Genomic DNA, 72,089 nt, shown 5'->3' on the forward strand with positions numbered 1-72,089 from the left:
CACCTGGCCAGTGACATGGGCAGAAGATCCCAAAAAACACCCGCAACCACCACCAGGACGCAGCACGATATTGGCCAGATGCTGCAATACTCTACACAAACACCGGTGCCGGCCTCACAGGAGATCTCACAATCTGACTGCATGGTCTCACCTCGGAGCCCAGCGCTGACGAATTAAGGGGCTTTACGCACAGAGAACAGCTCCCGCAACAAAGCAAGAAATCCAGGACATGCTCACCGGCCTCCAACACAACCTCAGAAAAATGTGGGAAGCGGATCTGGCGGCTCTCAATCCTGAGGTACAGGCCATCACAGTGCGCACCCAGGTCACTGAGGAAGATGTACTCTACCTAAAACAAGGCCTGAAGGTACTGGATGACAAGGTACAACAGCTACAGGCAGCGCAGAGCGAACCCAGCAGACAGGTGACCACGCTAGATGACAGAGGCTGGAGGAAGAATATAAAGATAGTCAATACCTATGGAACAACTACCACACTTCATAAGAAGGTTGGAGACTTCCCTCCTGCCGGCGAGACAAGCCAAACACTTCACCTTTGATGGGGTGTACAGAAACGCCAAGTCCCCACACTCCCCAGCAACTGCACCACGCAAAATTATACTCAGATGCCAAATGATATCAAACAAGATGTGCCTGCTAGCTGCAGTAAAAGGGAAGTCACCATACGACTTCGAAGCACGCCAAATTTCCTTCTTCCAGGATCTAAGGAGAGCTACCCTGCTGTAGAGAAAATCTATGCAGCCCCTGCGAAGACTCTACAAAAGGAATGCCTGACCTATCAATGGGCGACACCGAGATCAATGTGGATCACTAAAGTCTTACAAAGCCACAGAACCGGCAGAAGCTCCTGCTCTACTAGCAGCACTGGGCTTATCATCGCGAAATACCCCTAACCAAGGACTACCGAGCACTCACTCTTGGACTGTTGCTGAAATACCGACATTTGAGCCCAGAAGAGACAAGAGACTAACAACCTGAAAAGCTCAAAGAAAAGAAAAAAGTTACCTGTGCTCTCTCCTTAATCCCTATGTATATTTAGACAAATGGAGGTCATTTAGTTGCTCCAATGACCATTGGAGGGAAGACCCGCCTGCTATTGGAGCAACTAAATGACCTCCATTTGTCTAAATATACATAGGGATTAAGGAGAGAGCGCAGGTAACTTTTTCTTTGATTTTTACTATATATTGGGGCTGATGTGTACTGTAGTCATTGCTGCCGGCCCAGTAGTGATGGGAGTGAGTGCAGGACTTATCTTTTTGAACCTGAAAAGCTCGCTGTCCCTGACCAGCTCATGCTGCAGAGTCCTACATGTGATTTATTTTAAATATGTTTTGCAAGTTTGTTACCAGCTGATATATTGTACATAAACACCAATGTGTAGAGGTAGTATCTCACCCGCCCTACATCGCCGAGACGCTTAACTGACTCACAAGGGGCCTGCAATGGGATCTGTTTACTCCCCTCCCACCCCCCATAGCCCAAGGGTAGAGAAAGCAGGAATATGGTGGGTTTCAATTAATAGACAAAAAAATCCAAGCAGTACATTAGGACCAACCCCCAGGACCCATACCACTTTCGCCCTACTCACTAGAGCTCACTAGAGAAGGAAATAACCTAGACATTACACTAGACACCCAAAGGAGCTACATCTTCCTTGCTAGATGGAGGTATTATAGCTGCGAAGCCCCATCAAGCACTAATATCCCAGGACGATTAGGCGATGGGCCTTAACCTGGGCTTAACCACGTCTGTCAGGGCCCAATGAGTCACGTACATAACCCACATCCAAAAACCGGCACCTGTGTCACCAACAATCACCCCCAAAATCATGAGAACAGGGCCTAGCAGACCCCACTGGCACACAGCTTTTCTGCACCACGCATAGCGAGGAGTAATTGTCCCATATGATGGCCAACTCGATAAGACCGAACAGACCACCATATTTTAAAAATGTGCAACATGCTAGCCTGCCATACCTGACAATGACTTGCTGTTACGTATTAAGTTTTTACCTGTTTATGATGTCGTGGCAACATATATGTGTCTGTGTTATGCAAAATTGCACCAAAATAAAGAATTAAAAAATAAATAAATAAAGTCATCTAATGTTTAAATTTCCTTTAACATAGTACATTCTGTTTAATTTAGAATTTCTTATATCCAGCTCTGTCAATAGCTTGCTGTATCCTCCTGCATGTGATTAATGTTTCATTTACAGTGTTAAGAGTGAAGTAGGTTAAGATCTGATTGAAAATGAAATAATTTCTGCCATGCAGGATGTGAGTCACAGGCAGCTGAGGTGTGACTAGAGCTGCAGAAACTGAAACAAACTAGATTTAACTCATAAATGGCAGAGAATTGAGCAGTGAGACAATAGGGGCACAATCTATACACTAAAACCGTTTTATTAAGCTACACAGTAGAATACTGTAGTATACGCAATGGAAGACAATCTTCTATGACTTAAATTCACAAGGGACCCTAGTGGTGAAGAAACTCATCAACAAAGGCCCCAACCATCACCTTGGAGTAACTGGGGACCTCAGACAATATCATGCACACACAAAAAACAAAACAGCTAGGAGCACTTCGAAAAGAAAATACACAACTTCCCAATACCAACCATTGGATATCCTTCCATAAACATTAGGAAACTGCTGCATAACCCGAAAATGAATCAACTATTCTAACAAAGTTAAATTGCACTATGACGAGGCTAAATTATGTGTTAATTTCTCGCCTTAATACAAGTTACATATCAGACATATCAGGTTCATGAACGCATGATGCCAGATATACATTTATGGAAATATTTTTTTTGGGCATTCAATACTAGGGACATCTCTCCACATGATGAAATAAACACGATAAAAATACCGCTGTACATCTACCATCAAGTGGTTGATGGGGAAAAAAGGTCTCTCACAGCTTTTCAATGGGTATAGCTTCCCAAATAGTCCACCTCTCAGCTTCTCATTTATAAATAACAATTAGGTAGTCCTGTCTATTTATTCTTTTTAATAAAGAGTGGGGGCTTATTGGTCTGTGGGTGCTCATGTGGCATTATTTTAGATTTTTTACTTCCAACTATGAGCATAACGTTTAAAATATATTACTAACACTCAAAAAATATTGTTATTTTCTTGTCATTTATATTTTCGTTGATAGGATAGCATATAGCACTACCAGAATAAACTTGCCTTACAACAATGACTATTCACAAAAGAAATTATATGGAAAATTGGCACAGATAGAGACATCTTTTTTGTAATGTAAGAGAAATATTAAGAGTATCGCGAGTGTAACATTGCAATAGCAAGAACGTTTACAACATACACAAGATGAGATGTAGTTAAAAAGCTTGCATTTTGTGAGAGGGTCATTTTCTGATAGAATATCAGTAATAAGGCTTCTAAGGAGGCTCATACAATTCATTTTAAATGGAAGTGAGGTTATGGGCACATTTAAAATTTATTCTAGTAGCACCTACATTCCCAACTGGGGAATGTAGGTGTACTTTCTCGGCTGTTCGACAAAAACAGGAATCACCTAGGTGATTAAAAAAATAAATACAAATGTTCTCTTACATAAGATTGTGAGTATAATTATCCATACGGATGGTTTCTCTTGTCTCTCTGAGAAACATATTGCTTCAATTATTTGATATAAAAAATGATTACATACATATATTTTACAGGTGTTACAAAATGTTCCTACATTCCCAGCTCTGCTGGAGATGTATTCGCAAATCCATAAAATAAATTAGAATGAGAATTGTCTGAGCCGTAGTGATAAACCAGAGTCTTCTTTAGTTCTGTAATAAATCTGACTTCGCTCAATATTTAAACATCAGAGATCATTATGACCAGCAGCAAAGTGACAGGAATGATGGAGTGGTGGTTTTTGCGGCCAAGCCATCCCTAGTCAAACATGTGTTTTATTTATTGATTTATTTCAGCTAATACCAGTTGTTCTATATTCTAGAACTTGTGACACAGGAAGACATTTTTGAAACAGCACTTTTTAAAAAAATAATTTTATAGAATTTTGAATTTCCAAAAGCAGTAAATTGTGAGCTGGTATGTTCTATGTAGAGTGTATGAGTGTTTCTCTTTGTACAATTTTTTTTTTTTTTTTATAACACTGTCTTTTAGGAGGTAGAATTTACCTAATATAACCGTTCTTGCTGTGGGATTGACCTGCAATGCAACACTAATCAAAACAGCAGAGAATGCATCTTCAAGAGCATTAGTGAAATGGGAAAATCAGTTACCTCATTCTTGGCAGAGTTCAATATCTCCGTATTGTGTAGAGGAACTGTCACGATCCACTCTGCACAACGTCTACTGCATTGAAAGATAGATGTTGCCCAAAATAAAAGGACATCTAGTAACAGAGTGAATCTGTGTAATGGAGATCATCTTACAAAACTACCGACATTGAACCGGGATAATCTAAAAGCCACATTTACATTGGTGCTTGGTGGAGAATAGGCTAGGCTATACTGCTGGAGCTCTTGCATCAAATGTAATAAAGAGCTGCAGATGTTTGTATAAACTCAGAGCTAATTATTATTATTATTATTTTAAATAACAGTAGACCTGCCACTGTGCTGCTATTCCCATGAAAGTCATGTGCTATCTTATTGGTATAATATTTAACGATTACTCCAAAACCAGACACTACTAAAAATCTAGGCACAGTCTTGGCAACCACATGCTACAAAGTTTCCAATGGGGGTTTATGAGATTTATACAAATAAGTAGGACTTCTGCATCCTCAAGAGTGAACTCAATACATTTTTATATCATAACTTTACTAATTGATACGCCTCATGTCAAAAACGTATTTCTAAAATAATTTTACATTATTTGTATGTTAGTGGAAAAAGGAACAGTATTAAAGGGACACTATAGGAACCAGGACCATTTTAGCTCATTGAAGTGATCTGGGTGCACTGCCCATGTCCCCTTAATCCAGAAGCTAAAAATATTGCAGCTTTAGAGAAATTGCAATTTAGTGGCATTACATGAGGATACCCAGCGTCTTACAAAACCCCATAGGAAAGCATTGATTCAATGCTTTCCTTTGGGGAAGGCAAAAATGCCTGTGCAGCACTCCCCGTGCATGCGCATTAGGTCCAGTGGCGGATCCAGAAGCTAATCTCGGGAGGGGCACTGGCAGATCATTTTAAGAAACAATCCAGGCACAATAACCACTACAGCTTTCTGTAGTGGTTTAGGTGCCAGGATTTGCTGTGGTGCCCTCCCAGAGTAAGTAGTCAAACCGTTTAAAAAAAAAAAAAAAAAAACGTTTGATAACTTACCCAGGGTCTGCTGGGATAGTGGCTGTAGTGTGTGTGTGTGTGTGGTGCAGTGTATGTGAGGGTCGCAGTATGTGTATGGATGGGTAGTGTATGTATGGGGTAGCAATTTGTATATTGGGAGCAGTGTGTTTGTGTGTGAGTGGTGCTGTGTGTGTGTATATGTATGGATGGTGGTCTGTGTGTGTATTGGGGCAGTGTATGTAAGGGGGGTGCTGCGTATGTAAGGGGGGTGCTGCGTATGTAAGGGGGGGCTGCGTATGTAAGGGGGGGCTGCGTATGTAAGGGGGGGCTGCGTATGTAAGGGGGGGCTGCGTATGTAAGGGGGGGCTGCGTATGTAAGGGGGGCTGCGTATGTAAGGGGGGGCTGCGTATGTAAGGGGGGGCTGCGTATGTAAGGGGGGGCTGCGTATGTAAGGGGGGGCTGCGTATGTAAGGGGGGGCTGCGTATGTAAGGGGGGGCTGCGTATGTAAGGGGGGGCTGCGTATGTAAGGGGGGGCTGCGTATGTAAGGGGGGGCTGCGTATGTAAGGGGGGGCGGCGTATGTAAGGGGGGCGGCGTATGTAAGGGGGGCGGCGTATGTAAGGGGGGCTGCGTATGTAAGGGGGGGCTGCGTATGTAAGGGGGGCTGCGTATGTAAGGGGGGCTGCGTATGTAAGGGGGGCTGCGTATGTAAGGGGGGCTGCGTATGTAAGGGGGGCTGCGTATGTAAGGGGGGCTGCGTATGTAAGGGGGGCTGCGTATGTAAGGGGGGGTTGCGTATGTAAGGGGGGGCTGCGTATGTAAGGGGGGGCTGCGTATGTAAGGGGGGGCTGCGTATGTAAGGGGGGCTGCGTATGTAAGGGGGGCTGCGTATGTAAGGGGGGCTGCGTATGTAAGGGGGGCTGCGTATGTAAGGGGGGCTGCGTATGTAAGGGGGGCTGCGTATGTAAGGGGGGCTGCGTATGTAAGGGGGGCTGCGTATGTAAGGGGGGGCTGCGTATGTAAGGGGGGGCTGCGTATGTAAGGGGGGCTGCGTATGTAAGGGGGGCTGCGTATGTAAGGGGGGGCTGCGTATGTAAGGGGGGGCTGCGTATGTAAGGGGGGGCTGCGTATGTAAGGGGGGGCTGCGTGTGTAAGGGGGGCTGCGTGTGTAAGGGGGGGCTGCGTGTGTAAGGGGGGGCTGCGTATGAAAGGGGGGCTGCGTATGTAAAGGGGGGCTGCGTATGTAAAGGGGGGCTGCGTATGTAAAGGGGGGCTGCGTATGTAAGGAGGGGCTGCGTATGTAAGGAGGGGCTGCGTATGTAAGGGGGGCGCTGTGTATGTAAGGGGGGCGCTGTGTATGTAAGGGGGGCGCTGTGTATGTAAGGGGGGCTGTGTATGTAAGGGGGGGCTGCGTATGTAAGGGAGGGGCTGTGTATGTAAGGGGGGGCTGTGTATGGTGCAGTGTGTGAGGGGATGGGGGGCAGATTAAAGATAGTTATTATTTAATAATTAAAACAAAAAAAAATAACTAAATATAGCTAAAGTCCCCCCTCCCTTTTTACTTTTGCTGAGGGAGGGGGAGACACTGCTTTCTATTCCAGTCCCTGGTGGTTCTAGTGGGGGAGTGAACTCTAACCTGCAGCTCAGGCTAGAGTTCACTCTTGCGAGAACGGAGTATTGCCATGGTAACACTCCGTGCTCGCGAGAGGAGAGCCCGGCGGAGCTGCAGGTAATAGCTCCCCCGGGTTCTCTCTCCCTCCCCTGCCGGCCGCCCGGCAATGTGCCTGTGGGCCTGGGAGGGAGATCACTGATCACGTGAAGGCAAACGGCAGGGCTGGTGCTTGGATAGCGCCAGCCCTGCATGGGCCGGCAGAGGAGAGCCCCCCCCCCTGGATCCGTCAATGATTAGGTCCCCCCCTCACAATCACTTTGAAGGAGGAGGAGACTGATCCGGTGCCCAGGGAACTTGGTACTGGAACTGGTTAAGTCTTTTTAAGGGGGCTCCACGGGGAAAGGGACACTATATTGTTAGGAATACAGCTTTGTAGTGTTCCTTTGCAATATTATTTTATGTATTTTGTTGGATGTTTATCACTTAACATTAATATCACGTATGAAAAAGAAAACCAGTGGCTCAAGTATAGGAAGTGCATGTTGCTTATTTTTACAGAGAAAAACAGAGAAACCTGACAGATGACAAAACAGGACAACATTACAGATAAATGCATACAATGTTTTCTAACTTTGTTTTGAAGCTGAGGAATTTACAGGCAGTAAACCGTAAATTAAAGTGACTAATTTACATCTTATAGAATGTGCTTATCTATACCATTAAATTGGAAAGGGAAAAAAAAAAAAAGCTAGAATTTCAGTGGCTACAAAGGAATTCAGTGACAAACCCCATATAAAATAGGAACATAATATCAGTCTCCATCCGTTTTAAAAGTCAAGAAAAAATGGTACTCCATAAGACACCACTCCACAAGATAAAAAAATAAAACAATGATAAAAAAAAAAAAAAAAATACAGATCAGAGCGCACATAGTGCACTACTCGCTACATGTGGCCACCTTCTAAATATACAGTGTTACATACAAGAAGGAGTACACCAAATTCAGTTGTGTGAATAATGTAATAAATGGAAACAGTGAACTCTACATGCAAAATGTGGTCAGGGGCTGTTAACAAACTAACTCTCCATGCCACAGAGCATTCAGGGGAATAACGGACAAAGAAATCCAGTACAAATAATAAACTAAAAAATATGATTTCTCTATTAAGTGACATAAAGCAACCTGCACATCCGAGTTAGATCAAAGTGAATGTATACCAGTTCTCTGACAAATGCAATATAAAAAGGACTGTTTATAGTATGAAATATTACTAGGCAAGTGAAAACCAGGGGCATAATATCCTAGAAAAATAAGGCAGCATTGGGCCCTTGATTATTCTGTCCGTTATGTGGTGACAATGGGATCATGGACTCTCTTGAAGGTGGGCCTCCAACATTGACTGATTAGATATTAGGAAACATTTATTTTATTTTGAAATCGAGGCCTCTAAATGTTTGCCAACCATGGAGCTTGCACAGGCTTGCCTACCAACTGCATCCAATTAGATGTGTGGAATATGCAACGGTGTTGCTAATTTAAACCCCCTTTCTTAGCACGAGAGTTCCTACACCCTACAAGTTTCTGTACCTCATTCCCTGATGCTATAGCTTTCATAATCTTTTTATGTTCTTTCCATAATACATATGTATATTAGCGACTTCTTGACAATGTATGATGCAGTCTGTTACACTGCTTTGGTTTTCTAATAAAAATGTATATTACATAGAAACTTAGGCCAAATTCCAGGAAACTTGGTGTATGTATTGCACTTGCTAAATATAGTATAAATGGGAAATTATTTTGTATGAAAGTATTATGTGTACGTTTCATGTAAGATTCCCTGCAGAGGAAAAACTACATAGCACACTATATGGCGGCCTTTGGAAGTGCGTACCAGTTTGTACACGTTGTAGTAGCTATCTTTAAGGAGGACCAGCAATTTTAAAAGTTAGGACATCTTTATTATTACACTCAGCAGGTCCCCTAAAAAACTACAAAATAATTCAACTTCTGTAGGTTTGAGTTCGAGTTCCGAAGCGGAACCCACTTTGCAGTTAACAGATACTTGATTCAAGCATATGCTAGAGAAATAAAGATGTTCACAAATATTTATTTAGTCTAACCAAGGACACATAACTCGGCATGAGCAAAGTGCCCCAGATTTTACCGGACCTAAACCCTGATCTTAAACTCTGGATGCAGTGATAAAAAAGACCAATATACATATTAAATAATAGATAGAATATGCAGTAAATACAGGAGGTGTTGTGATACAATAATAAATATTACATGATTCACTCAAGAATTCAAGTTTGCAAAGTTGGTCTCTATACCCCATTTCCTAGATGCAATACATTTCAATTTGATTTGATTTTTGCAGCTGGGAGATCAGTATCTTAAAAGTGCAGCATTTGCAGGAAAATACTGTGCTAGGTATCTCAAATCACGTACCAAAATCGTGGTTTGCCACATATTGCAGTTTTAAAGCCTGACTGATCCACCATCGGCTCTGTATGAAGACAGGTTGGCAGGACAAATTTTACAAAGAAGTACAGGAATATACAAATGTACACTAACCAATAACAACTTAAATTATGCAATGCAGTCAACATTTTTGAGCCCAGAACCACCATTAGCCCTTTAAAACATACTGATGGGTATGGGGAATTGCATGAAACATCAAAAACATTCTGCTGACTTCATAAAACTGGAGTGTTTGTTCCCTCTGTAGTTGTTGGACTACTTTATCAGAATTTCCGCAAGCCTATTATGAAAACTGTAGTTTAGCCACAGCTGGATGGCGAATTCTGGACACCCCCATAGCTCTTCATGGTCAAATAAAAGCCAACCATAGCAGCTTTATTTAAAATGATGTTGCCCTCATTGGTACATAACTCGTGTTGGCATCAGATGTATCCAGAACATTTGACATACAGATGTGCAGTTTTCAGATATGTTCCTCTCTCCGGTTTATATCCAGAAAGGCATGTGACAGTCAGATGCATCTGTGAACAACTAAGCGTAGACTTTTGAGCATTCATCTTAATAAAATAAACATTTGCTATTCCACCCCAAAACAAAAAAGTAACTCCCGAGATACCCGGATCATAAACAAGCTTGTAAAGCCTTATTAAAAATACACTGCAGGGACAGTAGTCATCACTAAGACCTCCCCGCATTTAGTGTTCCTTACATACAAAGTGCAACCAATCAGGAAGAAGGGAGTTAGTCTTCACATTTCCTTTCATTAAGACCAAGGTGTTCTGGGTTTGGAGATCGAAGGACGAATGGAACCTTTTGGAGCTGGCTTTGACCCAAACCAAGACATCTATAATAATAACAAATATAAACATCTATAACCGATAAGGGGTAATATTTGTTTGTATAAAATTATGTTGTATTTTTAAGGTACTGGCCCATATAATAAATTCCAAGACATGTTGTAGGTTGACACTAATAGAAAACTGTGTTATTGGTAAGGGAATACGGGAAAAGAAACAACTTAATTCTACTGATGTATGGAGCCCGCAAATCTCACCTTGTATTCTAAGGTCTCCTTAACCAGGTTTTCTTCTTCTACAGAGAAGTTTAGCAATACAGATACAGCTTTGATGAGATGAAAGGCCTGGAACAAAACATATGTCAGCTAGGGCAAGTTTAAAACTACTAACATTAAAGGAACACTATACAAATATGTATTCCCAACCCTATAGTGTTAAAACCACCATCTAACCCCTGTGACCCCCCTTTCCCCTATTTACTATATAATTAAATCTTACTTTGATTCCAGTCTGCTCCTGCTGGCTCTGCCTCTGATCTGAGTGCTTGGCTGACTTCATCAGAAATGATTCTCTCAGCCAATCACAATGCTTTCCCAAGGAGGCAGATCAGGGGCAAAGCTAGTGCAAGCCAAACATTGCCCTGGCCAATCAGCATCACATTACAGAGAGATTAATTGAATCAATGCATCTCTATGACGAAAGTTCAGTGTCTCCATGCAGAGGATGGAGACACTGAATGGCACTACTGCACAGTGTGCAGCACTGCCCCAGGAAGCACCTCTAGTAGCCATCTGAGGAGTGACCAGTGGAGTTATTCCTAGGCTGTAATGTAAACACTGCATTTTCCCTGAAAAAATAGTGTTTACTGCAAATAGCCTGAAGGGAATGATTATACTTACCAGAACAAATACAATAAGCTGTAGTTGTTCTGGTGACTATAGTGTCCCTTTAACTTTGCTGTTCAGAAGGTAGTTTTTCTTGGGTATTCAGTCTAAGGAAGCAAGTAATGTAGCAAAATAGAGCAACAGGGGGGTTTGAGACACATGGAGGGACCAAGGGCAATTTTTGTTCTGGGACTCAGGGATTTCTAGTTATGCCTCTGATAGCACCTTTAAATATTATTTGCCTGTAAAAAGACACAATAAGATGACAAATTAAACTGAATAGATTAAACTTGAGAGACAGAGTGTAGATGCATATGGCCTTAAATCTCTGTCTCATCTACTAGTACATTCTGCGATAGGAGCCAAGTCACTTAATGCCTCTCACCTCTGCCTCCCGTGCAGACATAAACTTCAAAACAACATGTTTCAGATACTCAAAATTGATCTCCCGCGAGTCATTCAGGTCAGAGTTATTGGTCACAGTCAGCGCGGGGGTGGCTAGCTCAGGACTCAGTTTCTCTCGCATTTCGTTAATTTCAGGTTCTGGTTTTATTTTCTGTAAACAGAGAATAGAATGTTACAAAGAGATACAGAAAAGCCACTTCACACAGGTGGTGTGGAAAGCCCTGTGTATTAACCGAGAAAAACAATAGCAAATTATTTAACCAGGAAGAATATATGTTTTGTGCTGACAAGGCACTTCCTCGGAGACATCTTTCCTACATATGGCACAGGTTTACACACATCACACCTCCAATGCAAAAAAAAAAATACTATAACAATCAGACACAGCCTAAGTTGGGTCTGCTAATCAAATAGAGACAATCGGAAAGCAGATGAATTTCCCCACATGGATTATGAAAACATTAACTAAATGAATAGCAGAAGACTTACAAAATACTCGTAACTGGAATATAATAGAAAAGGAAAAAAATATCAATTTCATAAACAGGAAGAAACTCCTGATTAAAGCAATGTCTCTGAAATAAAAATTAGATAGGCTGATCATTCCAGACCAACCCAACAAAAAGGAGAGATCAACCAAGTAGTCGAAGAGAGGAGGACACTCTAATGGTATAACAACCAACTCCCATCAAAATACACAATGTAACAATCAATATGTAAAGCCAAAAACTCAATACAGCACAAGAGGTAGCAAACAGACAAGAGATTGTAAACGGATTAGTAACCAGACATCCCAAGTCTCCCACTCCCACATTTTGCATGCGGCTCCCAGACACCCGCAGAACATGTATATCATCCCGGAAATCACACACAATCTGACATACAATTTATATTAGATTGGGTGTATTGATCACCAGGATATTATACAGGATTTTTGCCCCCCTTCCCTCATACTAAGCAGGGGCCAGTGGGGTGCTGGCCCTTTAGGAGCCGACTATCAGCCGCACAGGAGGACTGGAGGGAGAAGAGAGGCTGGAGTTAGCTGCCACTGCATGCTCACTCCTATCAGCCTCAGCCAGGACCAGAGCATCAAGCAAGCCACCCTCCAGAAGACAAAGGTAAGCTAACAAGAGTGTATCGGAGTGTTTGTATCGGTATGTCAGTGTGTGTTTCTGTGTGTTTGTATCTGTATGTTTGTGTCAGTGTGTATCTGAGTGTTTGTGTCAGTGTGTGTGTGTATCTGTATGTCAGTGTGTATCTGAGAGTGTGTATCTTTGTGTGTGTGCGTGTATCTCTGTGTGTATGTGCGTGCATCTGAGTATGTGTCAGTGCATCAGTGTGCGTGACTAAGTGTATCCATCAGTGTGCGTATCTGAGTGTATGTATCTGTGTGTGTATGTGCCAGTGCGTGTATCTGTGTGTCAAGGTGTTCATACATGTTTGTGGGCTGTGTGTGTGTGTCTGTGTGAGGGGAGGGTGCACACGTGTTGGGGGAGGACGTGCGCGGTAGCTGGTGAAGCCACCTCAATAAAATGCATTTTTGCAAGCTGGGATGTCTGGGTTAGAACCAAGTGAATTAAACCTGTGATCAAAAAATAATTACAAAAAAGCTTAAACAGGAAGTATACTCAAGCAGGAAACATTCAATAAATGGGCGGCTTATTCAATGCCTAATGATAGTAATGATAGCATTGAAACCCTGGGGCCACCTTGTACATAATTCAGATATCCAAAATACTTTGCATTTTCTATGCTTTTTGTGATCACCACCCTGAATAGGAACTGTACATCTTCCTAGGCTCCAGAACCTGAATTTATTAGTATCATCTTCATCACATTTGTGAAAATATTGGGCAACAGGCGACTTAAGATTTAAATTCTCTATATCCAATGAGTGTGCTCTAAAAAGGGACATGACATCACATGGCCCCAGGGAAAGTCAAAAATTTGTATAATTAGAATGGATCGCCTGAACCTTCCTCATACTTTGGAAAAATGGAAATGCAGAGGAGGAAACCGTGTCTTGCTCTGCATTCCGGCAGCACTACGAGCGAGGTTACACTGACAGTGTGTAAAACTGTAAATAAAGATACATTCTGTTTACAGATATAAACAAACAAAAAATTGGAGTGAGAGGTTGGAATGTAGGGGAATACACAAAATGACCTAGAAGGATAATGGCCAGACTCCGCTCATCTCAGACTCCTCTCCGAATATTTAAATATTCACTCTTTATATTAGTGGTGTGCAGAAAACAATCTCTAAATGCACAAAGGGTCATTTACAAATGTACTCTCTGTTACGTTCCTCAGGCCATCACTTCCATATTCCCCCTGCTACCTCTTGTCTCAAATCCCTATCATATCCTTTAAATTGCAAGCTCACGGGCCGTCTATCTAAGAACTTTGTATAAAATAGCTTCAGAGATTAGATCTTCGCTCACAGGCACGGCTTTCTTTACCTTTTTTATTGGTCTGTGCATACTGTATGTTCTACTCTAATTGTACAGCACTGCGGATATGTGGGCGCTTTATAAATGCCAGTCACAATTAAACACTCACCAATTCCTTTTGTAATGTCTTTTTTAGCTCTGCCATCCTTTGTTGAAGCTGCTTTATAGTCTGCAAGAGGAGAAACCATTCAGTTTGTCAGTGATATCAATCTAAATAATGTTGCATTTAAATGGCATGAAATGAATAAGGACGGAAAGTGAAAGCATTGTGATTTGCAACACCTTGTAACAGCATTTTGCAGATGCTTTAAAACCATACATACGGTGACATTGAAAGTAAATCTGAAAAGTTTCCGTTTTACTGTTTTCAAGTTATTTAAGGCTTAAAACACGCCAGATAGATTTTAATACTTTTCAAATTAACCACTGTGTGTTGTACTCTTCGTCCAAGCATGGGTGACACCTCTATGTGCTTTTCATTATTTGTAGGCCATTTCCCATTCTTAGTAGAGCATATCATCAGCTTTTATATGCTAGTGAAGCTCTATGAGGGCCCTAGATAATAATACATAGAAAGCAATCCCTTAGGTAACCATGCTTGGAAGAAATGGAGTACAGCATCTTTTTTTTTTTTTTTTTTTTTTTTTTAAAGGGACACGATAGTCACCTAAAAAACTTTAGTTTAATGAAGCAATTTTAGTGTATAGATCATACCTCTCAGATTTCACTGCTCAATTCGCTGCCATTTAGGAGTTAAATTACTTTGATTCTGTTTATGCCGCCCTTGTCAAACCTCCCTTTGCTATGATTGACACCATTAAAAAAAAAAAATGGTTTCACTTTCAATCAGATGTAATTTATCTTAAACAATTGTATCTCTTTCTCTGTAAATTGAACTTTAATCACATTCAAGAGGCTCTTGCAGGGTCTAGCAAGCTTATAACACAGCAGGGGATAAGAAAATCTAAATTAAACAGAACTTGCAATAAAGGAAGGATAAACATTAAATGACTATTTACAGGAAGAATTTATGAAGGCTGTGCAAGTCACATGCAGGGAGGTGTGACTAGGGTTCATAAACAAAGTGATTTAACTCCTAAATGACAGACAAAGTGAGCTCCTTGTCTTTCCTCCTCCTAATACTGATCCTCCTCTTTCGCTCTCCCTTCAAGTTTGTGGTACCAACATCAGTCCATCCTTGCAAGCGCGCTGTCTTGGCGTCATACTTGACTCTGGTCTCACCTTTGAGCCTCACATCCAGAATGTTGCCAAATCCTGTAGATTCCATCTTAAAAACATAGCCCGCATCCGCCCCTTTCTTGCACCAGATACTACCAAGGAGCTTGTCCATGCTCTAGTAATTTCCCGCATGGATTACTGTAACCCTCTCCTGATTGGTCTTCCCAAAAGCTGTACTGCACCCCTACAGTCCGTAATGAACGCTGCTGCTAGACTGATTTTCCTCTCTAGTCGTTTCTCTCACACCTCACCCCTCTGCCAGTCCTTACATTGGCTTCCTGTATGCTATAGGAGTCAATTCAAGGTACTAACTCACACCTATAAAGCACTGAACAACTCTAGCCCCTCTTATATCTCCTCACAGATCCATAGGTATGTCCCTTCTCGGTCTCTCCGCTCTGCCCGTGACCACCTCCTGTCCGTTGTCCGCACTCGTACGGCCAACTCGCGCTTGCAGGACTTCTCGCGGGCAGCTCCCTTCCTATGGAATAGCCTGCCTACCGCCATCAGACTCTCCCCATGTCTTGCATCTTTTAAGAAGTGCCTTAAAACCCATCTCTTTAGGAAAGCTTATGGCCTCCAAGACTAACCAATACCTCACATACCTGTCTCTTGCCCTCTCCTACCTAAAGGGCAGTCCACCTTATTTGATTGCAAATTCCTGTCCTAATGTGTTTTACACCCCACCTCCTATAGAATGTAAGCTCGATCGAGCAGGGTCCTGTTCAACCTATTGTTCCTGTAAGTTTATTTGTAATTGTCCTATTTATAGTTAAATCCCCTCTCATAATATTGTAAAGCGCTACGGAATCTGTTGGCGCTATATAAATTGCTATAATAATAATAATAATAATGATCTATACAACAAAACTGTTTCATTAAGCTAAAGTTGTTTAGGTGACTATAGTTTCCCTTTAAATTCTTTATTTATATACTTACACACAAGCCAGTTAGAGACCTTCACGAATGCATTAGAACTTCGATCATATACAGAAAACATAAGCCATTAATGTATACAATGGTCAATGACCCAATGAAGCATAACAGGTACTGGGAATACATATAACATTGCTATGTGATCATCATTTTCACTTCATGCTGTCTGGCTACGGGTGCGGCATCATCATTTATATGCCAATTGTAATGAGTCAAGACCTTGACAATTGTTCCTAATCTTCAAACAACTCTAGCAGTAGAGTTTTCGTCGATATCTCTTAGGAAGAGACATGGGAATACACTAAATACCATTGGCTGACCCTGAAAAGTAGGTTAGTAACCACTGGTATAGGAAAACAGCATATTGGGCGTGAGTACCTTATTCTTCTCTGAAATCTGCTGCTCCATTACACGTTTCTCCTTTTGTAGTTGAGCAATATCCCCCACCATGATCTCTCCATTATGTTCTAGGTTATCTCTACCATGAAGACGATCATGCTGGGTTGACACCTCTTCTTGGAGTGAAGACACCTAAGAGTGCAATAAATAAACTGAATATTGCTATTTGATTGCTGGAAGAAAAAAAAGCTCCCATGAAAACAATTCAAGAACTAGGATTGGCTGACGGATTTCTGGGACTTCCCGGTGTCTGCAGAAACTGAAGATCCTTAGTATTTGCATTAAGTAAGGAAAATTAGTAGGAATTGTTTTAGAATATGTTTCTTAGAATGCTTTTTTTGTGAGTTTTGGCTGGTTGAACAGAAGGATAGATTTTTGACATTTGCTTTTGTGTTTAGTACTTCCCCACAGATGTTGTTGGGCTACAAATGTCATAGTTCTCTTCCAGTCTCTGTCTGGCATACAGTTATGGCCGCTGTAGCCAAAAATGCTCAGTGAGAACCCATGCCACATTATATTTAAAAAAAGGGGTTAAACCTGCAGTGTCCCTTACTATTTTGCTACATAATATAAATTTAGGTCAAAAACAATAAATTGTGGCGAGAACACTGCGGTGACCGGCTCTCTGAGATCCTAAAATGGCGGATCCTCTCCATGTGGACTCAAACACAGCGAGTTCCACCCTGGGGGATTCCCGCGACTATCGCTGAGGCCATGACACGGCTTGACCTGATCTTCCACCGCTTTTGGCTCAAACTCCGGCGACGCCTTGCAGCGGGGCCCATGAAGAGAGTGAGGAAAGGCGGGAAACCAGCGGCACAGGGGCCTACTCAGGGCACAACTACAGTGAAGCAGCATGTATACCCAAACGTATGCCCACCCAGGCCGAGAGCCACACGGGGCAAGCAAGCCCTACATCGCCCACGAAGATGGAAGATAGACCGCACACAGCGGCGAACAACATCTATATCCTCCGATCACCCTAAAAAAGGGTCAGGCTCGGACTCTAGAAGTACCCGAGTCGGTGGTACACAGATGGCGGCTCTCACTTGGACCTGGGGCTGGAGAGGCACCCGACCCTGGAGAGAAGTTATCCCTAGCCATGAAGCAATTCTGCCACTGGTATAGGCTGAGGCTCAGCAGCACTTACTCAGAGACACTGGTCACGGACATCCTTACGAGCACTGTGATTCTAAGTTGATTTGCTGGTGACACGGGCATTTTGCTTTTCCTTTCTTTGTAAGGTGAAATAGTAGCAAGTAATATTTCCGAGACCAAAATCTTATCTTGCCAAACAAGACCACGCTAGGCGCTAAGCGCTATTCAGCATAACGTTGTTTCTTTTTTTTTGTGTGTGTTTTTCTTGTTTTGTTTTTTTGCTAAATGTCATACTGTTTTGAAGGCCTATAGTCGCCCACAAGTGCATACCACTAGTCACAGCTAGATATGGTTCTGCGCTTGCCATTATAATCTACAAAAATTGTGCATGTTCTCCCTAAATGCCGCCTCACATGTAAGCTCTCCTATACTAGAATTGTATGTTACCTGACCATGCACTCCAGGAGATAGGGTACTGTACTAATACCACTGCTTAACGTACATAATAATACTGGCCTTACCAATATGTATGCTCCACCTAAGCCTATTCTGCTCCAGCTAATATGTTAAGGTACTAGCAGAACACATGGAGACCTATGGCCGGGGACCTAATCCCATGAAACCTAAACGTGCAAATCCTTATTTTAAGGGGGCCACGTCTCTTTCCTCTCTTTCTCGAGTAACTGAATGCTAAAATTGTCGAGACCCGCATAAAACATGTTATAGCTTGAATATCTTCATAATATGAAAATTGTGCTAAGACCAAACTGTCATACATATGTACTATTGTGTCAAACTGTACTTACATACGCCGCTGTGGCAGTGTAAGATGCATTGTTATCACTTGCACAACGAAAATAAAGAATTAATCAATAAAAAAAAAACAAAAAAAAAAACAATAAATTGTTAGACTTTTTTTCCCTAATCACCTGTGATGAGATTGATAATTTAGGCTAAAAGAGTTTGAATGTTAGCTATAGAAACATATTCAAACTTGGCTCTCATGGACAATTGAATGTTTTTTGGCTCACCAGAGGATAAAATTCTACATTTGCAGCAACGTTTAACAATATGACACAATCTGCAGTTTTTATCCCATCTGATATCTCACAAACAGGCCTGGACTGGCTATTAGGTAAATAACCAGCAGGTCACAATGGGAATTATTACCACAGACACTGTCTGATACATTCAGCAGTGCCAGACTAGAAGGAGCAATACAAGCGGTCTGCACTAGCTACACGTGCAGACCACATGTTCGGCCTACCAGACCAGTAGGAATCAGCATTTCTCCCTCTCTCTGGCCAAATGAAAGCAAGAAGCGGGAAATTAATGCTTTTCCCTTGATGTGCACACACACTAAATCACAAACAATCCAATCCATACACATTCTACACCACAAGCAGCCTTTTCCTGGAAAAGCAAAAAGCTGCCTACAACACATTGCTCTTTCCCTGGCTCTGCCCTCTCCTCCTGGGTTGCTTTGACTATAAAACAACAAGGCTGAGTTTTGTGTTGTGTTTGGATCTGGGCACAAGTAGGCACTATTACATTGTAAACAACAATAAGAACAACTAGAAAAGCTACAATTTCTGGGGAAATTGTGTGAAGTGTTCTTGCCTCCACTATTCCGTGAACCATTCGGCGAAACGTTCCACAAAGTAATAGCAATCCAACCGGGAACAATCCGCACGTTTTGGTATATTTTTGTCTATGTAGTGTAAAAACTGTGGGAGGAGTTAGGGTGGTAAATTCGGCTATAATAAGAATAAGAATAATAATAATATATATGTGAGATAACATTAAGTGGTCTTGCTATGCAAGAACACTTAACTACAACAAAAAAGGTGCTGAATCCAATTTCAGACTAGATTATTCTTACTGTATATATGTCTATCTGCAAGAGAATAACAGAAAAAAATGATCATACTTGTTTGTTAGCTACATTTGCTACAATTCACAGATATCTTTAACAAGCTACTGGCAATTCACTACAACGTACAGCAATGCCTAAGGCAGACCCCTACCTGTGATTCACTTGCCAGTAGAGCCTCTTTCAGCTCCTGCAGCTGCATCTTTGCAGTACTAGATTGCTTCTCAGCAGATTCCTCACTTAATAAGACTCTGCTTTTGTAATTTTCCAAATCAGATTGTAATTGTTGCATTTTTGAAACCATGTTGTCATAATCTAAAAAAAGAGAGAGAAATTAATAAATAAATATGACAGTTTTGAGGTAAATTTGCCAAGAAAGTCAGCATATTAAAGGGACACTAGAGTCACCAGAACAACTATAGCTTAATGTAGTAGTTCTGGTGAGTATAATAGCTCCCTTCAGGCATTTTCATGTAAACACTGCCTTTGCATGGAGACACTGAATTTTCCTCATAGAGATGCATTGATTCAATGCATCTCTATAAGGAAGTCCTGATTGGCCAAAATGGCATTTGGCCCCGCCCCAGTGCTGATTTTAGCCAATCCAATGCTTTCGCTATGGGAAAGCATTGGATTGGTTAAAAATCGGCCATTTTGATGATGTCACAAAGGGGGCGGATACAGTGCCGGCGGACCCACGCGGCACTGGAAATAAGGTGACGTTTAAACTTTTATAGGGGGGCTAGCAACCTAAATGGTGGGTCCAGCATTATAGGGTCAGGAATACATGTTTGTGTTCCTGACCCTATAGTGTTCCTTTAAACATACTGGGAGGAAAGATAGAAATCAGAGGTGCCAGAATGTAATGAACTGCCACAGGCTGAATGACCAGTGACAGGATATGCATGGTGGCAAGGAAAGGGTTGATGTTGGAGGTTCCGTCAGCTTTGAGTTGTTGCATGGTAGATTAGTAGTAGCTAGGCAGATTCTCAGGTACATTGGCAGAATGGAGTTTTCTTGAGAGCCGATTGGAGAATAGGGACCTAGCTCTGGATTGGCACTAAGCGTAAGGATAACGGCGGGAAAGTGGCTTCATATTTTAGGGCTCACCTCAAGAAACTGTTGGAAACTGTGGAGAAGACTGAGCTACCTGGATCCCCAACCTCTCTCCCTTTATTATTTTCTTGTATGTGGGTTGCCCTACAGTCGTGGTATTTGTATTCTAAACAGAGGCAAAACCGTGGTTAGTAAGTTATACAGTATTGGAGTTGATCTAAATGTATTGGGGTGGGCAGAGCTATATAGACTATATGAAGGTTTCAGATTACAGTTTGGATTCTAATTGTTATACTCTTTTTAAGAAAATAAAAACACCATGGCCTTTGCCCAACATTTAAAAGTTGATTAATGTGTCTGCGTTCATTGTGATAAAAAATATAGATTAGTAAATTTTCGGTTAAATTCTCCAACTGGCTCTTCTCATGAGAAAGAAGCCGCTAGAGTTCTGTCCTTAGATGTGATGAGGCAGTGTCATTTTCACATATCGTGTGGATTGCGTTAAGTCCCGCTAGCAGACACTACATGCCAAATGCAATACAGATAGCTGAACAAAGCGCACCTCCTCTCAGGGCCACTATCTCCTTGTCTTTTTGCTCAAGTTCTTCCTTCGTCTGAGCGAGGATGCGTGTGTTATCTTCAATCACAGCATTCAGACTGGCCACCTGTAAAGAAATGAATGTGTCAAAGACTTTACATTACTGTAAAAATCCATTTGAGAGATAAGGAAATCCTTTAACTGTTTAGCATACTCCGTGATCCTGACCTTCCAGACTACTATTACAAATGGGGAAACAAGGAAGTTTAATTCAACACGGAAATGTAGTTTTAGTGGAAATCGCTTTCTTTCACCATTCGATTTCCCACAAGAAATATTAAAGAGCTAAATACATATATAATCTTGACTACCGTTCAACGCGGGGTACCGTGCTGGTGGCCCCATTTGACCAAAATCTCCCATCAGCTACACAAGTGGCTGCATGTCATATCAGGGTGCTGTGTAATGCACTTTTATATGTGTGCATACAACTGCCCTCTGTCAAGACTCACGCATATATTTTCATAAGAACAACTTGCCATTCATTTAATGACTAATCGTTGGAGGTTAATCACTCTCTATCTGGAAAAGTTTTTTCCAATGTCAAAATCTAAATCTCTAATGAATATTAAAAAGCATACCGATAACTTGGCATAAACTCCAGAATGGGATATTCACGACTTGCAATTTCATGAAATATTCACAGTCTGTTCATTTCTAACTTTATTGTACAAATATCGTATTAAAAACTGATTTCACTATGGTCCATGTATACAACAGCTTTGGCAGTGGGCTCTTGTGCTTCACATAGACTTCTGCTATCCTCATGTTTGACCCATGTACAGACAACAATACTGGTTGCACAACATACAAAACCTCCTCAGGCACGTCCCTTTCTCAAAACACTATTTAAAGGTTAACTGTGAGCAAAGTGTTTGTGTTTGCAGTGTCTCTTTGATCACCTGTTGCTGAAGTTCTTCCTTTTGCTTCCTCGTTTCCTCCAGAGCTTTAGCGATCTCAATGCACACAGTCTCTCTGCTGCTCAGTTCATCCTGCAGAGAAGAGTTGATTTATCAAACTAGGTAAAACGAAAAGGCCAGCAGTACCAGGTCTGCATGTATTTTCGAAATTGGCCATTTAGGCCTACATTTTCATATTAAACTTGGAATTCCTGTCAATTTTCACCTTATGAAATATTTTCAGCTTGGACTTCAGTAAAATGATTATGAAAAACTTTTGCTACTAAAACAGGAAGGATCCGTCCTTGGATTTAGATGGTGACTCACTACTTGTAGAACTTTGATCCAGAATGACTAGAGCTTTGCAAATGTCCCATAAAAGTAGTAAATATAAAAGCCTTCCCCAGTCGGTAGTCAGAATAGTTTAATTAAATAAATAAAAAAAATATATATTTTTTTTTTAAAGCTTGTTTGCATAAGCAGAATATATATTATTTTCCTTGTTAAAAGCTTTTTATGAAGCTAAAAAGAGCAACTTACCTGTTACAAACAGTCAAAAATATTACAGAAATGAACATGAAGAATGAAACTGTGTTTGTAGCAAGTATGGAAAAAATGCAATTACTATGTGTTATTTATAGTACACTTACCTTCATTTTGGCTTGCTCAACTTCCTGCCTATTGAGAGCAGTTTCCAACTCTTTGCTCCTTCCTGTTAGAACCTCATTTTCTTGTTCCAGTTGGCTCTGTTAAAGTTAAGGTAATGTCTGTTTTGTTACTATCATGTTTACATCCAACATAGTAAATACAGTGCTGCTTTGTGAAGTATGTGTGGCAGCCAGCTGGTTTATTTCGAACAGGTAATGTTAACATTGTAGGGTTTGCTTACTAAACTGGGACTCGTAGAGAACTGACAAAGTGAAAATGTTAACTCAGAGTCATATATGAAAAATACATCCAACTTTGGAACCTTCCATACTAGAGAAGGATCAGACTGACAGTTAAAAGAGTAATTCCAATGTCCATAACCACTTCTGTTTTTGAAGTGATAATGGAGGAAGGAATCTGGCTGTGCAGTGTTTCAGCTTGCTCACATTGCTCAACTAGTGTCCGGCACAAAAAAGTGCAAATAACTCTTCTTGACCAGTGTGAGCAAGCTAAACCGCTGCACAGTCAGATTCCTTCCTTGACTTTGATACGGGCCACCTAATGTCAATTCTGTGCATGTTTAACATCTAGCGTCAGTGCACACTGCGCGCTGGCGACTGGCATATTCTGATCCATTTACATTTTGTTAAACTCCCTCCTGACTTTTTGTCGACTCAAAAGGAACTTTGCCCTGAACTGGATTATGGCAAGTAAAACATTTTATTTTAAGTAGTTTTGTAGTGATCAGGAGGGGGAACCTAAAAATAATGCCCAAGAGGGCATTATTTATAAAGGTTGGTGTAACCCTGTAAGAGGTTATGAATGTGGTCATGGAGGGGTTAAAAGGTAAACCACCACAAGTTTAGATATTTCAACTTGATCCTACTGTCAGATCTGAGGCCTGCAGTGATCATTGCAGCTCTAAACCTGTACCTAAGAGCCGTCGATCAAGCAGTCTGGAAGGAGTGTTCTGGGTTGTCTGTGTGAATTTTGTCCATGTTTAGCACATGTATTGTGCACGAGGCATGTACAACTCGTGTGGAGCTCTCTCTCTCTTCCCATCAGAGATGTGAATCCTACACACGTAGACAATGGATTTGCTGAAAGCTGTATACAGCAGTGTTCACCAATGTGTAAATTGATTATGGCATAGCTGTCACCAGTTTACAATGCAGTTACACTTAATCCAAGTAATGAGAGGAACTAATCTTGGGGATAAAATATGTATCCCATAAACCTCTTCTGTGCAACAATTCATGGTATAAGACTCTCTCTAATGAGATGGGGAGAACAGAGGATCAAGTGAAACTTTGCAGGTACATTTTTTGTTTTCATTTATTTTTGCACTTTTAATTAATCATATTTATATTGCATTAAAACAGAGGGTGATCTTTTACCCGCTAAAAGATAGAAACTTGCATTGGATCTTGCAGTCTCATAGCTCATGCACAGTGCTGCAGAATCTGTTGGAACTTTATAAATAATAATAATATTTCACAGTCTGTTTGGATGAGGTAATGGAGCTTCGGCCTGCGTGTAGTCTGAGCCTCCTGCGAGCATGACTTACTATTTTGTGCTGTGCTGCTGTTTTATCAAAGTCTCGAGCACCTTCCAGAGCAAGAATTTGGGCCTCAAACCGTTCCACTTTTTCAGCAAACTGCTGTCTTACACTGTGCAGCTGCTGCGTCAGCCTGTTAGTTTCTGCCTCCATTTCAGCTTGCTGCAATATATTCCATCAGAGAAAGACAAGCATTAACTATCACCAGCACCATATACTCATGTCGAGCTTTGTTATGTGACTCGATTTTCAAGATTTCAATAGGAAGTCTATTTCAGAAAAGTATCACAGAGGAAACAATTTTACTATAACCGAGGTATTATTTGGTAGGGTTCAGCTACTACTGATATGTGCACATATTTACTGCTGGTGTAAACATCTAAGCATGCATATATGCAAGTGAGCTGACAAAATCAATTCATGCTTTTTATCATGTGCTTATGTTTCAGTGCAGCAGCGTCCATCTCTCTAAGGATGTGATGTGTTACCAACTGTGAAAGTATATACAATTCTCACCAGAGATTTAATTTGTGCTTCTCTGTCATTTAACTCCTCCTCTCGCCGTCGCAGATTCTCACGGACAGATTGTAATGTTTGCTCCAAACCTTTGAGCTAGACGGAAACAAAAGACCTTATATGTAATCTGTTACCCAAGTACAATTCCTATTGCAGTTTACCTATAAAAAAATGTGTAAACCATATATAAAGGATTATTGTTTATTAAAATCTACTGCATAATAAATGCTTTGGAAAGGTTGGACATTCAAATTAATTTCACAAAATGTGTTCTAATTTCTTATTTTATTGATATTCATCTACTTATTTAATAGATGTTATTAAGCAATCTACAATTTGCCCTGAAGAAGACAAGAGTTAATTTGTGGTCCACAGTCATTAGATCTGCATTTAGTGTGTGTCCAAGGCATGTATCCATCACTTCTAATCAAACCATAATTGTACTTTCTATTCTGGGCAGTGGGCCAAAACCTTCTGGTTACCAACCATCTATTTCAAAGGATCCAGATTTTAAATACTAAAACTATGGTTACCGAATCTAATATCGATACAGTGTAATGCACTTTGAGACCACGTGGTATTCTGAGTCAATATGTCTAGATAGCAAAAAGTAGAGCTCTGAAAAATAATAAGGAAAATAATGTTTAAAATGGACAATCGTGTTTCAAGATACTACCATTTACAGATTTATCCTTACATTACCAGTTTCTTGTACTGAGATAATGATCTCCAACACGCACCATTAGTGTTCCGGGATGGGTTTTAAAAATATTTTGAGGACTTTTTAAACAAGGATGGCAAATATGTTCCAATCACATGATTCACGTAACAGCACTAAATCTTAAAACTTGCAGAACAAGAACAAAACTATTTACACATATTTTCATGCTTTATTGGTCACACTGAAGTTATACTTCCTTTTTTTTTTATTAGAGTACTGATATGCTTTAACATAACATTTTCTGCTTCACATACTGATTAATATCTGGCAGATCATAACACTATGTTAAAGGACACTAAAGTCACTAAAACTACTTTAGCTTAATGGACACACGGTTCCCATAATTCCAAGCATGGACACACCATAGAGTAATCACTACTCTATGACGTTGCTGTGCTGGGAATTGTGGAAACAGCGAGGGAGCATGGTAGTTAGCTCTGCCCCCTCCCTCAGCCCTCCTGTGCTGACAGCTGTACTGCTGTCAGTATCAGTGAGTGTGCCGCCGGATCGCTTATGCAGCCGCCCGGCACATTCACTGATACGGACAGCAGTCATGCACCACATGAGATGGGGCAGCTGGCCGCGAGGTATCCCCCTCAAGGTGTGCCACCGGACCAGCCACGTGTGGCCAGCGACCGCAATATTATTAAAAATGACTGCAGGGCTCCCTATATTTAGAGTTGTGCAGTCCCCAGGTACCACGGCCCACCGGGAAATTTCACAATATCACAGTGGGCCGGTCCGGCCCTGGAAGTAATTTAACTCCTAAATGGCACAGAATTGAGCAGTGAGACTGTAGTAATGATCTAAACACAAAAATGGCTTCATTAAGCTAAAGTTGTTTTGATAACTATAGCGTCCCTTTAGGATTGTTAGTATTCACACCAACAGTGCTGTGTCTAGTAGTGATCTACCATGGTCTACCAGAACAATCATATCTTAAAAAACTGGCTCTCATCATCAAAACTTAAAACCCACCAGTGAAGAGCTTAGTTCTCGGAAATCGGAGAATTCACTTTCTTTCTGCTGAAGATCTCCTTGTGCCTCCTCCAACTGAATGCCCAGTTTTGTTACCTTTATAAAGATGCAATTACACAAGAGACACGTAAAATCATCTCACAGCAAACTTTGTTTAAGCACAGATTAAATTCATGTGTTCATTAAAAACCAATGGCCATTTCAAATTATGGCCCTTGTTATGATATATTGCCTCCTGCTCTAAACCTCCTTAATGCAATTATCAAGGGATAATATATGCTTTGGAAAACCCCAGCATATTCTATTAAATTTGTTTCCATTTATAAAAATTTGTATCCTAGAGAGGTTTGCAAGTTAGGAATTTTTCCGAACAATTAGAAAATAAATGTAATTTAATTTAATTTAATTTAATTTAATTTAATTAAAGTTAATGTTGCACCCTAGTATGGATTATTTTACATTATTATTTTCGGTTATATTATAATGTCTTGCTCTGACGTGTAACTCAATGCTAAGGATACACATGGTAAAGTGTGTAAAAATAAATAAAGCTATGTTATTTCTGATTATGCCCTGTATTCAGGGCCGTTCTTGGGCGGGTGTACATGGTGCACCGCTTCCAGGTGCCAGAGGGTGAGGGGCCGCTGCTAGGAGCGGGCCAATTGCTGTGACAGGAGGCCACATGAGGGCACCTCCGATGCTGGCGCTCATTAACCAAGGCAGAGTAGTCACCTACTTACCAGTACGGCAGGTGCATACTCTGCAGAAATACAGTGTGCCCTGGGGAGAAGGACCCAGTGGACAGTGGTGGCGAGGGAGCATTGATGCTCTTCCTGCTCCTCACTGGGTGCGCAAGGAAATAGTAAGGAGCTGGAAGAGCATCAGGGAGAGAACCCAAAAGACTCCTAAAGGCAAGTAGCGGCCTGATGGGCCTAAACAAACAGAACCACAAGAAAAAAAAAAATTGTTTGTGCGTGCAAAAATGTGTAAATGTGTGAATGTTCTTGTCAGTGAGTGTGTCTGTCAGGGTGTGTCAAATCAGTGAGTCTGTGAGTGTTTCTCAGTGATGGTGTGTGACTGCCAGTGAGTGCGTGTCTAGTTAGAAAAAGGGGTGGTGATTATAGATGGAGAGGTGGAGTCATTGCCATAGAAACATCCATGTCTGGACTTGACATTCACAAAGGGAGGAGTCACTAAAATGACTACTCCCACCTGGGGGACACTAAAATAAATTCTGCACCCAGGCATCTGTGACCCAAGGTTGGCCCTGCCTGTATTTCACTTGAAAGATTTTGCATTTGGTTAAATAGTTCCTTTATAACAACTTTTTTTGGTAAGTTTTCTTTATCCTCAATCCACGAGTATCACAGCATGTCATTAATATGCAAAAAATATAAAATAGGACAACACAACATGCTAAAAGATATGTTATAATCAGCGGATTGAGTGTACAAATAATAGTTGGAGTCTCAATATTTGTGTTATTTATCTTTTCTTCTATGTAATGGCTGCTTCTAGTGCTAACAATATGAAACAATAAAATGGAGGGGATAATTGGCTAGAGTAACGTGCGAAGTGGAAGCTGAGCTGTATGTGTATTAAAGTAGGAATGGAGGGAACTAAACAGTATGCAATATAAAGAGACAGAGTGGGATAAGCTAAAGGAAAATAATAAGGAAATTAAAAAACAAAACAAAAAACTTAAGTCCTCAAGTACCCTCAAATTGGAGAATACTTGGACGGAACAAATCTTGGCATGAATGGTGTTATTTTCCTTGGAACCTGACACATAAAAGTCCATATATCATGGGGCCAGAAGCTTGGATCTGCCCAGAGCTTCATGGATTTATTCCCCATCTTTAGCTGGTTATATATGACAACTTAGTAAAAGGGACCACGTAGATGGGAAGAAAAATAAAAAAAAACATGGAAAGAAGTATCGTTTTATTGCTAAAATAAAGACAGGTTTGGTTAAAGGAACGTTCCATACACACACAGACCATCAGCTTGCTGAAGTGCTGTGTGTGTCTGGAATCTGTCATATCTGTGACAGTTTATAAACTTGGCAATTGTTTATGTCAATAGAAATTGGCACTTTTAAAGTTATGGGCAGACACACCTCCCTGGCACTCAGACAGTCAGACTGCACAGAACTAAAAGGAAGGGACAGGCAGGCTGCCTTCCCCCTATTAGATGCGTTGTTTCACAATTAATTGAGAGAGCCGTGAACCCATGTGCGATTCCAGCATAGAGGCTTCTCAATGAATGTCTGTGCTGGGAAAAGAGGTGAAGGCTTGCAAAGGCTGCAGAGAGCAGGTGTGCAGCTGTTCCTCACCCCCCCCCCCCCCCCCCCAATTTACAGAGAGAAAGCTTGCTTGTTTCCTCTTAGGGTATTTCTACAAAATTGCATTTAAAAATAAAAAATTTTAAAAAAGTCAATGGAGTACCCTTAAGCAAATTCCTGGAAACAAACATCGATCAAACAATGCAGTAATAAACTATTCATAGGTTTACTTGTTTGTTTTAAATTTGCTGCTGTGTCTAAAATAATAGATTACTATACAAGGACAGGGGTGTATGATGAAAAGGCACAAGGTGCGGATCATGACACGGCATACGTACTGACCTCATTTTCCAACCGGCTGGTAGAATCTGTGTGCAAGGTCCTTGCTTCTAGCAGTTGTTGCCTGGTCTCATCCAGTCTCATCTCCAAGGCACCCTTCTGTATAAGTGAAAAGTGAATCCATTATGAGCATTCATAATTTGTACAGGTTTCTTGGATTGCTCTCATTCAAATGATTAAGATTTTTTGTTTTTTATTCATCTTTATTTTGTCAAGGATTTTTAACGTGTCTGGCAGAATTATAAAAAGCTTAATTTCTTTCTTTCACTGTTTTATTGATAAAATTAGGTCTCTATTCACTACCAAAATAGACAAAATAAATGAGGAACAACCTCCCCCCACCGCACCCCACACTAAATTGTATTGCAGTTACTGCCAAAAGTAAGTCTACTTGAAGGTCCAACTATGAGCAGAGTCCATACACATCCAAAAAAATATATGAAGTCAATTTAGCTTATGCCCATATATAGGTTTCTGAAAACTACATGTCCTGAGAAGGAGAGACCGTATCTCATAAAACTGGTAGATGATAGTGGGAGAATTTGCTGGGAGCTTATCTTGGAAGGAGTAACCCAGGGAGAGTTATTGGTGCGGTGAACCATGGAACCAAACTAGGCATGGCAGAGAAGATACAGAGCAGTAGTACAAGTAAGTATTATTTTTTTCATACACTTCTTATGCTATAAATAGTAATTTACTAGTGGAGGCTCCTCTGTGTGCGTTTATCCTGTAGTGCAAAGATTTTTAATTCTTTTTAATTTTATTTTTTAAATAAAGCGATGAGACCGCTGGTCAGCATAGCTGTCAAGGATAAATATAGTTTTTTTCAAGTATTGGCATACACCCTGAATCATGTTTATTCTGTTTGGACAGTTTGGGAAATATTTATAAAAACAGAAATGTAAGTTAATGTAAATTAATGTTTCCTTAGTATAGTGGCAGTACATATGGGATGCTTTTAATCATGGTGGGCATGTAATCCTAGAAATAAAGGTGATATAAAATAAACAAGCTGCTCTCCCTCTCGTAGACCAAATGCTGCAAAAATATCAGCATTTACTAACAAACGATAAAGGAGGGGAGATCCGTACTTCCACTACACAACGGAAAAAATAATTTATGGTAATAAAATTTCTGTTTTCCTTACATATAGTGGCGGTACCTGTGGAATATAGCAAGAATTCACCCTGCGCCCGATTCTGAGGAAAAAAATATGTCTAGAATGTAGTGCCTTATGAATATATGAAATGAGGACCATGAAACAGCTTTGCAAATATCTCCTGAACAAGCAAAAGCTTTAGCCACCCAGAATGTTGCCATAGCTCTGGAGGAGTGCGCCTTCACTGGAAGAGAAAGTTTAAGATCCTTAACTTCGTATGCCAACTTGTTTGTGTCCGACAACAAAGGTAGGTTTAGATGGCTCTCTACCTTGATATGGACCTTTGAAGTTGACAAATAGATGATCGGATGTCCAGAAACAGAAGACCTCTTGATATAGATTTCCAGTATTCTTGACGTCCAGAAGGTTAATTAAGGGAGGCTAAAGAAGGGTTCTCGAGACCTGCTGCTGCGGTCTTTTTAGAAAGCTTGACTATTTGCACATCAACCTTAGGTAGATCATACCAATTATTTGTGTCATGTAATTTAAAGATCTGCTTGAAATATTTGGAAATGAATGCCCCTTTTTCTGGGGTTTCCCATTCTCTATGTACTATATCCAGCAGCTTGGGATTTACAGGAAAGTATTTTTCCTGTAAAAAAAAAAAAAAAAAAAAAAAGTTTTTTTTTTTTTTTAAAAGAATTCTCTTCTTCTGTAACCACCGTAACCTCTTCAATGGGACTATTTAATTGCTCAGGTGGGAAACCAAAAAAATCCAAGTTAGAGACTTCAAAGAGAGACATGTAGGAACATTCACTAAAAGATAAATCCAAATAGATTCTTTGGATTTTATCGCTGATTTCTTAAAGGATTCAAATGTTTGCGATAGCTTCTCTTGAAACCAGCTCAAGAACAACATTTTTTTCTGCTAGGATTTTTCACGTAATTCTGCAGAACATTGATTGACATGTTTTCTTTTTACATCCATTTGCGAGTGGAGTAGCACATTTGTCACAAACTAAATGCTTGGATTTACAGGACTTTCAATTTAGGAGCAGGGGTGGGCCTTTGGGTTTCTCTGCTTTTTCCAGTTTGTCTGGAGAGACAGGACTAGACATCGAGGGGGGCAGGGGGGGGAAACTCCCATAACCAGCAATATTGATTATGGGAGTGCCGCTATTTCTTTAAATAAATGACTATTGATATACCACTAGAGGGGGTGGTCTTTTATACCCTTTGCACCCTAGACCTTGTGTCCATGTGGTACATCAATTGATTACCCCTACTTGCTTTATTTTTATACACAATGCAGCTCACCACCTGGGGATCTATCAGGCCGCATATCCCCAAGCAACAACCCGTGAGCTTCACCATCTTCTGTCCAAAGAGTACCTGTCTGTCCCACCCTCGGGACAACTAAGATCTGGAGTACTCAGTCTGTGACAACCTTTTAAAAGGTATGAGATGGAGCAGCTTGTTTTATTATTTTAACTTTATTCATAGGATTGCTTGTCCACCATGATTAAGAACATCCCGCTGGTACTGCCACTATAAGTGGGGTGGGGGAAAGCATTTTTTGGAACCAGTGATATGACAAATGTACTGCTCAGTGACAGTTCGACTACTGGGCTCTGTTTATAGCTATAGAAATTTGACATGACTGCCACATGCTTGTTACTGGTTACATACTTGCCATCCGATGATTTCTAGAGGACAAGTCATGTTGCCTTCAGATATAGATGCCTGTTTTTCGTCACACCTCACTAGTACAGGTGTAGCTGTACTAGTGAGGTGTGAAGAAACAGGATCTGGTTCAGTCCACACAGAACTGCCAAGCCACTGGGCTGATAAAAGCTGCATTGACTATCGAATAGCAGGCTACCTCTTTAAGTAGTTCCTGTAGTCCTTCCTCTCCGGAGTACGATCCCTCCAGCATTCTCTCCAGTGAGCTGACTTTGTCCTGCAGACGGGTGATCAAGGCATCTTTCTCTCTAGTCTCCACTGCAATCTGGTGGAGAGTAACTACATTAGCAATAACTTGGATCTGATCTTAGAAATGCTGTACTGATCTTAAAAATGATAATATCATTAAATATCTGTAAATAATAATAAAGAATGAATGCACAGAAATAGAGCTTGTTTAGAACCACTAAATAAAGAGAGCAAGTATTCCTTAGAAGGTGTATGAAACACTTTACTTTAGCTTTAAGCTGTTCGTGTTGTACTTTCAAATCTTCATAGTCGGCTTGCACCTCCCCCAGTCTCTTCTCACATCCAGAAGCTGAAGACTGAGTCTGAAATGACATGGAAAAAAGCAAACTTATAGTGGGAGCAAAATAAACAATAATTGACATGGAAATCCTTAGAACTACTGTAACTGTAATAAAGGGGCAGGGTTATTCTGCATGGCTATGGATGGACATGTTACAACATATTAATTTAGTACTCACAAGTACTGACAACTGCATAGGAATTAATGCTTTAATTTAAAATAAAATTAAACACCCAGAACGATTCAGTTCCATCATTTAACACAGTCTCTTCATGATTTTAAACTCAGTATTAGAACAGGTAAAAAGAAGAGAGAAAAACAATGCATCATCTTCAGTGACAAAAGTCACTTATTCATGTACAGTTACAGAGTAGCCAGGGGGAAAGCATTCAATACTTGTATTTTCTACCCGTGAAAACCCCCCAAAAAAGTTCACAGAATAAAATGTGTTACATTTGTAACAATCTAGGGCAGGGGAAGTGGGTTTAGCCACTGACCGGTCGGGCCATACATTGCAGGTTTAGGCAGAGGACTCTGACAGCAGATTGGCAATGCTGCATTCTCAGGGAGGTGAAACTTGCTATAATGATGAAATAATAACATTTGGATGGTGTTCTGTTATTCCGTTTTTTTTCTTTGTGTTCCGCATTATATACATGCTTGAACATAATGTATTATTTAAGGTCAGAATGCATTACTTGTGCAGCCTATTCAAAGTGGAATATATAGTTAAAAGTATTTTTTTGTGTAATTGTTTTCTTTTATTGAGGCAAATAAGTATACGTTACAGAAAAAAAGAAAAGGAGATATTATGTGCAAGTACAGCACAATGTTACTACACAGATAATCACAAATCTCCTGGGTGTATCTGCCTCTTTTATATTATGTGAAAGTAAAGAGAAGGTAATAACGATAAAATAAAAACACAAGAAAAACAAGTGAGGGGTATGAACCTCAGTATGCCTTTGAACTGGCTTGTTGTACTTTCCCTAATATCTGTTCCCTGGGCAAAGAGGGAGAGGGGTGTTAGAGTTAATGGTTCTAGGGCGCCTAGCGTCCGATATATAGTCTGCGGCCTGTGATTCCAGTTGCATTTAGTGTCTAAGTAGCATTTAGTGGGCCATCTAGGCTGTTTGTCCGTTTGGCCTGCCTGTGGGATGTAAGTGTAGTGCCCCCACCCTGGTAACAAGGTATGCGATAGGCTGGGATGTGCCTGTGTACAGGTCGGTGTGGTTGTCTTTAGCTTGTCACAATTGCCTTATTAACCCCTTAAGGACACATGACATGTGTGACATGTCATGATTCCCTTTTATTCCAGAAGTTTGGTCCTTAAGGGGTTAAAGGACCACTATAGGCACCCAGACTACTTCAGCTCAAATAAGTGGTCTGTGTACCATGTCCCCCTAGTTTTAACCCTGCAGCTGAAAACAGTTTACACTGCAGGGTTAATCCATGTTCTAGTGGCGGTCTCCCTGACAGCCACTAGAGGCGCTTCCGCGATTTACACCAAGTAAATTGCACTTATTTGATGCTGGACATCCTCACGGACTTCCAGCATCAAAAAAGATCCCCATTGAGTAATGCTTTCCTATGGGCGGGTTTGAATGCGAGTCACTCCACCCGGGAGCTGACATCGATGGAGGAGGATAGGTCACCAGCATCGAGGGACCTGGCTCTGGATTAAGATAGGCAAATAAATGGTTAGTTTGCATTCGTGCAGAACGCACAGTTTGAGTGACCTGCTGCAGTGAGCGTCTCCAGGCAAGAGTGGAGCAACACAGGTCTTGTAGGACGTGTAGCTGCGTTTCTTTGAATAAGTATGGTGTCTTGTTCTTCACCGCCTCCTGGACTGCTGACCTGTCTTGTTGCATGAGAAAGCGAACCAACACATCACAAGTGGCCCTGGCCGTAGCCCTGTTGGATTTGGTAAGTCGGAAGCAGCTGTCCAGCTGGATGCTTTTTGCAGCACGGTGAGGTAACAGTGAGGCCATGAGGCGAAGCACTAAGTGCGGCAGTTCGTGGTCATCTTCTGTTTCAGAAATTCCCCTTATCTGGAGGTTACTGTGCCTCCGTGAGTCTCCCAGGTTATCCAATCTGACCGGAACTGCTTTATGTGCTGCTTGCAGTGGTTGGATCAGCACATTGCTATTTTCTTGATGGTGGGCCATGGTGGAAGATTATTTCTTCAGTTGCTCGCACCCTTGCAGTAACCACTGTAATGTCTTCTCTGATTATGTCTAGATCAGCATTAAAGAAGGCCCTGAATGTTGTTCATAAGTGCCTTAATGTCCCCTTTAGTGGCTGGGGCTGTTAAATCTTCCATTAGTGGAGTGGTCACTAACCCCTTTGTGTGAGGAATGTCATCAGGGGCATCCATCACCTTCGCCGAAGTATAGGGAGACTCCGGCGGTGGAGGCGCCATTTTGGGTTTAGGCCACAGTTGTAGAAGGCTGCTAATACTGCGGGGGCAATCTCCAGCGAGGATTTTAATTTTCTTAGCCTTCTTCCCAATGTTGTGGAGCGTCGTGGGACTGAGATTTGGCCCAGTGCAGGGTGAGTGAACGCTGTATGATGCAGTTATATGGTGCAGGAAATGGGAGGTCAGCCGCCATTCGTCTGTTCTCTCCGGAGTCCAAGCCATGCCCCCTCTAAAAGTAATTATTTTAAATATAAATTTGCGGTCAGTTTGCATTCATTTTCTTCTTTCTTTGATTATTTTTATGTTAACAGAGGCTGCTGCTGCTTCCCTTTGCAGGCAGTCAGGGGTCTTGAGGCATGTTGTGTTTTGCAATGTGTCCCAGCCTCCTAATGCAGTGGATTGTGTTAATCCTGCAACTGTCAATGCAAGGACATCCACTCATCTTTCTTCAACTGAGTGCTAGTGCAGCTGCAATAAACATAGGCCAAAGCTCCAAATACCCCGACTTACTGACAGTCTGATCTCAGTGGACTTGTAAGCCTATTCTATAGTATTGTACACACACACACACACGCTTTTTAACAGTGTGTATGAATGTGAAAGACACTTCATACGTACTGTGTTTAAGGTAGTATCACCTTAATTCTTCGTCTTAAAGGGACACTATAGCCTCTAAATGGAGTTGCTTTTGTGCTTAGAATAGATCTTTAAATGTAAAGATTGGGAAAAAAAAAAAGTATCAGTTTTAATGGAAAGTAGGTAGTGTACTTGAGTGTACATAAATGAAAAAAGGGGCGGTACTAGCTAGAAAAATTAAATATCCCTTCAAAATTAATAATAATAATGGCGAACAAATCACAGTTCTGCCATAAGATCTCAAAAATTGAAATTTTCAGGATTATCGGTTCTCAATGGTAAGTTAGTAACTGACCTTCTGCAAGTCTAGGGAGAGTTGCTGGATAAAGTCTTGCAATTCCTGCTGCCTATTCTCTAATTCTGTGATCTTCTTCTCTGCTCCTTCCTGATACGTTGTAAGCTCCATCCTGCAAAGACGTGTAAAGATGAGGGCATTTTTACAGTATGAGAATCACATTAATTGTTCTTACCATGTGATATATATATAATAAAAAAAAACAGAAAACAAGCCTAAATTATTTAGTGGAAAAAATAAACGCTAAATATGATATTGTTCACCAATATCATATCAAGACCAATAAACCCACACACGTGTAACAGCAGCTTCTGATTATTTAAACGCTTGTCTTGATAGATCTTAAGGGGTACACGATCAGAATATTTTGCTGATTTGTATTAATTTTAGATGATCTTTTCTTGCTCTTTCTGACTCTCCCTTCCACCCACGGTCCCCGATTGTGGGTTTTTTCGCTCACCTAGTTCTATTCCCTGCCTTTTTCTCTCTGCATTTCATTGCCACCTCTGCAAATATTTAATACAGACACCACACACATAACTTTCATAACTTAGGGACACTATATAGGACACTATAGTAATCAATAACTTTAGCTTCATGAAGCAGTTTTCTTGTGCAGATCATGCCCCTGCCATCTCACTTCACAATTATTTGCCATTTGGAAGTTAAATTACTTTGTTTATGCAGCGCTAGTCACACCTAGTGGCGAAAGTAACCTCGCCACTGGTTTTTGAAAGGGCCAGTTTGCCAGCCTCCTGCCCTGCGACTATGGCCCTGGGATGGATTGCCCTTTAAGGAACTGAGTTGGGGCTTATGGACTTATATTATGCTGTTTCTGGCACTTTAACTGTTTTGTACAAAGGATTAGTACTTCGATATGGCACTTCGGATACAGCCGAAGTAGTCGAAGTGGCCGCCATTAGACAGTCGAACATGTGGCGGCCATTTTAATCCAGTCGAACGCGGTCAGCGGAGTGTGCCATCAAATCCCTGGAATGGAAATCGGCCACACATTTGAACAAACACCGCTGACCTGTACCTTCCCCTGCCCTTCAACACTGTGGCTGGAGACCAAGTCCCGTTCGAAGATTCGAACACACGTTCGAACGGGACTTTGTCATTTTGGGTGCAAAATAGACCTCCAGTAGACAATTGAACACCACGGAAACGCAACCCCGGTTTTACTTCAACAAAAGTCGAAGTGCGTTCAACGATTCGAACGCCGCCTTCGAATGGGACTTTGTTACTTTTCAGGGCAGAAATAGACCGACCGCACAGCCTGAATCTGTGGAACTGTTTCGGGCATGCAAACAGGCGTGCAGTCGGTCCAAAGAGAATTTTTCCATATCTCTGGAACCACTGAACCGATATGTACGAATTTTTAATATGTTTGTCCCCAAGTTTTATTTCAGTGTGATGAAAAATCATAAAGTTATAAAAATGCATAAAAAAGTATAAGTTTTAGCTGGGAGATAATTGAGTAGATACAGTAAGAAACTATCTCCCAAGCAGAGGGGAGGGAATCTGTGGGATGTAACTGTTATCTGGTTGGTTAATGCCTAATTGCCTGTGAGCGTCTCCCTTGCAGGGGAGCACTGCATAAAAGCAGAGTACCTGCCATTAAACATCAGTTCTACTTCACCCTCAATCTAGAGTCCTGTCTCTTATTGGGGGAATTGCTATATCACTACAAGGGATTGCTATGCTCTGCATGCTCCCTTGGATAATCACTTCTAAGCTCTTTTAAGAGCTTGTTCCTGCTTCACTCTCTTGGAGGAGAGGTTCACCCACTGGAACCTGGAGCCTTGTCGTAGGTCCAGGGTGCGTAGGAGACGGGGAGACCCCAACCAAGCTGCGGCGGTAAGTGGGGTCTGCGACGGTTGTGGTGTCTGCGAAGCGCTTGGAGCCCTCTGTAAGCGCTAGGAGCATCCTTCAACGGAGGTACCCAGTTGGGGTGCCAGGTGGTCCGTTACACACCTCCCTGCATGTGACTTACTTAGCCTTCCTTAATACTTCCTGTAATTAGTTATCAAATGTTTACACTTCCTTTAATGCAAATTCTGTTTAATTTAGAATGTATTACCACCTGCTTTGTTCATAATATGATTGACCTTGCTGGAGCCTCCTGTACGTAATTAAACTTCACTTTACAGAGCAGGAGATAAAAACTTTTAAAGTAAGTTACATGTGATTGAAAATTAAACCATTTTGTTTTCATGCAGGCTGTGTCAGACACAGTAGAGAAATGTGTGTCTAGGCCTGCATAAGCAGAAACAAAGGTGATTTAACTCCTAAATGACAGTGAATTCAGTAATGTACTGTACAGGCATAATCTATACACAAAAACTGCTTCAGTGAGCTAAAAGTTGTTTTGGTAACTATAGTGTCACCACTATATTTATATTACCAGCAAATTAACTGATACATATAAGTCTATGTGCTTAACTCATTATGCCATCCATAGAGATCCCACATAAATATGTGCACTTCCTCAACAGATTGGCACAACTAAAACTTAAAATGTTGCTTCACCCACCATGACCGCTTCTCCTTTTGGAAAAGGTCACGTTGGTAGGAATATGTATGTAAAGCATTTCTGTTCATCTCACTGCTCAGAAATGCTACACACATGCACTGTCCATGGTCTAACAATGCTTCTCTATAAGAATTAATTGATTAGACCAGCGTTTCCCAATTGGCGTTCCGCGAAATTTTTTTTTAAACAAAATGGCCGCGAGTGACGAGGGAGCAGTGGGTTCCCTGCTCAGCTCCCTCGCGCGCACAGCAGTGATGCCCGAGCCAGAACATGACGCCACTCCGGCATCACTAAGAGGCGCATGAGGCAGCTGAGCAGGAAGATCACTGCTCCCTCACCGCCCACACGCCAGCTGCCCAGCAGCCCCACTGGACCGCACGCTCAGCCCAGAAGCCCCACTGGATTCCAGGGACTGCACGCTCAGCCCAGCAGCCCCACCGCACCAATGGGACAAAGGTAGGGGGGCTGAGTGGAGTAAAAAAATATTTACAATTTAAAAATTCTGTGTGTGTCTGTTAGGGAGTTTGTGTGTGTGTGTGTGTGTTTCTGTCATGTGTGCTTGTCAGTGAGTATGTATGTGTTCTTGTCAGTGAGTATGTATGTGTGTCTGTAAAAGTGTATGTGTGCTTGTCAGTGAGAGTGTTTGTCAGTGAGAGTGTTTGTCAGTGAGAGTGTTTGTGTGTCTGTCAAGGAGTATGTGTATCTGAGTGTGTCAGTGTTTGTATCTGTGTGTCAAGGTTTGTGTATGTGTCACTGTGTGTATCCAAGTGTGTATGTCAGTATGTGTGTGTATCTTTGTGTGTGTGCCAGTGTGTTTGTGTGTGTATATGACACTGTGTGTATTTGTGAGTCAAGATGTGTGTGTCAGTGTGGGTGTGTATATATTTCAGTGTGTCAGATACATATACACACACACAGATTCACACACTGGCACATACAAACACAGATACACACTGTGTGTATCTGTGTCTGCATCTGTGTGCCACGATGTGCCTGTGTGTGTGTGTGTGTGTGTCTGTGTGTCAGAGTCATACACACAGACACATTCAAACACAGATACACACTCACCTTGACACACAGATAGATACATACATACATACATACACACACAATGTGTGTCAAGGTGTGTGTATCTGTGTGCGTGAGCATGTATCTGTGTAGCAGATACATACACACAGATACACACTGGCACATAAAAACACAGATACACACACCTTGACACACCCCGACATACAAAAACACATCTGGGAACTGCAACACACCAGTAGAACTCATACATAAACCAACCTTACCCATACTACCACACGTGTTATTCTGTGTTTTATTAGAATGCAGCAGACACATTCAAAGCTTTATTTTAGAGACCTGAATGAACTGCAACAAACTATTTAAATCAGTTGGGCTCATCTTCACCAACAACTTGGGTATCAAATAGACAGACTAAACTGCTACTACCAAGCATGGATCACAATGGCCTACTCTGAACAAACACATTTAACCAAAAGGAAACCTCACAAGACAAAGTCAAATAGCACACTCCTGCCTTTAAACACCAACCTTTGCTGAGTAAGTTGGGAATGTTCCTCTTGCAGCTTATCTAGTTCCTCTTTCAGTTTTTCTGACCACTGTCTGGTTTTCTGAAGTTCAGCACAAGTCACAGCTGATTCTCTCTTTTGAAAATCCAAATCTTTCTCTACTTGGTTTAACAATTCTTCTTTTTTCAGAAGCTGCAAGTTAAAACAACATCAAATAAAAGGTCGAAGGGACACTTTAAGCACTACCATTACTACAGGTATTTAAAGTGGTTATGGTGCAGTGTGCATTTGATATAGTCTTGCTGTTTTTTGTCAAAACGCTTTTGAGCAGTTTTAATAAACAGTTTTTCTGGCCTCCAAAACCCATCCTGGTTATCAGTCCAAATGTGGGTGACAATGATTTAAGTGGCCAATCATAGCATCCAAGTTTGGGCAAAATTAAATAAATAAAAAAAGTATTGCAATAATTAAGATATGAAATAATAACATATTATAAGGCATCAGTCCCCAAAGTTTTCTTTTAAGAGATTTTCCAAGCCACAAGCTTCTACAGGAAGCAAATCATAAATATTTTTGTACCATGTGTTTAATTTTTGCCATCTCCTGCTGCTGAAACACCCCCAGCTCATCAAGGTCTTCCCTCTTCTGGAATAAAGATATGCTTTGTTTTTTCATGGTATCCAGCTGATCAGACAGCTGCTGTTTTTCCTTTAAAAGACAGATGAGACATAAAACGAACAGATAGAGATACATTGCATCCTATAATTGGTTTCCTTTCACCAATGAAGTATCCTAACCATTCTGCTGAGATCACCATTTTTTTCACTAAACCAGAAATCCTACCAACTCCGCTATTCTTGGTTTTTTCTCAGATATTTTGGCCTACAATTTACAACTTGCCTGCCAATTTTCCAAAATTCCTGATATAGTAAAACCTTTAAACAGTGAAAAAATTTAATTCTGTTAACATTGTATTACAACACTATTATGGTCTGTATGTTTTGAAGCTCCACGGGTTTCAGGTCACAAAAGTGTGTAGATGCAACTGGAAACCGACTTATTTATCTCAAAGGGCCTATACTGCAATTAAACATGAAAACAGCAGTCGGGCTGTGTGATACAAGTGCTGGGTGTTTATTTTAATTTAAGCGCATTAATAAAATAAAAATCTAAAAAAAAGTTTTACTCCCTCTGCTGCTTATAAATTCCTGATAATCCAGCGGTATTTATAACAATTGCCTGGTCTGGCAGTGGAGTGCATAATCTGCACATTCACCTACTGCAGACCATATCGTTCACTCCTGGTTTGGCGCTCGGTAAACAAGTCAGAGCACAGGCTGGAAAACACAGCGACTGTGCAGATTCCTTCACAGAGAGCTGAAACTGCGAAGAACCGATTGGTGTAGATCATGTGCTCCACTACGTAACCACCAGAGAATCTTTATTTTACTAAGTATATTGCCAATTTTGATTAGGGCAGCAGTATTTGCAGACACTGTGCCACCTGCCAGTGTGTCCCAAGACCTCCACCAACTGCAGTGCCATCCAAAAGCAGAGAGGTTTCTTAAAGGAGCACTATAGTGTCAGGAAAACAAACTCGTTTTTTTTTCTGGCACTATCGGGTTATTAGTTCCCCCCCTCCCGCTGGGCTGAAGGGGTTAAAACTAGGTGGTCCTGGCACCCAGGCCACTTAATTGAGCTGAAGTGGTGTGGGTGCCTATAGTGGCCCTTTATGTAATCATGAACTGCACAAAAGACACATCATAGAGGCTGAATTATGTGCTATTAAAAAAGTGTTAATTTCTGCCATACTTGGGCCTTGTTGCAATTTCACCCATGGGAACTTCACCCACAGAATATTTAAGGATATAATTTTTCATTGTAGGGTAAATGCTTCTTGATCCAAGGATTAATCTGACTGCCATTCTGGGGTCAAGAGGGAATTATTTTCCTAGTTTGTTGCAAAATTGGAAGTGCTTCAAACTGGGTTTTGTTTGCCTTCTTTTGGATCAACAGCAAGAAACAAATATGAGGAAGGCCGAACTTTATGAACACATGTCTCTTTTCAGCCTATGTAACTAAATTGTTATAACCACTGATCACAGGTCATATATACTTGCAGATGTATGTGCAAAAAATCAGCTTTCCTTCACATTACTTTTTGGTTTTGACACATTACCTCTTCAAGATCAGCCAACTTTGCCATCCATTCCTGTAGAACAGAAGAAAGGGGGTGGACAGTAGAGTCAAAATAAAAAATTCATAAATTGTTTTATCATCACATGCTGCAATTCCCTTTATACAGTGCAGCCAAAAATCTATAATATAAATCAATTATAAAAATATATGTCAAATATCCATTTGTGGTTTTAAAGGAGTACTGTTGATACGAAAACATATTCCCAAAGTTAGAGTGTTCTCGTGTATATTTAGATTTATGAGCCAACAGAAAAAATTAAATAAATAGATTTACTTACCTTAAAGGACCACTATAGGCACCCAGACCCCTCTAGTTTTAACCCGGCAGCTGTAAACATGGCAGTTTCAGAGAAACTGCTATGTTTCACTAAGGGTTAATCCAGCCTCTAGTGGCTGTCTCACTGACAGCCGCTAGAGGCGCTTCCGCCATTCTCACTGTGAAAATCACAGTGAGAAGACACTGGACGTCCACAGGAAAGCATTGAGTAATGCTTTCATATGGTCTGTTTGAATGCACGTGCGGCTCTTGCCGCGCATGCGCATTCTGATTGGACGTCGGCAGGGGATGGAGAGTTCCCCAGCACAGAGGGAGCCCGGCACTGGAGAAAGGTAAGTGGCTGCAGGGGTTTTAACCCCTTCAGCCCAGCGGGAGGGGGGCACCTAATGACCCTATGGTGCCAGGAAAACAAGTTTGTTTTCCTGGCACTATAGTGTTTCTTTAAGTCTCCCCAGAATGCCAGTCTGGACATGGTCGTACTCCTCCCTTGGCAGAAATCATAATTATTTTATCCCAGCAATCCAATTATTTCCCACAGGGAAGTATTATAGGGCTAGTACACGAATATTGGCTAGTAAAGGCTAGAACGTCGAAAATTCACCGTCTTCATGCAGCGTGAAGATGCGGAGTGTTGGTCCTGCAAAGATTGCATTACCATACCAGGAAGTGCCTCTACTAACTGCCTACGAACAGCCACTAGAAGAGGATATAACAAGAAATGTAAACTCTGCTTTTTTTTTTTTTTTAAAGAAAAGATGGTGTTTGTCTCTGCAATGCAATGCAAGGTTTAAGAGACAAACATAGGGTAAACCCCTATGCAAAAAAACCACAATCGCCCCCATGTGCCATATAACCTATTTACACCTCTGCCATTGTCCATATTCCTACACAAAAAAATACTCTTAGAGACAGTAAAAATCATGCTAGTGGTTACCAGAAAGAAGTTTAAAAAAATAACACTTTTATATTGACAAAATCACAGGCGCCAGGTCACCATTACGACTAGGAATTTTGTCCTGTAGCCTGGGTATTTGTCAGCCTGGTGTTTGTCGGTCCTTCGTGGCCAGCTGAGGAAAAATGAAAGCGGCAGCAAGGGAGCTGTAATTTTCTTGCTCTGCTCAATTGCACATCCTGCTGTGATACCAGGAACTGGGATATGACTACGGGCCCAGCACCACTAAGTGGTGCACGAGGGAGCAGAGCAACAAGAAGATAACATGATCGCAGAAGCTCTGCTGGACCCAACGGAAATTATCCACACTGGACCCCAGGTAAAGGATCCACTTCAGCTATTCCAATGGTAGGGAGGCTGGGTGGGCTTAAATAAATAAAAACTATTTGGGGGGGAAAAAATGAGTGTGTATCAATTTAAGTGTGTGTGTCTGTCTGTCAGCGAGCGAGACTGTCTGTCAGCGAGCGAGACTGTCTGTCAGCGAGCGAGACTGTCTGTCAGCGAGCGAGACTGTCTGTCAGCGAGCGAGACTGTCTGTCAGCGAGCGAGACTGTCTGTCAGCGAGCGAGACTGTCTGTCAGCGAGCGAGACTGTCTGTCAGCGAGCGAGACTGTCTGTCAGCGAGCGAGACTGTCTGTCAGCGAGCGAGACTGTCTGTCAGCGAGCGAGACTGTCTGTCAGCGAGCGAGACTGTCTGTCAGCGAGCGAGACTGTCTGTCAGCGAGCGAGACTGTCTGTCAGCGAGCGAGACTGTCTGTCAGCGAGCGAGACTGTCTGTCAGCGAGCGAGACTGTCTGTCAGCGAGCGAGACTGTCTGTCAGCGAGCGAGACTGTCTGTCAGCGAGCGAGACTGTCTGTCAGCGAGCGAGACTGTCTGTCAGCGAGCGAGACTGTCTGTCAGCGAGCGAGACTGTCTGTCAGCGAGCGAGACTGTCTGTCAGCGAGCGAGACTGTCTGTCAGCGAGCGAGACTGTCTGTCAGCGAGCGAGACTGTCTGTCAGCGAGCGAGACTGTCTGTCAGCGAGCGAGACTGTCTGGGTGACCTCTCTCCAATCGTATGGGAAAGGTGTATTTACTCACTTTTTCCCTCATGCCGCGCTAGTATTATAGCGGCTGGCCTCAGATGATTATGATCTCCACCAACCCAATGCTTTCGAATAGGAAAGCATTGGGAGGCTATTGTGCATGCGCAGAAAAATGCCGCACTGTGCCAATCAGCATCTCCTCATAGAGATGCATCGAATCAATGCATCTCTATGGGGAACATTCAATGCCTCTAAGTAGAGGAAGCACCTCCAGTGGCCATCTTGGTGATGTCACTAGAGGTGGTACTAGGCAGCAATGTAAACACTGCCTTTTCTTTGAAAACGAACAGGCAATAGGCACCAGAACCGTAACATTAAGCTGTTGTGGCTCTGGTGACCATAGTGTCCCTGTCCCTTTAAGAATTGTATTTTTGATCGTTGAAAATAAATATAATGTAAATTTTTAAGTTTAAAAAAAAAAAAAAAAAAAAAACTTGCTCTTAAACTTTTTCAGCTGGCTCCTTGATTCAAAGCAAATTTGTCAAGCTTAGTGTTATATGATGCCATTCGTTGGAACATGGAGAAAAAAAACAATGTTACTCTCCTCTCATACAATGAATAACAGCAAGAAAAATAGTGCCACATACACAAAGCTCACCTGGTCCTTTTTTTCAAGCGCCAATAGCAGCTCGTCTGCCATTTTTGCGCGGCTTGCTTGATAAGCTTCATTTTGCTCTTGCAGTTTCCGCATGGATGCTAAAATAAGAGCAAAGCACTATATTTTTAGCACTGTAAATAGGGAAATTTGGCATAATTAACAATTCCTAATACTAAAAAAAAATATTCTTTTAGTGAGACAAATACTTAACGTGTATTGCTCATCACTTAAATGTCAAAGTGTGACAAAGTCAACAAAATCCCACATATACAAATGAGGATGTAACTTCTACAACACAACGCTTTTACAAAAGGATCTTTACACTCAACTGCTCAAGTTGACTTGAGACACAAGATAGAGTTCTCAGCTAGGTTTTTTTTTTTTACATTTTGCGTCTTCTCATGTCACCACAACTCACAGTTTAGTTTATAACCTTTTAACTTCATGACACTGGAGACTACTCGTCTGTGGTTAACATTCTAAAGTATAAAGTTAAGAAACTATATAGAACTGAAAAATAGCCCTAAATAAAACACATGTAAAATAAACAAACATCTTAGCACTTGCTGAAAAGAAGACTACTTGATGGGTGTACCACAAACTGTTAATATAAATATAAAGATGATTAGATGATTAAATCAGCCATATGATTTTAAAAAAAAAAATGTTTTTGAGAGAATAAAATTGGCATTATATAAACAGAGAAGGAGAAATAAAACTTCCTAACTAGTTCAGTTTTAAAGTGTTGCCATTTTAAGACACTTTTAAACGAGCATTATATATGTTATGTTAGAAATGAAAGTGGAAGAAGGTTAATATAGGTAGTTTTCAAACACATTTTTTTTTCTAAATGTGTTTTAAGAAGAAGTATGAGGTTATGGACAGGGGCAGGACAGGAAAATGACAAAAGGGTTGGAGATATACGTACAATCCTGGTATTTTTCTAAAGCACCCTCAAGCTTTTCTTTCATCCTCTGCAGGTTTCGGACCTGTTCTGCGTAATCTTTGCAGGTGAAAGAGACGAACAGGGTGGAAGAACAAGGAGAGGATAAAGTGGGAAAGAAACAAGTGGACAAGAAAAAAAAAAAAAAAAGCGCATACACACACAAAACAAAAAAAACAAAAAAAACCATGAGTGGGAAAAGGACAGGGAAATTTGCACTTCTTATCATTTACACAGCTACTTTTTGATGAAGTAAAACTGTAGGACATAACACAAAGGGAATTGTTTGCATAAAAGATACAATGGTAGAAGTGGTGAGAAGATTCGGTACCAACAGTGTTTTGCCACAGGTCACATAAGGTTAGGAAGGCCAATGTATTGGCAGATAATCAATGATCTACTGCACATTGCCCATGGACTATGGGTGGAAATCTAACAGTGAATCTAACATGAACAGTGCCGACATCTATTTTAACCCGTTTTAAATCATGTTGTTTAGGTCTAAAATTGTAAGTGTACTGATTGGAAATGGACCTTATCCCTTTTAAATAAAAACGATATAAACAATGGGATAGAACTGGGACTGTGTAAAATAAAATATATTGTAATATGCACAGAAATCATGTTTAATTTTGGTGGAGATGGATTTCTTAAAAAAAAAAAAAAAATTAAAATAAACCTAGGGACTGGTGTGAATGCATGCTTAGTTATGTATGTACTGAAAATTATGTATTGCACTATTCGAGTAATAAAAAAAAAAATAATATTTTACTTCAAATCCAAAAGAGAACAACATACATGTACTGGGTGAATAGAATACATCATTGTGATGTGTTAAGGCAATGCATATCATCAATAGAAAAAAAGCTAACAATGTGCTCTGATACATAGCTGTAAATGCCTTGAGTATACTATATATTTCTCAGTATTTTCTGAGTCAGTATTTTCTGGCTTTGCTTTTCAGTATGATATTTTCTCTGCATTTCACAAATTTTCCATTTCAAATTTTAATGGTTATCCAAAATTATTAATTAGCCACAATTTTCTTTTTAATTGGGGGAGAGAGAAAAAGAGGACTAATGGGTGGCAAGTGGAAACAATGCTCTGCAATTATGAGTGTACCTAATGAGGCGCAGAGAATGTAAGTAAAGTAAAATAAAAAACTCTTTAATATACCCTCGTAGGGGAGGCAGTTATATGGACTTATTATATGGACTGCTTATACCTGCTTATTATATGGACTGCTATATTTCGGCTATTTATCCTATGCTAGGGACTCCTTTCCCCCAAATCTCCTATAGTTTTATAGGTAGTGGATTACACTTGTATCGCTGGGTATTTAAATAAGCTGTTACAGTTGGCAACTTTACAAACTGTTTCTACCATCAATATATTTTGATGCATGTATCCTTTTTTGCATCTGAGGGTTTCCATTTTTTCATAGAATCTATAGCTATTAATAGGCAATTTTGCTTTATATAAACTAACAGCCATTTCTATGTATTTTGGACTAATTTGATTCCATTAGGTCCTATTTTATATACATATTTTTTGTGTGTTTATTTATTTTTTTGTGTTTTGAGTTCCTCCCCTACGAGGGTATATTAAAGAGTTTTTTATTTTACTTTACTTACATTCTCTGCGCCTCATTAGGTACACTCATAATTGCAGAGCATTGTTATATCCAGATACTAGGTCTTTTTGGGAGGCAGTGGGTTTCCAATTGCCACCCATTAGTCCTCTTTTTCTCTATACTAGCAGGGGTTATGCCCCATTGTGTCTCTCAGCCATCACAACTCTGGTAGTTGGACTTGTTCCATCTTTAACCAGCGCTGTTTTCTTCTCTTCTTTTTAATTGGATCTATCATTTCAGAGTTCACATAAGAAACTGTAAAAATAAATAAAAAATAAATAGATGTTTGGTGCAATCATGTAATGTGGCATCATCGGTAAGTTAAATGTCATCATTAAAGAAAATATTTTTTTTCCCTTTACAAGGGCACCGTTACTCCAAATGGATTGAAGTTTATTCAGATTGTAAAGGACCAGTGAAACCTTCCAGGTGTGATTACTCTAGATATGTCAACCATATTAAAGTAGTGCATATAAGGCATCTCTATTTGTAATAAGTGGTGTGATTAAGAGCACATGTGGCAAAACATGCTGTACTGTATGTGATTTATAGAGCACTCCTGTCGGTTCATACAACTGTTTTGTATACAGGTGGTCCTCATTTAACGACCCACCTGTTTTACGAGTTAAGGGATTCCCTGCTCTGGTCCGTTCGTCTATGTTCGGGGAAAAGCGCACATAGAAAAGCGCACTAGAGCAGGGAATCCCTCAAATATATGTTAGGGGAAATTTCCCTGAACATAGATTAGTGGGATTCCCTGTTCTTGTGCATTCGTCTATGTTCAGGGAAGTTTTCCCGAACATAGACGAATGCACCAGAGAAGGGAAACCCTTAACTCCTCACTTAACGACCTATTCATTCTATAACCGTGTCGTAGGAACGAAACCCGAAAGGTAAGTAAGGAGTGGCTGTACTTGAATCTTTACATCTCCCCTACATCCCCAGCCTTTTATTATGTGTGTTCAATTCTGTAAATCATAGGGAACCAACATATAGCTCTCTAGCTGTTTTAAACTATAACTCATATGATTATTAACCAACATATGGTTGAGGATTAACTTGTAGAGGGCCAAATAAGTTAAAGCTAATTCCAGATTAAAGTTAGAGCTTGTCTATCCTACCCCACAATGGAGATGACCAACCTTAGGTTTATGAATGGCATTTCCCCTTAAGTTGGCAAAACCAAGAAATTTAGATTGCAAACAAATATTGTCAAAGATTTGTTGTCACTGGTCTAGGCCAGGGTTTGACAAATTTCCCTAAGGCCCAAGAGCCAGACAAACTTCAATTTACATGTGGCAAGCTTTTCCCATACTGCTCAAACACACAAACCTTACAAGCCATTCTCTATTACACCAACCTAATTAACTTTGCTCACAATAAAACCCAATAAGTCACTAACATACAGACACACAACTAGCAAGTTAGCAGCCAAGGAGAGACGATCCACAGTTGCAGCTTTCTGGTTCCAATGTCCAGCCGCAGAGTGGGCTGTCACCAGCAGAAAATAACCTAAGATAGATAACCTAACCTTAGAGTGCCCTCCCTTAGGATGTGTGCACTGTGAGTCTACATTTACAACAACATTGTATTTGGGTACAAGGATTTCAAAGTTGGATTTTCTTTTGAGGGGAATAAAAAAAAACCTACATGATGATATTAGATAGCAGATCATAAGCCAGGACTGCGTGACATGCTTTGTAATAACAAATGCATTTATAAATAATAAACCGGTTTTGTATTTTTATTTGTGGTAAAGAGCTCTACAGTCACCATAATAATCTGTACTCCTTATATAGCTTATGGTGCAATGATTTCACGTACCTTAGTTCTCTTTTATATAAAGCTGCACTAATCAGCAAGCATTGGTATATCAAAAAGTCTAGTCCTTGGCTATGCTGCTTAAAGTACTTGGCAAGCCAAAACTAGGGAATCATGGGATATGCACAGTGGTCAAGGGAGGACTGAAAAGGTTGGATGTCATTCTTGTATTTATAATTAAAAGTAGAATTCTTTGTATCTTTTGTAATTACAAATATCTATAATGCATTAAAAGGGAAGGTGTCGGGGATTCTTTTCTGTATTGTCCCCTTTAAATTACATATTAAAAGCAAAGTCACATCAGTAATTATTTAACCTTAGCACTGCAGAAACTTGTAGACTACATTTCCCACTCTAAATTTCCACTGGGTACCTTGGGAATTGTAGTTCACAGTGGCAAGGTTAGTGTCAGATCCAGGAATCTCAAATGCAGAATGAAAGAGGCCAGAAAACAAAAAGGCAGCGACAGAAATGTAACTCTTACGTCAAGGACTTCATGCTCTGTAGGACAATACCTGACAGTTTGGCTTCCAGCCTCCGGATTTGTTCATTCTTCCTGGAGATTTGTGAGGACAGATCATCTCGGGAACTGCTGCCGTCTGATGCCTGTGAAACCATCAGTGAGTGAATGCAATACAGCTCACATCCCATTAAATTAGTGGTGTGCAATCTTGGCCCTCCATTGTAGCACAAGAAAAGAGTGCCAATGTTGGACACTCCTAACCTAATAAAATTAACTCACAGTAAATGTCAATAAAATGGTTTTAAGGGAATTAATACTCTCAGCATGCACCTGGTCACCTGTTTATCTAGATGTAAACATTTTTGTAATATATTTACGACTGGGGCAGAAATCAAACAAGAGGAGATGGTTAAGTACAGAGTTTTAACAAAATAAAATGTCACAACATGCAATCTGATAGCTGCTAATGGGTAGATCTGAAACAATGGCCTCAATTTTACATTCCTGGATAAGCTTTTGAAATGCTTTTTTATTTTATTTATAACATACAAAAAAAAAAAAAAAAACAACTCTATTAGAAAAGCTTCTCCAAAAAAATATTCAATCAGGGTCAATATTAGCCCATTTAAAAACATTTTTACAGCATATATGGATGGGAAAAAAAAATCCATAATTTGCAAAATATCACAATCTACGTAGGCAAAAAGTACACCCTCCATTTCCTTGGGTATAACAAAAAAATATATATGGTGATTTCTGATGCAAAGGGAAGTAAAAATACAATTCCAATGCATGATCTGGTAGTTGCTACCTTGTATCATGTTGCGACAGTAGTTTGCCTAAAATGCCAGGCACAAAGCCTTACATTTACTGCAAATGTAAAAAACAGGGAGTTAAAAAAATCCCCAAACACAACAGCTGACGTTTAGGCACTTATCAGAGGGTGCTAATTTCACATGACATGTCTTGTAATAAGGGATTTAAAGAAGAACTATGCTTAACAAATGATACCAATTGCAGGAAAGACGAAAAATATATCGAACTTACAAAATCATCTCCTGAGTCAGCTCCTGCAGATGTGATGGACTCTTTGCTAATGGTGCGGGGAATTCGAGCAGCTCCTCCTGGTCTTGGAGAAATGGCTGCCTCCTCTGCAATTTTCTTTTTAAGCTTTGTAAACATGGCTTTTCTTGGCAAGCCAACCCTTAATCAGGATTATTTCAAAAGAGCAAAGGCTTCTCTGGCAGTGAAATTCTAAGAAAGACACACGTCACTAGGAGGTCATCCTACTTCAATCACCTGGAAAGAAAAAAATATATGTATATTTTGTACCATTTTATAACCATGTTAAAAGCAGATCTATACACAGCAGCTCTAAAAATCTGTGAAAATGACTTCAAAAATATTATTGTAAAATAAATGATTACTAAGAATCACCCCGGCTTAAAGGACCACTATAGTGCCAGGAAAACAAACTTGTTTTCCTGGCACTATAGGGTCTTTAGGTCCCCCCCACCCTTAGGGTCCCACTCCCGCTGGGCTGAAGGGGTTAAAACACTTACCTTTCTCCAGCGCTTGGGTCCCTTGGCGCTGGGGAACTCTCCTCCTCCTGCCGACGTCAGCACCGAATGCTCAATGCTTTCCTATGGACGCCCAGCGTCTTCTCACTGTGATTTTCACAGTGAGAACTGCGGAAGTGCCTCTAGCGGCTGTCAGTGAAACAGCCACTAGAGGCTGGATTAACCCTCAGTGAAACATAGTTTCTCTGAAACTGCTATGTTTTCAGATGCAGGGTTAAAACTAGAGGGACCTGGCACCCAGAACTCTTCATTGAGCTGAAGTGGTCTGGGTGCCTATAGTAGTCATTTATTAACCCCTTAAGGACCAAACTTCTGGAATAAAAGGGAATAATGACATGTCACGTGTCCTTAAGGGGTTAAAGGGACACTATAGTCACCAGAACAACTACAGCTTAATGTAGTTGTTCTGGTGAGTATAATATCTCCATTCAGGCATTTTTATGTAAATACTGCCCTTTCAGAGAAAAGGGCAGGGTTTACATTGCCCCTAGGGACACCTCCAAGTGGCCACTCCTTAGATGGTCACGCTCTGCATGGAGACGCAGCATTTTCCTCATATAAGGAGGTCCTGATTTGCCAAAACAGCATTTGGCCTTGCCCCGTGCCGATTTTAGCCAATCCAATGCTTTCCATATGGGAAAGCATTGGATTGGCTAAAAATCGGCCATTTCGATGATGTCACAAAGGGGGCGGGGCCCACGCCGGCAGACCAGTGCGGCGCTGGAAATAGGGTGAGTTTTAAACTTTTATAGGGGGGCAAGCCACCTAAATGGTGGGTCCAGCATTATAGGGTCAGGAATGCATGTTTGTGTTCCTGACCATATAGTGATCCTTTAACTGGGCCATAACAGTACTGTTATATATTTTCTGTTTCTTATATATTTTGTAGTCACATCCTCCATGTTTAATAATCCTTCTGTAGAATTGTATATTTGATGAACATTGTATTATAGGGAAACTCCACTGCCCAAATACAAAAAAAAAATTTAAAAAATCACCTCTCAGTATATATTCTCAAAATGAAAACTGCAAACTAAAAACGGTTTGCAGACTTTCTATGGCTGTCCACTCACAGACTTCCCAATGCAGCTGAATGAGAAGTCTTTGCAAAGCAGGTGCTCCGTGTTTTTGCGGTGTCTTGAGTTTAGCTCCACTTAGCTAACCAAGTCAGGCAGTAACAAGACCGAATGCTTGAATGCCAAGGGGGTGTAACCATTTTCATTTATAAAAGTATACATTTCTATTAAAATCTGCACTATTTGCTAAATAAAAAAAGAGGACACTCTTCACACATAAAGCTTTTCAGCAAGCTAAAGTGCTTCAGATCTCTGGAATGTCCCTTTAACTTATGTGCCAATCAGTTAAGCATTATTACAGCACAGGGAAGGAAGCACAAAGTTAAATGTTATAGTGCATACAAATCAGATATCAGATATAATGCCTACAAGACAGTTTAGTGATACAGCATAGGGCTATAAAGCACACAGTATTTTAAACATGAGGTAAACCACTTGTACTCACTGTTTCTTCACTGAAAATTTTCTCTAAAAAACAAAACAAAAAAACACTACTTTCTCTGTGTTCATTTGCTTATTTATATGTTATTGCACCCATTTTACATATCCAACATAAAAAAAAAATATTTAACATTATTCCATGCTGACAGTAGTCAGCTCCCTGTGAAGTTACCAAGCGTGATACTACATCACACATGCATGCGTTTACAAGTGGCAAACTGAGTGGCAGCTAAGCTCGCCGCTTACTTCCTACCTTTTTAAAGGGAAACTATAGTCTCCAAAACAATTTTAGCTTAAAGACGCAGCTTTGGTGTATAGGTCATGTCTCTGCATGTTTCACTGCTAAATTCTCTGCCATTTAGGAGTTAAATCACTTTTGTTTCTGTTTATGCCGCCATAGCCACACCTCTCCTGGCTTTGACTCACACAGTCTGAATGAAAAAAATTGCTTTCACTTCAATCAGATGTAACTTACTTTAAAAGTTTTTATCTCTTGCTTTGTAAACTGAACTTTAATCACACACACGAGGCTCCTGCAGGGTCTAGCAAGCTATTAACAGTGCAGAGGATAAGACATTTTCAATTAAACATTAGATGACTCTTTACAGGAAATGTTTAGGAAGGCTGTGCAGTCACATGTACAAAGGTGTGACATGGGTGCATAAACATAATGTTTTAACTCCTAAATGACAGAATTGAGCAGTTAGACTGCAGGGACATGATCTATACACCAAAACTGCTTCATTAAGCAGACTGTTTTTGTGACTATAGTGTCCCTTTAATATCTGTAACCAGCAGCCAGAAAATGCTTAAGTCATAGCTAGTGCTGTGCACACGCAAAGCACTATCCATTAAAATGGCAGATGCTTGTTCTCAAAGAACAACACCGGCAAGTCCTTCAAAGTAAGTACAATAGGCGAGCTGACATCAGCGACTCTAGTATCAGACGGTATGAGACAAAGCATAATTCCTGGTTCTCTGAATCAGGGGGCTTGAGGGTGAGGCTAGTAGCTGCATTTTCAAACACTAAAACACTAAAATAAGAGAATTAATTGCAAGTGAAGGATAGGATAAAAGGGGGCATATGTATGGCACTAAAACAACTTTAATACGACAAAGTTGTTATATTGCCTAGAGTTCTAGTCCCTTAAAAATGTCCTGTAATCCAGCAAAGGCAGAGACTACTCACTGCACTCCAACTGTCCTCCAGTGAGATCATTATCTTCCAAGTAGGAAGTCACACAATTGTAAAATGGGTTGACTACTTATATTGGGGGAAGGGGAGGGGCAGGTTACTTCTGGCACCATGACCAATACAGCATTGGATAGACTCTAATTCCTGTCCAATCATGTAAGGCCTCAAACATTTCAAGAATGAGATTTGGGGCTTTTCATCTACAGTTTTAGTCCCAGATATGATTACATATTTTTTTTCTCACTCAGATGTTTTACAATTCCGGTGTAACCCGCTTACTACATTGATCTTACATTTCAATCTTGCTAGCCTGTGTCCAATTATTATTATCACCATTTATATAGAGCCAACAGATTCCATAGCGCTTTACAATATTATAAGAGGGGGGGTTTACCTATAAATAGGACAATTACAAGAAAGCTTACAGGAACGATAGGTTGAAGAGGACCCTGCTCAAACGAGCTTACAGTCTATAGAAGGTGGGATGTAAGACACAATAGGACAGGGAATAGCAATCAAATAAGGTGGGAGTGAAGCAGAGCTGGAGGAGAGAGTGCTGCCCATCAGGAGAGAGCAAGAGACAGGTATGTGAGGTAGAGGTTACTCTGGGAGGCCATAATCTTTCCTAAAGAGATGGGTTTGAAGGCACTTCTTAAATGATTAAGAGACTAGGGGAAAGTCTGATAGTGGTAAGCAGGCTATTCCATAGGAAGGAAGCCGCCCGCGAGCAGTCCTGCAAGTGTGAGTTGGCCGTATGGGTGCGAGCAGCGGACAGGAGAAGGTCACGGGCAGAGCGGAGAGACAGTGAAGGGGCATACCTATGGATCTGTGAAGAGATATAAGAGGGGCTAGAATTGTTCAGTGCTTTATAGGTATGGGTTAGCAATTTGAATTGACTTCAATAGGATACAGGAAGCCAATGTAAGGACTGACAAAGGGGTGAGGAGGTGTGAGAGGACCGACTTGAGAGGAAAATCAGTCTGGCGGCAGCATTCATTAGACTGTAGTGAGGCAATACAGTTTTTGGGAAGACCAATTAGGAGAGGGTTACAATAATCCATGCGGAAAATTACTAGACAACCTCTTTGGTACTATCTTGCATAAGAAAGGGGCGGATGCGGGCTATATTTTTAAGATGGAATTTACAGGATTTGGGAACATACTGGATGTAAGGCTCAAAGGTGAGGCTAGAATCAAATATGACACCAAGACACCGCGCTTGCAAGGATGAACTGATGTGGATACCAGATGGTAGTGGAATCTAAATTAGGCAATAAGTTTGCCAAGGGAGGCAGTATAAAGAGAAAATAGAAGGGGACCAAGAGCCTTGGGGGACTCCAACAGAGACAGGATGAATGGAGGAGGTATCATTAGAAAAGGAGACACTGAATGAGCGTTGGGATAGATCGGAGGAAAACCAAGAGAGGACAGAGTCACAGAAACCAAGTGATTGTAGAGTATTAGTATGGAGTAGTGGCCTTTGGATTTAGCTGCTAAGATGTTTCTCTACAAGCAGCATTGGACGCAGACACTGTGCAGTGTGGAAACCAGACACAAATAGATTAAAAAATGTAAAGGGACACTGTAGGCACCCAGACTACTTGAGCTAATTGAAGTGGTCTCGGTGCAAACTTCCATCATACTTAACCCTGCAGTGGTATTTATTGCAGTTATTGTAAACTGCAATAATTACCTCTGACGGTTAACTCCTCCTCTAGTGGCTGTCTACCAGACAGCCACTAGAGGGACTTCTGGAATTGAAAAAGACTTTTGGTCCGTTATCTGGCGCTGCATAAGGACCTCCAGATTTCCCCAATAGGAAAGCACTGAATAATGCTTTCTTATGGGGAGATCCTAATGCAAGCACGGTCGTTGCCGCGCATGCGGTTTCCCCGCCAGCAGTCGGCAGGGGAGGAGTGTGGGCGGAGCTGAGCCAGCGCCAAGGGACATAACCCCATTCAGTCACTTACCTAGGTCCAGCACCGTGGGAGGTAGCCTTGACAGACGGGAAATCTATAGTGCCAGGAAAACGAGTTTGTTTTCCTGGCACTATAGAATCCCTTTAACCTATTTCAGCCCAGAGCCCCTAGTGACTGTTTGTCTGACAGACACAAGCAGACGTGAAATGTGCAAAATGCAAACAGAAACCACATTGTTTTCACGTGCAAGGCTTCAGTGGCAGAATATATGTTACAAACACTTCATTAAGATTAAATAATTTTGGTCCTTAGACTTTCACTTTTACTGCAAAACTTCTACTTAACCCCTTAAGGACCAAACTTCTGGAATAAAAGGGAATCATGACATGCCACACACGTCATGTGTCCTTAAGGGGTTAAACTGCTACTAGAAAATCTCCTCAAATTAACGATTTCCTGTGGTAAATTCTAAGGTAACACCTTTGAATAAAGTCATGCTGAACCCCCCAAAAATCTGGTCAAGACCCAATTGTAAATAGCAAAGGAGAATTTGGGGCACACCTAGAACATGTGTTTCTAAAAAAATTAAATAAAACAAATTAGCCATTACGTCAACACCATTATTATAGTTCAAGCATTTACGGTCTATATAGCATCTCTCATGAATGTAGAAAGCCCATCTCATGAAAATCCTACTATAAGCATGAGCAATTGTTTGAAATGTGACACCAACTAATGGTCAAGTGTCAATAATAGCTGTAACAATGCCATCACTCTGTTGAATATATTTTGTGGCAGTAGACACATCCTTTATTTGAAGCACACCACAACATCGGTGAATGCTTGGATTGGACACAATTCCCACAATAAGGACTAATGCTCATTAACATTTGGAACTGGAATGGTAGCATAGCAAGAAAGAATGTAACAGATGACTACTGCTTATCTCCTTACCAGAACTGGTCCTTCTGGTCATAATTCCCACCATCCAGTCTCAGATTTCTTTCACTCAACTTTATTCATCCACTGGTTTGATATCAGAGTAAGGTTAGCTGTGAAAACATTTAGAATATGCAGATTTTAACAAATTCTGTGACTTCCTTCTTTGGAAACATACATTTTGCAATCTATGCGGACATGCATAGGGAGTTAAATTCAAAAACTACCAGAAAACTATTCTTTTGCGTCCTTGTAACAATTTTTTTTTTTAAACCAAAAGAATTAGGAAGTATTCTGCATATTTTGTTAATCCTTTAACTTTGATACACTCTGCACTCAAAAATCTAACACGTGAATTAGTACCATGAAGCTCAAAAAACAAACCTATTTTTGCTCCTCAAGCAGGGACACATCTCTTTATTTTTTTACTGTATACGTACGTTTTTTTTAAATGTATGAATACGTTTTTAAATTTAAAACGTGTAATTATTTAATTATACATGTTAATTTTGTACCCTCCAGGCCTGCACGGTTTCTTTATTCCGTGTTAGGCAATGGAACATATAAGCCACGGTGTCTCATTACACAAGATGTCCACAAGCAAGAAAAATACATGTGAATAAAGACTTTGGAAGTCAATGTATTGGTAGAGAGAGTCTATAGTTAATTGGGTACGGAGGTAGATAGGGTTACAGAGTGTGTCTGGTAGAGATGAGTAATACTGGCCTTGAGAGCTATCATTACACATGAAACCATAGACTTAGGAACTGAAGCAATTATGTATTTTATAGCTCCATAGAATATACAGGTGATTTAAAAAATATAAGACAAATAATAAAACAAGACAAAGCAGGTTTACTCTGGGGTGATGATTATTATAGGGTTATTATAGGGTTACATCTGTCATGCCACCTGGTGATAACACAGCAGAGCTGGGGGAGCCTTTGACACTCCAGTTGCTGTGGACTAAGTTTCCCATCATGTTCAGCTAGCCAACCATGGTGTACTACATTTCCTATCATCCTCAGGCAGCCAGAGGGCTTTACTAAGCAACCATGGAAACTATGTCCGCAAGTGACCCATGGACCAGAGCAGGGCTGGGTCAGGTGCCCAGCTGATGGAGAACTACAACTCCCATGATGCTTTGCCAGGCTGCCTGCACACTAGCTCTCTGGTGTCGCTGTAGCAGAGGCCGCTGGTCAGTAAATACTGTCTATCGCGATATGATAATACTGTCTATCGCGATATGATAATAAAGGCAGGGAGTTACAGTGATACATTAACCCCCTTACAGTCAGGCTCCGTGCTGCCCCCTACTGTTACAGCCCGGTAATGCGCTAATGCAGGCACACACGGCCGGCCTGCCAGAGTGACTGCTCGGTACCTGCAGCTGCCGGTCTCCGCTAACCCCACACCGGACCGAGTCCGTAACCACCGGCTGTACGGGTGGATGTGGCCGATGACGTCAGCACAGCGCCTGGGTCAGGTGAGGCAGCTCCCGATTGGCCGGCAGGAAAGTGGGTGGGGCGGGTCACACGGGGGGCGGGGCCTGTGGGTTGCGAACCGGAAGCGCCGCTCGCTCGCTCTGCGCATGCCCAGAGCGGACCGGAAGTAGTTGGCCAATGTGCTGCCAGAGAGTGTCATTCTGTGTTGGAGAGGCAGCAGTGTGGGTGTAGCTGTGAAATGAGACCTGTGTCAACAGAAAATCAAAGTCAATGCCTCCCCGTGATTTCAATACTTCAATAGGGTTTTTTTATTTTTTTTTAAAAGGACAAGCAGATAAAATAAAAAATGTGGTGTATAATTATTTTACTGCAAAATGTTGCACCCTGACGATTTAACTTATGACCACTTACGTCTTTGAACATGACGGAAAGGCCCCTGGGAACGCGAAGTCTTAGCAGGGACAACTTCGACCACTTTGTCCCGAGCGGGAGATCGGACCACAATACACACACTGAAGAGAATAGGTGTCATCCCGGGCACCCTGTAGCAATCTGTGAAAGACACCCATGGCGACCCCGACATCCACGGGTTCACATGACTGATAGACGCCATAGTTACAGATTGGTGCGCCTGACTCGATAAAGGTACATAGACTACCTTCTTTATTTTCTGCCCTGGCATTCCGCCAAAGATTCTAGAGTCCCATACTTACGTATCCTTCCCGTGTCCCAGGCCTAGTTGAAAAAAAAGCTTCTCCCGACGCTAACCACACTTGTCCTTAACGTATTGATGTGCCTTGGGAAACCCTACAGGTTCCCTTTGTTTAGTGCTCCAAGAGATATCCTCATTACATTTACTTAAGTGCCTACTTTATCCATTAAGCACGTATATTATGTTTACTTACCAGGAGACCTGCGCGTCTTATTGATAATACCGCTGAGATTTGCATGTCTCGTGTTCTGACATATTATTTCAAATGCCTGAAACCTGCGTGTTTCCCACTGCTTATTTACTGCGCATTCTATATGTCATGTTAATACCTTAATAAAAAAAGATTTACAAAATGTTGCACCCTCCTGAGAGAATTTAATGTGTGAAATGGGAATAACCCTAAAACATCCCATGTCAGTTATTGGACTTTTTTTGTGCAGTAGTACATACTCATAAATGGTACAGCAGGTATCAGACGAACGTCATACAAAAAGCGAGATATGTGCACATTTGTTAAATAAATGCAATACGATCATGTGCCCAGCTGAGTTACCCTGACATGGTCCCATAGAGTTTGCACAACAAAATGGTGTAGTAAAAAAAAAAAAAGATAATGAGTGAATAACAACATAAAGGGCAACAGATACCTGAACATCGCAAATAATGAAAGCTAAACATTAGCCCTCTAAAACTCTTTCTGAAGAGTTGAGGGAAGTGGCGTGATGCCATAAACCATCCTACAAACCCAGGTCAACTTATACCCGCTTAGGGCAGGGCGAAGTCCCGCAAAAGAGAGAGATGCTTTAAGCATAATAGCCCAATTAAAATTAGATGTGGTTCATCACCCACCCCTCCCTCCTTTCCCATATTGAACGGAACCGTCAAGGCTGCCCCCTGTCCCCCCTATTATTCGCCATATCCCTCGAACCCCTGCTGGAGACCATACGTAACAACCCACGCATAGAAGGGCTCCGGATCATGGACGAAACATTCACCATCGCAGCATTCGCAGACGACATCCTCCTTACCCTGACCAACCCCATCCCGACCCTAACCGCCCTCTTAACAACCCTGCAAGACTACTCAAATATCTCGGGATACCAACTCAATGCCACTAAATCAGACCTCATGCCGCTCAACCTCACGGAATCCATTATCCACACCCTGAAACGGGAACTCCCCTTCCGTATCTGCCCATCGGCAATCACTTATCTAGGTGTCCAAATCACCAACGATACCACCGCCCTTTACGCAGCCAACTACCCCCCACTTATCCGGAGAGCATTCCTAAACCTGGAGTGCTGGAAACCGATGAATATATCCTGGCTAGGAAGAATAGCTTCAGTCAAAACGAACCTCCTGCCCAAATTCCTCTACGCCTTCCAAGCATTACCCATCCCCTGTAGAAAGACAGACCTCAAACAACTACAAACTGCCATAGACCGATTCATCTGGAACAGGAAGAAACCCCGAGTCCATAGATCCACACTATACGTACCCAAACCCTCCGGAGGGCTAGGCCTTCCCAACCTTACACACTACTTACATGCAGCTCACGTAACACAAATCCAGCATTGGCATCTTCCCCCCACACACAAACGATGGGTGGACTTGGAAAACCTCATCTTCGGCCGGGACCACCCCTCCCAATGCATGTGGCTCCAGAAACAGCACAGACCACTGCCACCCCCCACCTCCCCGACGATCACCCACTCCCTGGACCTCTGGGACCACCTCAGCGACAAATTTGATTTGTCCACGGGCCTATCGCCCCTCACCCCAATCCTCCGCAACAAAATGTTCCCACCAGGCCTCACACCACGACACTATACCCACTTCGAAGATCGAGACATAGTCAGACTAGGACACCTTTACCCCAATGGCAAGCTCCTGCAATATACTGAAATCCCCAACCCCGAAACCCTATCCACAAATGACTACTTTCGCTACCTCCAACTCCGAAGCTTCGCAGGAACGGACACAGTTCGCATGGCAGTCACCTCGTCCCTGACCGGGTTTGAAAGAGACACCCTCCACTCACCATCCAGAAAGAGCCAAATATCAACCATATACATGACATTAACCACACATCACACTCAGATAGCCCTCCCATACATCACGGCATGGGAAAAAGACCTAGGATCCCCCGAAGACCTCACGGACTGGGCTGACATCTGGGCATCTATTAAATCCATCTCAATCTGCGTCACCCATCAAGAGCAGGCATACAAAATGCTCTTCAGATGGTACCTCACCCCCTGCCGCTTAAAGGATATGAAACAAAGCCCCACTAACCTCTGCTGGAAACTATGTGGCGAAACTGGCACATTCATCCACTGTTGGTGGACATGTCCAAAACTCACACCCCTGTGGGAAACAATCACGACTCTCCTAACCAGAATACTTGACAAACCTGTACCCCTGGACCCGTGGGCCCTTCTACTCTCCAAACCCTTAGACATCTTCACCCGTAGCAAAAATAAACTCATAGCAAGAGTGGCCCTAGCCACACGCAGAGCAATTGCGGAAACATGGTCCACACAACGTATACCCACTCACCCTCAAATACACACAAAAATCACGGACAGCGTAGATATGGACAAACTAACAGCGCAAATACACGACACCCCTAAATCATTTCACAAAGTCTGGGACCCGTGGCTTGAAGGACACAGCGCCCTCCCATGGTGACCTACAAGACCCCACGAACAAACACCACCACCACCAACATACAACGAGCGATGCGACTGACGCTCACCCAGCCAACCCCCAACCCAACCTACCCGGGGCTCGGGGAGCATACCCAGGAGGGCAGCAGCTCCTGACCCTCCCTCTAAGTAGTCTCTCTCCCTACCCCATCTACCCAACAATCCTCTTGACTATAGCACTCAACCCAATTGCCAGGCTCTGCTGACATAGCCATAGCCAACGAACAACCTAAGGCTGCAACCTCTACGACAGCTGATCCCCCCCTAACAAAAAAACGACCACCACCAAAACACCTGGCTTAACAAACTCACAAACTATACCACCTCTCTTCAACCTGCCGAAACACCTTCAACCTGGACCACTACCTAATCAGAAACATCATAACCAAACCACGACCTCCTCAACAACACATGACCATTGATAACATGACCTGCGAGGTCACACGCACGACCTCCCATACCTGAAGGTCCTCAAAGAAAGGTATAGTGTAAATTACCAAAACACAATGCCAGATTTATGTGCAAACAAAACAATGTCGTACCCTACTGTTATCACCTAAATAACCAACTTCTTTTTTCTGTAAAAACATTCATACGACTTTTGTTTATGAAAAATGAAAAATAAAGAATCTTTAAAAAAAAAAATGAGATGTGGTTCCCCATTGGTGCAGTGCGTTAGGCCCCAAGATGTCAACTGTCTCACCCGTCAGAACCCCAGACCTCCTGGGAAAATCCATGCTTGGCCCTCCAGGGCTCAAGTTCTTATGTGTACTGTACTCAGACTTCTCTGATTTGGTCCGTAGTAGTCTTAGAGCTCTCTTTGAGACTGCTCTGGAGTCAGAGTCACAGCGGTCCACCGGACACATAACCATGGATTCTGAGGTGAGTCGTTGCTCAGCATTTGTGGAGTAGGTTTTTGAATATACCTAATCAGCTTTCATACAGAAGTCAGAAAATATTTTGTCTACTTTGGACATAGTACTTGAGTTCTCATTGTAGAGGCTGGAGGAGAATGTAAATTCCACCATGTTGGGTGGGGTACTGCTTCTTCTGCTTGTTGCATGTGGTGGCACAGTGGGGATCTCTCATGCAAGGAAGCCTCCAGGTGTAGACTGGGTTCACCAATACAAAAGTTAACGAAATTCACCCCTAATCAGACTCTAGACAAAAACTGTAATGTCTAGTCAGTAAGGATAGTGTCAATATACTGTGCATATACCTTCTAATTATACTGGACATATACTTTCCTAATATTATACAAACAAAAAAAAAATTAAGAAGAAATATGCAAACATGAGATCCTCTTTCCTCAGTCTCTCTCTTGATTATTCCCACTCTACAATTGCCAAAATGACCAGGATATATCACTATCGCATTAGAAACATGTAAAATTCACCCCCACCGGTCCAAAGCTACTGGCTGTATTCATGAGGAAGGAGCTCTGCCTCTTCTTCCCACCTTGGGGCACACCAATTCTCAGATCAAGTTCCACGGTGGTGCATCTTCTGAAATTAGTCAGGATATAAAATAAATTAACAACAACCATACACCTTGTCTAGTGTGTCTGTACAATATTAATGTCCTTCTGAATTCAATGTTACACCTACATACAACCAGAAGGGGGCAATATAACTGTACAGTACTCGACACTGGGGGTTGTCAAATATTGTGATATAGGAGAGGAAAAGTAATAATACAAATGTAAATATCAGCTGCTATGTTCCCAGGTCACTCTTATATACACATAAAATATCAAGATGCAGTAACAAAAGTCCATTGACCCTCAAATAAAAATTACTTCACTTCAATTGTATCATCTCAAGTTGGATACATAGTAAGTATCATAGTATGGAGCAAAATGAGATGATAGACAATAGAATAGTAAAAAGAATGAGGATATTATATTAGCCAGACTATATAAAGCCAGAGATTATCAATACTGTAGTAGGTGATTTCCCCTTGTGATATATATATATATGTTCAGAGAAATTGCAAAAGAAAAACACGAATTACATCTCAGTCTCTACATGCCTCAGTTAGCATGTTAAATGTTAAATTTCATGACAGTACTATTAGAAAAAGACTGAACAAGTATGGTTTGTTTGGAAGGGTTGCCAGGAGAAAGCCTCTAAAAAGAACATGGCAGCACAGCTTAGGTTTGCAAAGTTACATCTGAACAAACCACAAGACTTTGGACCGACGAGACTACAGTGAAGATGTTTGGACATAATGCACAGCCCAACATTTAGTCAATAACAAATGCAGCATATCAGTACAAACAGCTCATACCAACTGTCATGCACGGTAATGGAGGCATGATTTGGGCTCGGTTTGCAGCGACCATGAACTCCTCCATATACCAAAGTATTCTTGAGTCAAATGTGAGGCCATCTAAACCTATCTTTTAATGAAGTAACACACAAACGGTCTCCTCAGGCCAGTAGCAGCCCGGATGTCCGAGACTCACCCAGCAAACATTGACGCTGGTTATATCGCCCATTGAAGGCAAGCACTTCTAAGTGATCGTATACATAATTCAGCTCATCAACCCTGTGACGGACCACCTGGCACCCCGACTGGGTACCTCCGCCAATCGATGCTTCCTAGCTGACGCTGAGGACCATAAGCAACGCACCGGACACCATAAGCACCATAGACCCCACAAACCTCTGCAGCTTGGTTTGGGTCTCGCCGTCCCTTCCCACCCTGGACCAAACTCCTGGATCCAGGGACTCAGTGGGAAGGTCTCTCCTCCAAGAGAATAGAGCTGTGAAGCTCTCATAAGAGCTAGTGGTATAGCTGTAAAGCAGTTCCCTACAATCACGAGACAAGGCTATATGTTGAGGGTTAAGCAGGAATGGTTTAATGGTAGCCACACTGGCCTTTTAAGCAAGTCACCATGCAAGGGTGACACCCACATGGACCTTGTTGGGGACAGGGACACAAACTGATACACCAATGCTAACAGAGTTCCAATCTAATGCACTCCCACATACAATACAATAAGCCTACCTCTCTTTATTTAGGAGATAGTTGAGTGAAGCACTATACTAAACTCAATTATCTCCAAACACAAAAAACACATTTTTACGAAACCCCCAAAATACCTTAAAGGATCACTATAGGGTCAGGAACACAAACATGTATTTCTGACCCTATAATGTTAAAACCACCATCTAGCCCTCCTGGGCCCCTCATGCCTCCATAAATATAGCAACATCTTACTGTATTCAAGCCTAAAAGTTGTACCTTTGCTGTTAGACTCAGAAAAACAAACAGTCTGCTGACATCATCAGAAGTGGTAGCCTGATCCAATCACAATGCTTCCCCATAGGATTGGTTGAGACTGACAAAGAGGCAGATCAGGGGCAGAGCCAGCATGAGTCAAACACAGCTCTGGCCAATCAGAATCTCATCATAGAGATGAATTGAATCAATGAATCTCTATGAGGAAAGTTCAGTGTCTCCATGCAGAGGAAGGAGATACTGAATGTTTGGATACATTTTAGGCAGCCATGACTCAGGAAGGATCTCTAGCAACCATCTGAGGAGTGTCCAGTGAAGTTACCACTAGGCTCTAATGTACACACTGCATTTTCTCTGACAAGGCAGAGTTTACAGCAAAAAGCCTGAAGGTAATGATTCTACTCACCAGAACAAATTCATTAAGCTGTAGTTGTTCTGGTGACTATAGTGTCCCTTTAAAAACACATAAAATTCCCGTACAAGTGACATCCCCTGATAGCCCTGGTCTGGGTGACCAACATATCCAAAAATCACCCAGATCAGTTCAGGGATCAGAAATTTTATGGAAGTCATAGTTTTTACCGACCACAGGCATGGTCCCATAGCCAAAAATAGTTCCATACAATTGCGGCTAAGTGCCGCTGTTAAACCAACCGGGATCCGCAAAGTTTTCATGCCGAAAATAGTTCCAGGGCATTCGCGGTTTTCGTCCATGCGAACAAGATGGCCACCACCTTCTGGTCGTGCATAGGAATTGCAGCCACCCAAACGAACACAATTGCAACAATGTATCAATTAAGCTTAACAAGCTCCAGGGTGGTCTCCGGTTTGTGCGGCTGTTTGGTAAACGAACCATATAGTCCCAATTGCACAAACAGAGCCTGTTATAAGTCCAAGCGGCACAATCAGGGTCTTTAACCCAAAGTTCCTTACAAGGGCCATAGTCACAGGGCAAGAGGCTTGCAAGTATGCCCCTCCAAGAACCCGTGACGAGGTCCAGTTCGTCACAGACCCCTTTAGACACATATATGGAAAGTATATTTTTGGACACTATGCACAGTCCGTTACCCTGGGCACTGACGGATGATGACTAAATCATAACTTAGGCCCAGGGCACTGAACAGAACCCCAGCACTCATGCTCCAGGGGTAATGTAACAAACAGGCCAATCATTATGGCCCAAGGGGATATGGGGGAGTGGGCGCTGGATATGGAGAGATGGAGTTATGCGCTAACTCTTTAAGTGACATCTCTGACTTTCAACTAACCTATTGCACTTTCCTCTGTCTATGCTAGCCTAGCCAAACTGTCTACACTAATGGTCTCGTCCATATTACATTCTTCACTCCTTTCTACAACAATGACTTAATGCTTGCTACCACTGAATTACTTCTCTGAACCATATATGTCTGGTGTGGGTGGGAGGGTTTGAGTATGAATATGCAAATTCAGGATAATCTCTGCTTTTATATTGATTATGTTTATCAATGCTCATTATATGTATAGTGTTTCTCATCAAGGTGTTATGATAGCGAACACAACACAAGTGCTAACCACATCCACAAAGTTTACATAAGGACATTCTACTTCAACTTATTTTATATATTATATATAATATATCATACCCTGATTGATTATAACCTCCAGCAGGGAGCAGGGCTTTGATCCCAATTACCCAGAGACCTACACCCTACCTCATAGGGCATACACTCGGAGGTCTTACGTCCTTTTGCATTCACTCCCCATTTGGATTAATATACCAATGCAGTCCTAGATTTCAGCTAATAGGCTCTGCAGTCGAGCCCCTATAGTTACACTGCAATGTTCTTTATTAACGATTTTTGATGTGGATCACACTCCACAAAGTAACACCTTCCATACCCCCACCAAAACCCTCTATTGTATTGGTCTCCTACCAGTATACACGGTGTCACCACGAGATTCTGGATGGCATCTCTCCCATCTAGGGATAGACAATGGTGACTTGAAAGTAGATGTGGCGTTTATTCAGGAAACCCACTTTAAACAAGGGGTGGCGCGGGGGGCGGAGCCTGGCTTCCAGGCTGCATGGACGTGCTGAGACTGAGCTCCAGACTAAATCGGCACAATTTGGGGAAAAAACCCCGAAAAACTTGCACGTACAGCACCTGGAGGGTGATAGCACAGCCGGGGACACCCGGGCGCATCGACAGGTACCAATTGTTAACCCGACATTAACCGGGAACCGGCACCAGTACCAAGAGGCCTACTCGAGACCCTACCGGGGAGAGGCAGCCGCTCTCCTCGCGGATGACACTGCAGTGGGAACCTCCAAACTACTCACCTCCTACCCCCCCCACTCTGGACCGGCAGGGGTTATCCCGGTCTGCACGGTGTGTGCCACGCTGATCTCTGCACGACGACAAGGCAGTGTGATCCCCCACGAGGCATTCCTAAGATGGCGGCTGGTGGCACATCCCTCACGCTGAACCTGCTCCAGCAAGCAACAATCTACCACGACACCACACAGCACCTGAACGAAATATTCAGACGCTTCTGGGCAAAATTAAGAGACCGCCTGAAAACAACGCAGACCGCGCAGGGACCTGCACGAACAGCGGGTAAGCGAGACAGCCGGCAGTGGGGACAGGGGGGCATACCCTCGGGCACAGCGACGGACGACCCACGCAACCCCAAACCACAGAGCCTACCCGGGCTGGAGGCCAAAAGGGTGAAGACCCAGATGCATCGCCCACACCCACGGAGGCTCCAACGCCGCAAGTGGCCAAAGTCCATCAGGCCCTCCACTACCCCTGAAAGGGGAGGAAAATTGGGCTCCAGAAGCTGCAGAGTTCGTTGCACAGAGATGCAGGCCCATGCAACAGCCTGGGGCTGGAGGGATGCCACCACACTGTCCACTGCTCCAGCGGCCTCCAATACCTCACCACCAAACGCTAGCTGCTTCCAAAGAGACGGCATCGGATGATAGAGACTCACTACACAAAGCCTCCAGAAGGTCAGCGCCGGGCCCACCATCCATCAGCTTAATCTGACATACTGCATGACCAGGACTGACATCCATGGAGAGCAGAGGGCAACAACACACGCAGCCCCGGACCATGGTGGCTTTCAAGCATACTGTAAAGTTAACTGTTGGACAGCTGTTATATTTTTACTTTTATTATTTCTAAGCATGTAATCTACATATCGTACCATAAGCTTAAGCAGAACAACCAAAGTCACATAAACATGGTCAGTCTAGCTTAGCATGTTAACCATGAGCCGCTACATGTCAGTAAATATAACATACTAAATTTTATACTGCATGATGTTAACCTTATGACATAACTTATAAAACCTGCTCTTGACTAGATAGGCAATGCTTAATTGATATTAGCACTGTCAGCACCAATATATGTCTATCTCCAGCCCGACGATCTTACTGTGACTTACTATAATAGACAAGCTGAGCTAGCCTGTACTAAGCTTATTTAATGCCTACCAAACGACATGTCTCACATCCTGCCTACTTTAAAAACAGTTACCCTAGCTTGGTCAATCAGACACCGTTCAACCTTACTTACTCCACCTGCTTAGATGACACACCTGCTTAGGTATGCCTGTTTCTCTATGTCTATGTCTAGGTCTTTAATTTGTTATCACTAAAAAGCTTACGATATTATCTTGTTTATATAACTACTTTCAAAAAAAGTGCAATGTCATTAATGCCATGTGATTAAGAGTGTATGCAAACTCGATTGTACCAGCTATTGTGGCAGTACAAATTCGCCTGTTACCCTTATGCAGGAACAAAAATAAAGAATTAAAAAACAAACAAAAAAAAACAAGGGGTGGCGCCATGCCTAGCCAACCAAAAATGTCCTAGCGGCACACTTGCCATTTCAATAACACGCAGAGGTATGCTGGTAATGGTGAAAGGTCTCATGGGGCAAACAATGGTAACCTTCTCTAATCTCTATTTACCGAATAGGAATCAATGTAAAAGCTTACACAAACGCATGAAATTGGTCGATGACTTTACAGACCAGATACTGATCTTGGAGGGAGACACCTCAATGTGTCCCTAGATACGGCCATTGACACCTCTTCTACTACAATAACATACTAAGTCCCCACTAGAAAATTTGTAAATTAACTATTAGACTAAGCCCAAATGTACGACTGCTGGTGTATAACACCCCCCAAACAAGAAATTACTCTTTTTATCCCCCTGCAACAAATTCCTACATGCTTATAGACGTGCTATTTATGCAACACAGACACCTCCACCTTGTTCAAACATGCTCCGATGGTCCGATCACCTTGTTGGACCACGCCTGTCTCTTGCCGTTACAATCTCTCACTTACCACAAAAGACTTTCCAGTGGAAGTTAAACAATGTATTACTAAATGACCTTGAAGTAGTCAATACTCTCAAAGAAGCCTTAACACAATACTTCAAGGAGAATTCTTCCCTCGTTATGTCACACACCACAATTTGGAAAGTTGCATTAAAAGAGACTCTCTCATTAAAGACATTAGTGACTTGGAACATAAACATAAAAGTAATATGTTATTAGAGGATTACAACTCTCTAATAGCTAAACATTCTGAACTCCATATATTGTTAAATGCCCAAACTGCTACTCACAAAACATACGTATTACGCACATGGAGGTAAATGTAGAAAATTACGAGCAAAGGCACCCCAACAAAAGAGACAATCCACCTTTATTGCCAATAGTAAAAAACCATAAGGGTGAAACGAATTATCTGCTAGACATGTGTAATTTGTTTCGTTCCGAATGTCAATTAGGACGAATTTCGGGCAATTCAGACATTTGGATACTTCTGAATGTCCGAATAGCTGAATTGCCGAATTTCTGAAGTGCCGAACCGAACTGCCGAAGTCCCGAATAGCCAAATTGACAAATTTCGGATTTGCCAAACTGAACTGCCGATGTCCTGAACTACCGAATAACCGAAGTGCCGAATTTCAGATTTGCCGAACTGAATAACCGAACTGAACCGAAGTGCTGAAGTTCCGAAGTGCCGAAGTCCCGAATTTTGGAAGTGCCGAACCGAAGTGCCGAAGTCCCGAATTTCGGAATGCCGAACCGAAGTGCCGAAGTCCCGCATTTCGGAATGCCGAGCCGAACTGAATATTTTGCCCATGCACATCCCTATTATCTGCTCCCTGAAATCATGACAGCTTTCCAGAAATTATATACCACTCTCTATAATCTCAAAGAAACTCCTCCCTGGAAAGATCAAATCAGACAATATCTGGAAACGAGAATTAAACGCACAATCCCCTTAAATGTTCAAAGGGTGTTCAATTACACCAGCACACCAGAAGAATACGAAGCTACGATCAGCTCTGGGCTGTGGTGGGGGCGACAGAGGCTGTAAAGGAGATACAGGCTGTAAAGGGGGCTGTGATGGGGGCACAGGGGCTGTTGAAGGGAGGGGGCACAGAAGGGCTGGGCAGGGGCTGTATAAGGGTTGAACAGGGGGAGTAGAAGGAGTGGGCAGGGGCTGTACAGGGGGCACATTGGCCGCAGAAGGTGGGCAGGGGCTGTAGAATGGAGGGCACAGGGCTATAAAGGGGGGCAGGGGCTAAAGAAGGGGTGGGCAGGGCCTGTAGAGAGGGGGACAGAGGCTGTAGATAGGGGAACAGTGGCTGTAGAGAGGGTTCAGTGGCTGTAGAGAGGGTGCAGTGGCTGTAGAGAGGGTGCAGTGGCTGTAGAGAGGGTGCAGTGGCTGTAGAAAGGGTGGGCTGGGGTTGTAGAAAGAGGGCAGGGACTATAGAAGGGAAGGCAGGGGCTGTGGTGGGGGGCAGGATATGTAAAAGGGGGGACCGAGACTGTAGATTGGGTGGACAGGGGCTGTAAATTGGGGGATGTGGACTGTAGAAAGGAGGGCACAGGGGCTGTAGAAAGGAGGGCACAGGGGCTATAGAAAGGAGGGCACAGGGGCTATAGAAAGGAGGACACAGGGGCTATATAAGGGAAGGCAGGGGCTGTGGTGGGGGACAGTGGTTATAAAAGGGGGGACAGGGACTGTAGAGGGAGACATAGGCTGTAGAAGTGAGGGCACAGGGACTGTAAAGGGGACAGGGGCTGAGAGGGGAAATAGGGGCTTTTAGAGGGGGCAGGAGCTATAGAATGGGGGTCAGGGGCTGTAGAAAGAGGAACAGGGGCTATTGAAGGGTAGGCAGGGGCTGTGGTAGGGGGGAAGGGACTATAGAAGGGGTGGGGAGTGGCTGTAGAAAGGCTGGGCAGAGGCTGTAGAGGGGGCACAGGGGCTGTAGAGGGGGCAGATGCAGTAGAAAGGTGGCACAGTGGTTGTAAATTGGGGTGGGCAGGGACTGTAGAATGAGGTGGGCAGGGGCTGTAGAGGATGTCAGGGGCTATAGAAGAGATGGCACGGGCTGTAAAAGGGAGGGCACAGGGGCTGTAAAGGGGGGCCGGTACTGAGAATGGGCACAAGGGCTAAAGAAAGGAAGGGGCAGGGGCTGTGGAGAGGGTAACAGACTATAGAAGGGTGGACAGTGGCTGTAGAAAGGGGGCAGGAACTGTAGAGAGGGTAATAGGGACTACAAAGGGAAGGCTGGGGCTGTGGTGGTGGACAGGGGATGTAAAGGGGGAGGGGCAGGCACTGTTAGGGGCTGTAGAGGGAGAAGGGCCTATATTAGGGTACAGGGAATGTAAAAGTGGTGACAGGGACTGTAGAGGGGAAGGACATGGGCTGTAGAGGGGCCATAGGGGCTGTAGAGAGAGCAGGGCCTATGGTGGGGTACAAAGAATGTAAAAGTGGGGACAGGGACTGTAGAGGGGAAGGACATGGTCTGTAGAGGGGCCATATGGGCTGTAGAGGGAGCAGGGCCTATGGTGGGGTACAAAGAATGTAAAAGTGGGGACAGGGACTGTAGAGGGGAAGGACATGGTCTGTAGAGGGGCCATAGGGGCTGTAGAGGGAGCAGGGCCTATGGTGGG

General features: G+C 42.0%; 1 protein-coding gene across 2 annotated transcripts; it reads right to left on the reverse strand.

The window, feature by feature from the left end:
* Positions 1-9,014: 9,014 nt before the first annotated feature.
* On the reverse strand, positions 9,015-51,145 carry GOLGA1 (golgin A1). 2 transcript variants are annotated; one of them, XM_063432267.1, is made up of 23 exons: positions 50,899-51,145; positions 49,904-49,994; positions 45,920-45,994; positions 44,992-45,089; positions 42,060-42,092; positions 40,460-40,588; positions 39,903-40,072; positions 35,810-35,921; positions 32,386-32,481; positions 32,070-32,195; positions 29,092-29,187; positions 26,466-26,561; positions 24,767-24,862; positions 24,260-24,412; positions 22,695-22,790; positions 22,048-22,137; positions 21,110-21,212; positions 19,646-19,806; positions 16,500-16,652; positions 14,056-14,115; positions 11,475-11,645; positions 10,463-10,549; positions 9,015-10,252 (listed from the first exon to the last, which is right to left on the reverse strand). In XM_063432267.1, the coding sequence occupies exons 1-23, from the start codon at positions 51,031-51,033 to the stop codon at positions 10,172-10,174; spliced, it is 2,508 nt and encodes an 835-aa protein (XP_063288337.1). In that variant the 5' UTR covers positions 51,034-51,145; the 3' UTR covers positions 9,015-10,171. The 2 variants fall into 2 exon arrangements, with proteins under 2 accessions (XP_063288337.1, XP_063288338.1); XM_063432268.1 differs by lacking the exon at positions 45,920-45,994.
* Between the last annotated feature and the right edge of the window lie 20,944 nt (positions 51,146-72,089).

Source organism: Pelobates fuscus, chromosome 9 (genome assembly GCF_036172605.1).
Source record: "Pelobates fuscus isolate aPelFus1 chromosome 9, aPelFus1.pri, whole genome shotgun sequence".
In the NCBI taxonomy this organism is placed as follows: Eukaryota; Metazoa; Chordata; class Amphibia; order Anura; family Pelobatidae; genus Pelobates; species Pelobates fuscus.

Excerpts from the sequence above, each read along its gene's own strand:
- GOLGA1 (XM_063432267.1), bottom strand. The coding sequence starts at position 51,033 with ATGTTTACAAAGCTTAAAAAGAAAATTGCAGAGGAGGCAGCCATTTCT. Across the intron at positions 45,090-45,919 it reads TTTAGAAAAATACCAGGATT|CATCCATGCGGAAACTGCAA; the intron begins GTACGTATATCT and ends CTCTTATTTTAG. Across the intron at positions 40,073-40,459 it reads TGGCAAAAATTAAACACATG|CTTCTGAAAAAAGAAGAATT; the intron begins GTACAAAAATAT and ends TTTAACTTGCAG.